We start from the raw sequence: 72,089 nt of genomic DNA, 5'->3' as shown, positions 1-72,089 counted from the left end.
TCCATTGAAATGAAGAAGGTCCTCTCCATAAGAATTCACTAGATAATAATAGAAAACACAAGGAATACATTGGTGCAAGTGTATTTCAAGAGCTTGAAATAAAAGCCAACACTGTAACACCAAATATCATCACCCTTTCATTTTAAAGATCAATGGCAGGGCCTGAAAATAGGCTGTGAACAGCAAGCACTCTAAAAATATTATAGTGGCTGTTGGATATATGTCCTAGAAAGTAATTTATTTTTTAAAAAGGATGTACAGAAATGAACATTTATGACCTTGGCATGTTATATTCCCCATCTAGCAAGTTTAATGACATTTCCTGTTTTTTGGATTATATTATGGCAGTTTGAGATCATCTGTCAGTTAAATTAACACTAGTTTGATACATTCTGAGCCAGTAATCATGAGATTGCCAAAAACAGACTTAAAATGTATCATTTGCAAATCTGACTATATAAATCTAACATCTGAGTAAAAGTTTTTGCAAAATTAACCATAGTAATGTCATTTTAAAATTTCAAGTACCGATCTAGTAGCATCTTTCTATTTTAAAAGTTGTTTGTTGCAGTGATGTATGAACTTCTGTTTTCCTAACAAAGAAAAGCAGAACATCTTCACCTTAAGACAATCTGCATCGCAATAAATCTCTGTCAGCAGTTACATTCTGAAGTCAGTATTTAGTCTCCTGTGATATGGATGGACCTGGTCATGTGTGGTGCTATATGCACTGACGTATGACAAAAGGTTGCTCTGAAATGATTGGATTTTGGCAACCTGGTTGCATACAACTCCAAATCAACATCCAAAACTAGGTATGCATGCCCCTTACTTCCTCTATATCAAAACCTACTAACCTTAAGTGCAAGTTAATTAATGCAAGAAGCATCGTAAATGAAATGCCCCAATTCCTCATCTTATTGGGCTTCTACAATTTATGCATGGTATGTTTGTATGTATGATTGGTTTTATAACAAGGGTTTTTAGCTGTTTTAGTATTGGATTTTTACATTCTGTTTTTGTCACTGTTGTTAGCTGCCCCGAGTCCACGGAGAGGGGCGGCAGACAAATCAAATCAAATCAAATCAAATCAAACCAATAAACAAACAAACAAACAAACTATAGTTGGCATTATATATGTCTGTGAAATATGGCTAAACACATCTCTCTCAGACTCCATTATCACAACTAGAGACTATCATGTTTTCCGGTCTGATCGTGAAATTTGTAGAGTAGATGGAGTGGCTATCTTCCATAAAAAGTCCTTAAATATAAAAAAACCATTCAAGGTATTTATTCAAAATATTCAAGATACAAATGAACTCAGTCTCCCTGAGACCACCATCTGTGAGCTGTCCTTAAATGCCACATTTCATTTCCTTCTCTTTTACAGAGCCCCTGATTATGACATTGTACATGCAGATAAGTTAACTACATTACTAACATTGCAGCCTCCCCTCCACTCTTATCTTTCTTGCTGACCTCAATCTACCTCTTATTAATTGGACCCTAAACAAATATATTATTAGCATTATAAACAACTGTGTTCTCTTCGCTGATGAACTATTCAACACTACCGACAACATGGCTACACTTAAAAAATATCTTGACTATATGTCACAATGGTCAAACAAGTGGCAACTTCAAATCTCAACCAACAAATGCTCTCTTACACATTGGCAAAAAATAAAATAAAAATAAAATAAAACCAGAACACAAAATACAAACAGGATGGACACAACCTTGCAAATGACCTTCACTCTATTAACGACCTTTGAGCACTCATCTCTAATTATCTAAGAACCAGAGCCACTGCAACAGCATTGTCATAAAGGCATTAAGAGTGGTTAACTTCTTCTCTGGTAATATTGTACTTTTAACTAGAGCATGCAAAACATTTGCTAAACCAATTCTTGCTCATCTGTCTGGAACCCGCACTACATATCAAACATTAATTACAATTGAAAATGTCCAGAGAAATTTCACAAGAAGAGTCCTCCATTCCTCTGTTCGCAACAGAATACCTTATGCCACCACAGTTAAAATTTTGGGCTTAGACAATTTAGAATTATACCACCTTAGGTTTGATCTAAGTGCAGTACATAAAAATAACTGCTAAACTGTCCTACCCATCAATAATTACTTCAGCTTCAACTGCAACAACACATGAGCACATAATACATACAAATTTAAGGTAAACCATTCCAAACTGAATTGCAACAGAGTGGTCAATGCCTGGAATAAACTGCCAGAATATGTGGTTTCTTCCCCAAATCCCCAAAACTTTATCCTTAGACTTTCTACTGTTGATCTCACCCCATTCCTAAGAGGGGCATACATAAGCACATCAATGTGCATACCGTCCCTGTCCTAATGTTCCAATATACTCAAAATCATCTCATGTATACATGCTTACACTTTTACTGTAATCTTATATATGCTTGAGAAAACAATACATAAATAAAAATAAAAAGGCCCACCAGAGACAGGACATCTTCTCAATGTGTCATTACAGATAAGGCTGGAAAGGTTTAGTGGAATAGGGATGCTGCCAGAGAATTTTCAGGAGCTGATTTTAGCAGGAGAACAAGTTTGGCCTGTCTCATCCATGTTGTTGCCCAGACTTGTCAGGATGATCTTTGTCTCAGTGATCATAAACTAATAGATTCCACAATGAGTCAAAAGGTATTCTTCTCCTTTGTGATATCAATTGATTAGACAGCCTGACAATTGCTGCAGAACCCACTCCAGCTAGAAGTCTGTCTGATCTCCCTCTTGTCTAAAGGTGAGACTAGGCTATAAACAAAATTAGAGCTGTTTGATGGAACCTGCATAAATCCTTGTCTGCTCCCCAGGTTCCATCAACTGTCTTTTACCCTCAATCATTACATTAGGAGGGGAATCTTTTATTATTCCTTTGGGTTTGAGCCTTGCTGGGAACAGAATTGTTTTTGAGTTGTAAACACTTGAAATCCAGTCACAACTAGAGCTGAATTTGAAAGACTGTAATAGTTGGATTCAGATTAACAGAGTTGGACCTTGTAGGTTATCTAGTCCAACTCCCTGCTCAAGCAGGAGACCTTATACCATTTCTGGCAGTCTAATCTCTTCTTTAAAATATCTAGTGATGAGGTGCTCACTACTTGTGAGGGCAAGCTGTTCCATTGGTTGATTGTTCTCACTGTCAGAAAGTTCCTCTTTGTTTCTAGGTCGAATCTCTCCTTAATCAATTTCCATCCATTATTTCCTGTCTGTTCTTTGGGTGCTTTGGAGAATAGCTTGACTCTCCTCTCTTTGTGGCAGCCCTCAAATATTGGAACACTGCTATCATGTCTTATCCAGTTCATTCTCTTTGCTAGGCTGTTCATGCCCAGTTCCTGCAACTGCTCTTCATTTATTTTAATCTCCAATCCCCTGATCATCCTGGTTGCATTCCGATCATCCTGGATTCCTTCTTGCTTTGATACTGTCTGAGCAAGGTTGAGCCTTACAATGGCTTTCTTTACCAGGGCTGCAAAACAAAAAGCAGTACCCCAGATGTTAGTGAAGCTTCTGGCGAATTTCATTATTTTTAGCTTTTGTCTGTAATAGTTTCTTCTTATTTCCTCTTATTCTGTTACAAAACTGAGCAGTTGACTCAAATGAAGCAAGTAAATAAGTAAAGTAGTCTGCAAATTATGATTAGACATACTGTGTTAAATATTGTTTAGATTTTTTGCAAACTAATGCCCAAACTGAGTGAGAATTCTGGAATAATAATCCAACACATCTGGAGGATGTCATACTGGAGAAGGCTAAATTAATTAAGAACTCTTACTTATACCAAACAGTTGATTAATGTAGACATAATATAAGCCTCCATATGGCTTTCCATCCTCTAGAGCTTAAATAATACAGCTCATAGGCTGTCATTTGGTTTGTCTGTTATATTCAAAGCTTATAAGTAGTCCTTAATTTACAACCATTCTTTCAACAACAGCTGAAATTACAACAGTGCTGAAAAAAAGGACTTATTACTAGTCCTCATACTTATGACCTTTGCAGCATCTTCATGATCACATGATCAAAATTTTGATGCTTGGACACCAGGATACACAATATTTATGATGGTTGCAGCAATTCTCAAGCAACTTCCAACAAATAAAATCATTATTCCAGTTTGAATAAAAGACTAGGTGATTCACTTAACCTCCATAAAATAGGCAGGAAAATTGGGCATGATTTACTTAACATCCTATTCTGCTTAGCAATAGAAGTTCTGATCCCAATTATGCTTATAAATTGACAGTTCCCTCTATAACCCTTAGTTTTTCTTCTGCCTTGGTTATGAAAAAAATAGGAAAGACACATTTTTATCAAAGCAAGCAAATTATTCTTATCTGCCACTCTTGAGCACTACATTGATCAATCCTAAATGTTTGGCTTAACAGTGCTGGATAAGAAACCATATGGTATTCAGATTCTTCTATTAAACTAGCAAGGTTATATAGAATGGCTTCATTCAAACTCATAATGTGGGTTGCTTGGTTTTCACATTTTGTATTTTGTAAAGTGAGTCACTCTGTGGTTGGTCCACCATGATTTCAGGGTTAGTGCAACACATGAATCCAGTTATAACCACAGAACTTACTTGTTGAAATGGTTTAATAATCCTACTGACCCCACTGGACGATCGTCCAATTTCAATTATTTTATACAATATAAACATTATTACAGTGATCCCCCGCTCGTTGCGAGGGTTCCGTTCCAGGACCCCCCGCAACGAGCGGGTTTTCGCGAAGTAGCGCTGCGGAAGTAAAAACACCATCTGCGCATGTGCAGATGGTGTTTTTAACTTCCGCAGCGCTAGCGAGGAGCCGAAGATTGGGGGCGGCGCGGCTGTTTTAAAACGTCGCCGCTGGCATGGGGGGCTTCCTAGCAGCCCCCCAAACCCGGGTTGGGGGTCCGGGGGGTGCTGGCAAGCCCCCCATGCCGGCGGCGACGTTTTAAAACAGCCACCCCGCCCCCAATCTTCGGCTCCTCGCTAGCGGGCTTTCGAGATGAGTCCTGAAGCGAATTCGCTTCAGGACTCAGCTCGAAAGCGGCGAGAGCTAGCGCCCAGCCCCGTGACATTCGCTTTCCTGCCGCCGGCAGCCGAGTGATCCTGGGCTCCTTCGCAACCTCGGAGAGCTTCCTGGGCATGAAAGCTCACGAAAACCAGGAAGCTCTCTGAGGTTGCGAAGGAGCCCACGATCACTCGGCTGCAAGCGGGAGGAAGGCGAATCCCACGGGGCTGGGCTCGGTTATCCCCTCGGCTCCCCTCCTACCAGCCCCGCCGCGGAAGGCTCCATTCTGTTCCCTGAATGGAGACCGCCGGCCGCTCAATCGGGCCGGCAGGGAACAGAATGGAGCGTTCCGCGGCGGGGCTGCTAAGGGGGGGGAGACGAGCCCAGCCCCGTGACATTCGTTTTCCTGCCGCCGGCAGCCGAGTGATCCTGGGCTCCTTCGCAACCTCGGAGAGCTTCCTGGGCATGAAAGCTCACGAAAACCAGGAAGCTCTCTGAGGTTGCGAAGGAGCCCACGATCACTCGGCTGCAGGCGGGAGGAAGGCGAATCCCACGGGGCTGGGCTCGGTTATCCCCTCGGCTCCCCTCCTACCAGCCCCGCCGCGGAAGGCTCCATTCTGTTCCCTGAATCACTTTGAATCCAGCAGCTTCTGCTGGATACGGGCGGTGGGTGGGACGAGCGGTGAGGAAGCCAGGGGCTGTGGCAGCTCGCCCCCCCCATCGCCCGTATCCAACAGAAGCGGCGGGATTCAAAGTGCTGGGGTGGGGGGGGGTGTCCCGACAGCCCCCCACCCCAGCACTTTGAATCCAGCAGCTTCTGCTGGATACGGGCGGTGGGTGGGACGAGCGGTGCGGAAGCCAGGGGTGTGGCAGCTCGCCCCCCCATCGCCCGTATCCAGCAGAAGCGGCGGGATTCAAAGGGATTCAAGGCTAACTTCTGCGCTTGGCTTGAGGACTCAGCTGGGAAGCGGCACGGGTGTTTTAAAAGGTCTCCGCCGGCATGGGGGGCTTCCTACCCCCCCCGAACCCCCAACCCGGGTTTGGGGGGGTGCTAAGAAGCCCCCCATGCTGGCGGAGACCTTTTAAAACACCCGTGCCGCTTCCCAACTGAGTCCCGAAGCCAAACGAACCCGGGTGGCCGGGCGAGCAGCGAGCAAATGGCGGGTGGCCGGGCGAAGGGCGGGCGAACGGAGGGCGAGCGGGTGCTGGGGGGGCTTCTCGCCCTCCCGCCAGCAAGAGGGGAAAGACCCAGGGAAGCCGCCCAGCAGCTGATCTGCCCGGCGGGGAACACCATCTACGCATGTGTGGCCATAGGAAAAAATGGCGCACATGCGCAGATGGTGTTTTTACTTCCGGGTTGAAAAATCGCGATGTAGCCCATTCGCAATGGTCGGGGACGCAATAACCGGGGGATCACTGTATCAGAATTGCAAACCTGAACAGGAGGTGACAGCAAGAATAGTTGTAGGACAAAAGTTCAAGAGCTCAAAAAACAGCTCTAATTAAAATGTGATTGTTGTGGAACACATAAATATGAATACTATGCGACAGCCAATTTGTATTTCAGTGAAGTTCCTGTGAATAACAGCCTTACATGCATGCCAAAATTTTCATAACCCGCCCTTCTTTGTTCACAGGAGAAAGTAATGAGTGACATCGCTTGTGTGTATGTAGTTCCCCAACATGTATTCAGAATGACACAATTTGAATGTAAGTTTTCAAGCAAGGGTTTTACTACAAAATGCAATCTACTGAGCTTCATTAAGGTTACATCTCATTCTTTTAATTAACTTCATGTTCTTGTCCTTGGCAAAGTAGTAATTATTTTTTAATCAGTTGATCACTGCACATTGAAGAAGAAGCCAACCTTAGCCTCATCTCACAAAGAGGTGTCTTAAGAATTAACTTAATTAGCTTGTCATCTTTCCCATAAAATATGATTTGAATTTGGAGAAAATATCCTTCTTTGCTGTTCCAAGGTTAATTAAAAGTGTAGAGCAGGAACAGGTCAACATTGGTGGAAATGAAGACAAGTGTTGTGCTCTGTCCAGTTCTGTGATTAATGTTTTTCAGGAATCAGGGTGATAGTGATGGTGGAGGGAAATGTACAATGTCAGCACTACTGCAGAGATCCCCATGAGTTACAAAAAGGAGCCTTATACAATGTTGAGTAGCACCCATTTCAATAAACACAGTATAAATAATTAGGGAATTGTTTGTATTAAAACTATTATTAGACTCAAGTTACAAACTAATAGATAGCTCAGTAGTATATCTCTGGACCATGATAGGTAAGCAGAGGCAAACAGACAAGTTCCCTGTAACTTCTTCATAAATATTTCTAGTTTTATTCTATCCCTTGGTTGAGTATTCCCAACTCAGGATTTGGAACCACAGGTTTCATTTGCTATACATTATGAAGCATCCTTCTTGTTCTTTTTATATTACTACCCTTACATATCTTATTTACAATAAATTGTATTTTTTCATCTATTAATAAACTGATAAATAAGCTTTCCTCCTTACTTCTATTGCTGATGTATCCTGCTGTATTTTTTTTAAACTCAGCCCTGAAATGGACTAGAAAGTTTACTTGGCAGAAAATATAATTCTATATATTTTATCAACCTTAGGCTTGTTGGTGGGGCTGGTGAATGGGGCCTGATAGGAGAGCAGTCCCTAACCCTCGAGGAAGCCCAAGGAAGCCACTGCTCTTCACTGGGGACAGGCCTCTTGCCTTTGGATTTGGCCTTCCCCATTTTCTGCAGCTTATCTGCCATTGGAATCAGTAAATGAAGTGATAGGCCAAAATGGCCACCAGCCACAAGGCCCCTATTCAAAATGGCTGACAGGCATCTATGAGGGGAGAGCTGGGCCTGGCAGCACTGAGGCATGAATTGTCTCGGCTATCAGAAGTCTACAGTGAGTAAACGAGAGGTAGGAGTCAAGGGAAGGCACCAGAAGTTAAAGAACTTGTGTGCCGGATGCCTCCAATCTTCGTGGCTCGATCGGCTTCTTCAAGTGGCAGAACAATCAGCAGAGTAGATAAGGGCCTCACTCACCCAGCAGCCCATGTGGGAAGGCCTATGAGCACTGACAGCAGCTGATAGGAGCGATTGGAAGAGAAAGTAGGGAGCTTGCTTGCTGTTCGACACTGGGAAGAAGCTGCTGCTGATAGGAGAAGCTGCTGCTGCTGACAGGCTCTGCTGCAGACTCTGCTTTTTGGCTCTCTCGCTCTCGCAGCAATTTGGCAGTCATCTGTAGAGCGGTCCAACTTGCTTCAAAGCGAAATGCAGTGGCCCGCTCAATTGGCAATCATGATAAGAGCTGGAGCCTTTGAGAGACTTGCTGGTCAGACTTGTTGGCTCTCGGGACACAGGCCCCAACTATTGTGAAAAGTCATGTCCCTTAGATATCAAAAGGGACAGTCCCCACTCCATCAACAGCTGGAATATTATTATTGAGAGGACAACAAAACACAGGGCCTTTGGCTGGAGGGGCGGGAGACAACTAGGCTGACACCCTGGGTTGCCTTCAAACCAAGTGCGATGTCAGTGCACTTGTGAGGCTCGATCAGGGGACTCACAATTGGAGAAATCAGATAAAAGATGAAGTTGGAAAGGTCTTGAGTGAAGAATGCGTCCTTGGCTCAGGACTGAGTCAAAAGACAGGGATTTGAGGCACGGAGGTGCTATTTATATTCTTTCAGACTCAGTCCTGATTGGCTAAGGGTGGTGTCTTTTCCCATTCTTGGAGGCTAGATCTACCTACTAAGGAGAAATACTGATTTTAATATGTGAATATCAACCAGTCATAGCTAAACAAAACTGACAGGCAAAAGGGGATGGACACAGACAAATAAACTTTGTGCTTCTGACTAGCAGAGAGTAGGTTTTAATGATTACAATAAATTAAATAATAAAATTGAGCCTGTTTATAAATTTAAGTATGACTTACTGAACAGACTATTTAGCTGATTTTTAAGAGAATTGGATTGTAAAATATACGACTTTAGTAATCGAGTTGTTGAAGTGTGGAACTCCGTAGTATCATCCCCTAACCGCCCACATTTTACCCTTAGACTGTCCATGGTTGACCTCTCCAGATTCCTAAGAGGTCAGTAAGGGGCATGCATAAGTGCACTAGAGTGCCTTCCGACCCATGTCCTATTGTCTCTCCTATATCCCATATATCTTCTATCCCTTTATCTTTCTTTTATTCTCTCTTTGATTTATCTTAGATAAATAAATCCCCTTCAAGGTGTCCTCTACTACCTTCATTGTGTATTGGATAAAATTAAATAAATAAAAATAAAATAACCAGTCTGTTTTAAACCTGTTATTAAAGAGCCATGGTGGTGCAGTGATCAGAATGCAGTACTGCAGGCTACTTCGGCTGACTGCCAGCTGACTGGATTTTGGAAGTTCGATCCTGACTGGCTGAAGGTTGACTCAGCCTTCCATCCTTCAAAGGTCAGGAAAATAAGGACCCAAATTGTTGAGGGCAATTCTCTCTTTCCCTCCCTCCCTCCTTCTTTCTTTTTTTCTTTCTTTCTTTCCTCTCTCTCTCTCTTTCTTTCTTTTTCTCTCTCTCTCTATTCCTCCCTCCCTTTCTCTCTATTTCTCCCTTTCTCTCCCTCCCTCCCTCTTTCTTTCTTTCTTTCTTTCTTTCTCTCTTTCTTTTTCTCTTTCTCACTTTCTCTCTCTTTCTTCTTCTCTCTCTCTCTTTTCTCTCTCTTTCTCCCCCTCTCTACTTCTCTGGGGCTGGTTGGGAGGAAAAAAAGTGGGTCATTTTTCAAAGGGTGCGGGACACAAGACAAATGATCAAAAAGTGGGATATCTGGTCACCTTAGCTTAGAGAGAGCTGTAAAAGTACTGTGAAATGGTATATAAGTCTAAATGCTATTGCTATCAGAGGTGGTCTTCCAAAAAACGTATCTGTAATATTTGTGAACTTTGGCCTGGTCCTTCTTCAACCATTTTACGGTTTAAAATAGCTTCTGCATTTATCTTGAATAGGTAAAATTATGAAACCTTTATTTGAACTATTTGAAAATTCAAACTTACTGTTAGTCTTTGTAGTTATAAAGAATTAGACTTCTTACTTCTAAATCATAGGTTGCTGATTAAGATTTTGGTGTGTGTGTGTGTGTGTGTGTGTGTGTGTGTATAGGCCACAGATACAGTTTTTCAGAAGAAAGAAAAATTACAGAATGCCCAGAAGGCTTCTTCAGGGAATTAGGACATTAACTTGGGTTTTTAATAAAAACACATTGTTAACTAATCTACTGTGAAGCTCTTAGTCACAAAATATGGTAATTTGCTAGTAAAAAATTGTACTGGGAATGAGGATTATAAAGAACTTGCATCCAGCAACAGGAAATTATATTTGTTTTTGTGCCTTCTTGGGCCTCTCTGAGAACTTTGTAATTAGGTAACATGCTGTAAAGGAACAAAATAAATTACATACTCCCGATTGTATCTGTCTAAATGCTAGGAAGAAGAAAGGAAAATGGAGACATGGTGCAATTCTTCTCTTCACTGCATCCAATAACTTTTAAATTAAAAAGGCAGAAGGACTATTTAAAATAAGATCTTCCAGGAATGTGGCTCACCTACTCCCATCTACTGATTAGAGCCTCTGCTTAAGGAATCCAGACTTAATTTTATGTCATTGCCATCATATTGTAGGAAAATGCAGCATTTTCTAAACTAGACATATTCAGAATAAAACCACCTCAAGGCACATTCTTATTGGCCTGTTAAATTAAGCTCCTCTTGCCTGTAGGAGATGAACAGGCTGAAGCTGAGGGAGAGGTGAAACACATCATCGGTCTCGAATCCCTTTGCACTCACAAGAGGTCAGCCTATCTTGAATTCTACTGCCCCTTACCAACTGTCAATTTTCCAATTTGCTTTGACCATTAGTAGTTCAGATTCTTGTCAAGAGTTTAAGCTTTCATCAATCCTTTACATTCTTTTGAACTGCCTGGGTTTCCTGATTTTCCCACATTTAACACTGCCAATCTCATATTGCTAATAGAATGTATAAAAACGTGGATTTCCAGGAAAAAATGGAGTATTTCAGAGGAGTAAGAAGCAACGTAGTCCAGATATTATGTGTAAGAGATGATGAAGACAGCCCGTTCCTAATAGTTCCTTGAGTACTGTATACTGGAGATGCAGACAGTAGTCTGGCAACATTGATGTTGGGCCCAAAATGAAGGATTACACATGGTGATTCTTCCAAGCTAAGTTATGTATTGTTTCACACATCTAAACAAAACCTTGAAGCCATCACGTGGAGTTAGAGACTTTGGCCTGCCACAGTAGAATATTATTAGGGGAACTGGGAGGGGTAGTTGCATGAGAGGTAAAGTTACTAGCCACAACAAATTCCTTTCTTAGAGTCCAAGGTCATCTTTTGTTCTGCATCAACATATGTAAAGAGGAGGTCTGTGAAATCCCTGCACTCATACTTCTCCTCGTGATGAACTGGTGGGTGAGGGGATGGGGGATGAATCTTAACCCGGGTGGGGAACTGGAAGGAAGTTAGTATCGGGATGGCAATGCCGTGACCAACATGGCTCTGATAATAAATGAAACATTGGATGAGAGGATTGGATTGGAATCTGATTTATTACCCAGATGCTATTTGGAGTGCTGACACCTTGCCTGACTGAAGACTTTACTAAATGCATCTACAATACATTGTGTGAACTATTAAGGAGGGGCTGTCTTCACCCTCTTTCTCTTACACATAATATTTGAGTCACTTCTTAGTCTTCTAAATTACACTCCTGCCTCCTGGGAACTCTTACTTCACTCCATCATAATTTCTACTCTGATTCTGCTATTTTCCTCATCTTGAATACAATGGTAATTTTGTTACAAGGATTGTAGGGTAAAAAAAGATTAGGACACCCTGACTCAAAACTGTAGGTATGAGCCTTGGTCTTTGTCTGGTATCCGAGGTGAAATCCAACAGGTTCTAACAGGTTCTAGAGAACCGGTAGTAAAAATTTGAGTAGTTTGGAGAACCAGTAGTTGAAATTTTGAGAAGTTCAGAGAACCGGCAAACACCACCTTTGGCTGGGCCCAGAATGGTGTGGGAATGGAGATTTTGCAATATCCTTCCCCTGCCACGCCCACCAAGCCATGGCTACTGAACTTGTCGCAAAAAAAGTTGGATTTCACCATGTTTCTGAGCTCTGCTTCCTGTCATCTCCTTTCTTGCACAGCAATTACTGTGCTTGGACAAAAGGCACAGGAGGGGAAAGGATGATGTGGCATATAATCCTTTCCTGGGTCTCCTTTGGGTAGCAGAAATCACAGTATCAGCAGTTATCACTTGCTGTTAAACCAGTTTAACTTTCTAGGAGACACAGCTGTGCTGGTGTAGTAGCTTCAAGCAGTGACTGAGTAGGATATGAAATGTAAAATTATCAACCTGGAGATACATTAAGCTACTTTCACCTTAGACTCTTGACTGTTGACCTCACCCCATTCCTACGAGGCATGCATAAGCGAACCAATATGCATACTGTCCATGTCTTAAAATGTCTCCCTTAATTTATAACAATTTCATGTATTAATAACTAAGTTTATATCTATATCTGTTATCTAATACATGCTTGGCAAATAAATAAATAAATAAAATACACATTTCTATCCCCTATAGCAAAAATTCACATTTAGACCTTTAAAAAAAAGAACTCTGAGCCGGCTTTACTGCCTTGTAATCCCATTTGCATATCACCTTCTTGAAAAGCAAAGAGTGTCCCTGTTAACAAAGGCTATGTATAAGATAAGACATGTTGACTTTTCCTTTGAAGCAATCTTGAGTTCTATTTTTGCCTCTTAAAGAGCCTCCTCTGTAAAAAGTTAGAAAACAAGTGTAGCTAGCAATATCCCTGTTGTATTATAAGAGTAAAAATTGACATAGAAATGCTGCTTTCAAGTAGCTCAGAATTGTAGTTTCTGAAAAGGTAATGGAAGATTAAGATGATAAAGGTTTTGCATAATAGTTCAGTAAAGGGAGAGAGAGATAGAGGGAAAAAACTGTTAAGGTAGTACCCGTATCTGCTGTCAATCTTTATTATTAAGGATGTAATACATAATCCCCTTTAATCAATTTCTAGGGTTTCCGTTTCTTGTAGGTAGGACCTTTGATAAAACTATTTTCAATTCTATAGTAGGCTTGTAAGACAACCAGAGACAATGCAAGATACCCAATTCATAATGAGGACTTCAAGCTAACAAAATAAAAATGTAGGGAGTTTAGCAAATGGTTGGACAATCAAATAAGAGAAAGAAAGGACATATTTTGATAAAAAAAAGTTCAATCTTAATTCAACCTACTGAAAGGTTTTAATTTAAAAGAGTATTTAAAGACCCGAGACTCATTTTCTAGTTGAAATGAACCCTGGGTTAATACATATGTGGCAAATTATATGAGAACTGGCCCTGAAATTAGAACTGTTGCATCAAGAATTTCACCATTGGTTTTTTATAAAGTAGTGTTTAGTCTTATTTAAAAGGGGCACTTTTCACTTTTGCTACTATGGCCAAAATTACAACCATTAAACCATAATCTAATTCAAAACTCTTGCTTTTTTATAGTTTTAGGGTTGCTTGGGATGCATAGAACTGTAGCATGGTAACTGTCATGACCTCTTCAGGAAGTGAATTCCATAAACCAACGACCCTCTGGGTGAAGAAATATTTCCCTTTATTTGTCCTCACTTTCTTACCTATGAGCTTTAGGGAGTGCCCCCTCGTCCTAGTATTGTGTGGCAGAGAAAATATTTTTTCTCTATCCACCTTTTCTATTCCATGCATGATTTTATACACTTCGATCAAGTCACCCCTTAAATGCCATCTTTCAAGGCTGAAGAGACCAAGGCGTTGCAATCTGGTTTCATAAGGGAGGTGCTCCATTTCTTTGATAATACTTGTTGCCCTTTTTTGCACCTTGTCCAGTTCCATTATATCCTTCTTGAGGTGAGGTGACCAGAACTGTACACAGTACTCCAAGTGTGGTGTCGCCATCTGTTGTGGTTCAGCCTGAGGCTGCTCAGGGACCGGCTGTGTCTCTGCTGGCTCCATGCCCGGAGGAGGATGACAGCGCTGGGGAGGGGGCTGAACAGTCGGATGGGGGAGAGGAAAATCAGGAATGGGATGAAGGAGAACAGCATGAGAGCCCCGGGGGGGGGGGCTCTCCCCAACCAGTAGCTTGGAGTCATTAGGTGATGACGCACAAGCTGTCATTGACATGAGACAGAGCAACGAAAGGAGCAGTTAAAGAAATATTATCACCATTGAATTAGAAACAGCTGGGTTTGGGTGTGGTCCTCATCAGCAGGGTTTAAAAGGCAGGCAAGCCCTTGAAGCCATGTGGAGTGTTATCAGTTTGGAGTGGCGTTATCCTGTCTTGTTTCTCGGCATCTCTGTTCCTGGCTTGTGGCCCAGCAGCTTTGGAAGACCCGTGGGAGGTGTAGGTCTGCTGTTTACAGCCTTGGCTTGGCAGCAAGAATTCTGTATTGCTGCATGGACTTTTGCCTTCGTGGATATATCTGAAGATACAGTATTTTCCTGTTTGTAAGGACATTTTCTACTTGTGTTTTTCTTGAATTTTATAAAACTGCCTTTGCCTGTGTGTCTGGCTTCTCTTTTTGGGTTGGTATTGGCTTCTGGAGTGACCCAGACAGAACACCATCAATTTGTACAGAGGCAATACAACACTTACTGACTTATTTTCGATTCCCTTCCTAATCATGCCAAGCATGGAATTTGCTTTTTTTTTTACTGCTGCTGCAAACTGGATTGACATCTTCATTCAGCTGTCCACCAAAACCCCAAGATCCCTTTCTTGGGTTGTCTCAGAAAGCTTGGTCCCTATCAGTTGGTAGGTATAATTGGGGTTCTTTGCCCCAATATGCATAACTTTGCACTTGTTTAGGTTAAAATGCATTTGCCAGTTTGTTGCCCACTCACTCAATTTTGAGAGATCCTTCTAGAGCTCCCAACAATCAATTTCACATTTCACTACCCGGAATAATTTACTGTCATCAGCAAACTTTGCTACTTCACTATTTACTTCTATATACAGATCATTAATGAATAAATTAAAAAGTAAAGGTCCCAAAACTGAACCTTGGGGTACACCACTTCTCACTTCTTTCCATCCAGAGAATTGTCCATTTATTGCCGCCCTTTGCTTCCTACAATTTAGCCAGTTACCAATCCAGACAAGACCTGTCCTCTAATTCTTTTTTAGGAGCCTTTGATATACAATATCAACTGAGTCCCCTTTATCTATGTGTTTATTTACACCCTCAAAGAATTCTAACAAGTTAGTAAGACATGATTTGCCTTTGCAGAAACCATGTTGATTTTCTTTCAGCAATGCTTGTTTTTCTGTGCCCAGTAATTTTATCTTTAATAATAGTTTCGACATGTGCATAAGCAAAAAACCCTCACCAAAACACAGGTGCACCTGCGTGTTCTGTCTGGGTCCCCCCAGATGCCAACACCAACCAAAAAGAGTATCCAGACACACTGGTAAAAAGCAAAGGCAGTTTATATACTGGAAAGCAAACACAGGTAACAAAAACTGTTCTTACAGACAGGAACACAATGAAGCTTCACAGAGGTTTCACAAAGGCCAGGCAATAAAACAGGATTCTTGCTGGCAAAAACAATACTGGAGATAATAAAACCCACGCCTCCCCCAAGTCTTTCAGCCTTCTAGGCCACAAGCCAAGATCAGTGATGCCAAGAATCGAAGCAAGGTCATAGGACTCCCAGTTGATAACTCTCCACAAGACTGTAAGGGCGGGCCTGCCTTTTCAACCCTGCTGAGGAGAACCACACCCAAACCCAGCTGTTGCCAATTCAGGGATGGAAATACCTTTCTAATTGGCCCCTTCTTTGAGCTGCACGTCTCTGCCTCATGTCTATTATAGCCTGTGCGTCTTCATCCAATGAATCCAGGCTACTAGCTGGGGAGAGCCCCCCCGGGGGTCTCAGGCTGCTCTCCCTCCTCCTTTTCCTGACATTCCTCTCCCCCGTCTGCCTGGTCCTCCCCCTCCTGGTCACTGTCCTCCTCCTCTGGGCATGGATCCGGCAGAGCTCCAGCCGGTCCCTGAGGAGCCTCAGGCTGAATCACAACACTGCGGCTCCATGCACGATTTTGCTACCTGCACAGGTGCGGAAGCAAACTCGTGCTGGTCCCACAAGAACTTACAAGCTGTGGTGGCAAGCGCAATTTAGCATTCTGGCTCGTAGCCCACCGCTGACTAGAACTAAGAAAAATCCTGCTACAACTCCAACATCAGTTGTGTTGTCACACCTTTGGTATCAAACAAGGTGGCACTCTGACCAATTTATTAAAATAGATCATTTGTCAATTAAGAGGTTTGAAACCAATTAAGAAGTTCACCTTTTTCTTTAACAGCAATGGCACTTAGACTTGCCGCTATATATACTGCTTCAAAGTGCTTTACAGCTCTCTCTAAGTGGTTTACAGAGTCAGCACCCCCAACAATCTGGCTCCTCAGAAGGATGGAAGGCTGAGTCAACCTTGAGCTGGTGAAAATTGAACTGCGGGCACTCAGCAGAATTAACCTGCAATACTGCATTCTAATCACTGCATCGCCACAGCTCTTTAAACAAAGTTCACAGAGAAAAATAACACTCTTTAAGAGGTTCAAAAGAAAGTCTAACCTAGAAAATCAAATGACAAACAGGAGAGCTGCATGCTAATCATGGTGGTTTGATAATCACATTCAGATTTTTCATTAGTAGATGAAATTCTACATTTGTCTCCTGGAATCTCATCTAGTTATGAAGAATCTGAGTATGATTATTGTTATATATTGAATATATACATATACTTGTGTTAAACCCAGGTAAAATGAATCTAACCTTTAGATGACCCTAATTGTTAACTTCAACTGTTTTGGAGGGAAACTTAGAACATTCATATTTGGGTGGGCACATTTTACTATTATGATTGCTGTTGTATCTATGCTTGTTTGTTCTTGTCTATTGCAGCCCACTACACAATGATTAACATTTAGAACGGCTCTCATCTAATTCACTTCACAGAAATTATCGGGATTTTTAAAAAGTTTTTTTCTCTTTGCTGATTTCTTAACTGAAATTGAACATGTGAATACTATTCTTTCATGTGGGCTAATTCCAGGTCAATTATTATTAGTATTATTATTCAGTTCCTGCATTTTACTACAAAAAATAACATTTTTGTAAGATCTAGGCAGGAAACAGCAAAATCTCTGCTGGAGCAGGGTCTTAAAATTAAAATATCTATCTACTCAGATTTTACTAAGGCGATTACAAATGAGAAGCTTTTCCAAGGCATGGAATTTTGCTACATCTGCTCAGTTGCAATATTTCATGTTGGTCCTTGCTATACTTTGCATCAGTGATAAGAGATGTCAAAACATTTAAATACATTTTCAAAGTGACTAAAGGACAATACTTTTGCCTGGTCAAATGATCGAATGTAGCCTCAAGTATTGAACCAATGATTGGTTAACAACGCCTTTATCATTATCAATATCACCATCATTTTTTGAAAAATCCCTTCTGGAATCATTTCTTACATAAAGCACTTCCTAAGAGGATTTAAAGTGGATACCTCTGAACTACTCTACCTTATCTACTGTCTGAACATATTACCAAGTTATGCATGACTAGATTTTTTTTCTCCTTTTCTCTTTGCCCCACCCTCTCTTTTACAGAGTGGAAAGGGGTTATTTGGGGTTACTTTTTACTTTTTTTTTTTTGCTTAAGAATGGGGGCATATGATTTTGATTTAGCTGAGAGAGAGAAGCTGCAGAGTCAATATGAACCCACTGTCCCCCCAGTTTCCCCTTCATTTTACTTTTTTTAGTGGATACTCATAGTGAGATTTTATTTCTGTGTTAAAAGAAAAATTATGTTTACCAGTTGCCACCTGCTGGCATGATTTGAAATTAAAACATTGATATTTTGATTTGGGATTGTAGCACTTTCAACTTTAGAGACACCTAAATTATTAGGATGAATTATTACATTTTATGAGATCCCAAATCTCATCACTGGGACTTAAATTGTGAGTCATGGTCAACGTCTCAATGTTTTGACCCCCTTAATTAATCTGCTGCTATAATCCAGCAGTCTACCGAGTCTATGGAGAGGGGCAGCATACAAATCTAATAAATAAATAAACAAAATAAATAAATAAATAAATATTATTTGTAGTAAATATTCAATTTCACGGATTCAATTCAGAAAACTTTAGAAAATCTGAATTTGGGGCAATAATGGACTTCACCCAAGACAATAGAGTTCATTCAAATTAAAGACAGAAAACATGTTAAACATCTACCGCTTATTGGACTGTGGGTGGTTTACTGCACTGTATCTTATTGGCTTGATGAATTTTTTAAAAAAATTGAATTGTAACTTTGCACAAAGGTGTTTATGGTGTGAACTGTAGTCACTATCAAATCCTGTTTTTGCTGACTGAATAGAGCTTCTCCATCTTATCCTATAGGACATATAATGAATTTCAATTCAGTGTTGTCCATCTGGTGGTCTCCATGTGTAGGTATGTCTTTTTTCCTTGTTGGAAAAAGATATTTGATACAAATTTGTATCCGGACTATCATTAAGTGTTGTACCTTATGATTCTTGAATGTATATTGCATGTACACTGAGAGCATATGCATCAAGACAAATTCCTCGTGTGTCCAATCATACTTGGACATTAAATAATTCTGTTCTATATTTAATACAAACATTGGATTTTCTTGGCAGAAATATATTAGTCTGCCTCTTGCTTTGTTTTTATATCCCAGCCAAATTTTCCAGTTCTTTTTGTTAACAATGATGGCTTGTCTATTTCTTCTGTGATTTTTTTTTGGTCCACATAATACCTGATAAATCGCTGAGGTACAGTAACCTATTCCATTTCAATATCTTTGATACTCAAAATGACAATGTTCAGTCTTGATATTACTTTTTTCAAAGAATTTTTGAACATTCTTTTTGTCCCTGGACTCATTGGCAGCTGGTCATTTTGGGGTTTTAATCATAGGCATTAGTACAATTCATAGTTTCCTCCATTCTTCCCCAAGACTTTACTGGATACCTTCTGACTTGTGGAACTCATTTTCTGGTATCATATTGATATTTATGTGGCTGTAAATGTCTGCTTTGTTGTTTGGCAGAATAATGGAATAATGGAATTCCATTTCTTCAAATTTAGCACATGTAGTACATTGCAAAAATAACAACATAATAGTGGAGAAAAAATGTAAAACAAAATATCAATGAAATAAAAGGAAATTTTACATTGATGGCTCTGGAATCAATTCCAAAAGGCCATCAAGAAAAGCCTCAGCATCCAATAATGGTCCAGGCGTTTTCTATGGCAAAATTGTTTGGTGGAGCTTGGACATGCAAGTCCTTTCTCAAGTGCATGGAAACAATCCAGGAAGGGGATTAATGCATAGGGAGTTATTGTATCACCTATGCCATTATTTTAATTTCCATTCTATCTTCTTCAGTTCACTTTAATTAAATTGACATTAAATTAAATTAAGTTTATTTTTTTAATCTTGACCCCTCCTATGCCTTTGGCATGGCTTGCACCTCCTGACACGCTGCCAAAGTATCCTTATCCTTTGACCCGGATAAGGTTGTTCTTGCTGGCTCCTTTCAGGAGACCTTTCTTGATGCTTCAAGAGGGTATCATAATCTCCTAAGATAGTTTGAAAAATAAATAAATCTTATTTTGGATGAGTTCCCCCCCCCTCCCCCCCTAACACACTGTTCTTCAGCAAGGAAAACTATTCCGCCCGCTGTCACTGATAAGCTTATATTGGGAGAACAAAACAAGGATAATGAACTTTTTCCTCTTTTCTTCTCTTCTTTGCAGAGGCTTTCTTCTTTTCTCCTTTGTCTCATATGTCTGAGTTGAGAGTCTGAGTTAAGAGGATTCTTTAAAATACAGTAACAAGCTCCCGCTTTGAACTTGGAATATGCCTCTTGCAAAAGCCTCCAGACCATCCTTATTTAATATGCCCAAATATGATTAGTGTCAAACAGTGAAATATCGCTTCCTTATCTCTAGGAACCAGCAGACAAGACTATTTCTTGGGATCAAGGCCTTCTCTCACTTCTTTATTTTTTCCCTTTTCATTCCCATCACTAGCCCCCTTCCTTCCTTTTCTTCTTTTGATAAAGTGCAGACTTTGACAACAATTTTTGGTATGTATAGCCCCTTCAGAGACACGCTGCTTCTTTATCCTTTTTTGGGGGGAAATAAAGGCACCAACCTTGCTTGTTTTTTGGCCTAGTGTTTAATGTCAATTCCTAATTTAAGGAAATTGTTTTGTCAAAAGGCAGGTGATTACTGCTGTCTTGTGTTGTTGCTGTCACAGGACTTGGCCCTTCTCTCCTTCCTTAACTAAACTTAAAGAAGCACACATGAAAGGATGTCTTCTGAGCTGCACGAACCAATTACTGAGAGCCTGGTAAAGACCATGTCACCGCTGTTTATCTGCCAGAAAATGCTGCTTTGGCATTTTTGTATTCTCTCCCCTCCCCTCTTTCTGGAAGCTTGCATTCAGATTTATTTACATACAAAGGGCCTTGCATGTCAACAACTGCAAGCTGTTGATAAAGGATTTGCATTTTTCATAATTTCATGGAGATCCTGAATTTGGTCAAAGGCAAAAAAAAAGGGCAATGAGGAAAATTCTCCTTGAAATTTAGTATTCATAAAATGAGAGTGCAAATAACTTCTATAATAATGTCCCTGCTATAACGATGCACCAAAAAGAAATAATAGAAACTCACAAGGCTGATAATCATTGTTTCTTGAACACACGCTTGGCCAAATAATTTTTAGTTGTCTCAGGGGCTTTGCAATTCTAACTACTCAAATGAATGGTGATTGGAGTTTATCCTTTTTGGGACTCTATTAGAAATAAAATAGAAAAGGCTAATGATACATATAATTATGGTTCAGCCTTGCCACAAAATTTAATTGGGCATAGTCTCATAGACCATGAATGAATGTAAACCAAGACCATTCACTTAACAAACACTTTATAAAAACACCAGATTCTGAACTTTCCTGTTTCAGTGCTAGCAGCCTGTGAAACTGAAGTTTTAAAAACTATCTACAGGAAACCACAGTGGTACTTCCAATTGCTCTTCTCTGTTTTATTTACTTTTAAATGTGCAGAGACATTTAGAAGTGATTTGAAAATGACTATTCCTAAAGATGGATTGACTGTAGGTAATTATAATAGCATTGTCCCACTCTCCAGTTTTTAACAACCTAACTGAACAAAAAAATCAGGATTTGTACTTAATTAATATGCTTGATTTTTAGATTCCCTGGTTTACATAATTAAATGTGGTGGTTTTTATTAGGTTCTATTGAGTTTTGTCTTGAACTTTTTCCCTTAAATCTGATGCTGATATTAATTAAAGTAGATTAACTATCTCAGGTAATGAAGGGGAAAGTCAGGTATGTTGTAAAATAAACTACATTCATTTTCCTCAGTCTATGGCTTAAGAATGCTTTCTGAAGATACTGTGATAATCTGTGTTGCAATGTTTACAGTTTTAGACTTGAATGTCTTTTTAAAAAATCAAAAGCAGTTAGAAGTCAGACCCTTTGAACCTTGGTGTAATCCCAACAGTTTAATTCCATTTTTCTTGACATGTAATTACATTCCACTAACTACAAAAATAGAAATCAACTATTACCAGTTCTTGGATAAGTTGGACCTGAACAAGGAGCCATAGGCAAGGAATGAATGGAGTTTCTATTGTTTCATCTTATTCAGTTGTTAATTCTAAAATATCTAGGTCTAACCCCTCCCCCTCTTTAGAGCTCAAAGACAGGTGGCTGGAATGATTAATCTGCCAAATTACTCTCAATAATTAGACTTTTGTTGTGGTAGTTGCTCCTTATGGACAGGTGGCCTGCAGATCAACACACAGTTTCTGCATGAGGATAGGAATGTGTTGTTTATCAAACCAATCTCTCTTTTACTTAAAGGGACAAAAATTCCTTACTGTATCCTCAGCCCTTTTACACCTGGCGTAGTTTTTTCTTAAGAGGCAGCTATTCCTTTAGCAATTACATTCTACAGGACCAGGCATTTGTATGTGTACTATGAATAACTGAATTTACTTTCATGAAATGTTTTTGTTTTAACTTCAACCCTCATGATTTTTTAACATTTTTTCAGTCCAACATTCTTCCCAGCATCAACAGAGGGATAGAATCAAAATCACACGAAGTGTTAATACTAATTTATAACACTTGGAATACTAAATTCAGTTTTGGTCACCCGATGAAAAAAGGATATTGAGATTTTTAAAAAAGTGCAGAGAAGAGCAACAAAGATGATTAGGGGATTGAAGGCTAAAACATATGAAGAACGGTTGTAGGAATTGACCATGGCTAGTTTAATGAAAAGAAGGATGAGGGGAGAAATGATAGCAGTGTTCCAGTATCTCAGGGGTTGCCACAAAGAAGAAAGAGTCAACCTATTCACCAAAGCACCTGAGGGTAGAAGAAGAAGCAATGGGTGGAAACTAAACAAGGATAGAAGTAACTTAGAACTAAGGAGAAATTTCCTGACAGTCAGAACGACTGATCAGTGGAACAGCTTGCCTCCAGAAGTTGTGAATGCCCCAGCACTGGAAGTTTTTAAGCAGATGTTGGATAACCATCTGTCTGAAGTAGTGTTTGGTTTCTTGCCTAAGCAGGGGGTTGGATTAGAGAACCTCCAAGGTCCCTTCCAACTCTGTTGTTGTTGGGTCTTTTTGTTGTTGTTACTACTAAAACAAATTATATTGTCTTTTATAATCATGCTCAAGATCCAATTGTTTCATCAAAATGATTTGAAATTATTTGAAAATGGCTCTCCATAATTTGGACACTGAAATTATTGACACAATAATGCTGTAGATCTCTCACCAAACAAAATTATACATAGTATTTTGTCTATTTCAATCATATTTACTCATTATTCTTTATGTAGCTGTTTTTCAAAAACTATTCTTTATGGGAGACAACGCAAGTAAAAGAACAGTAGAATCTTAGTGAGATAGGAAGGCGTCTTACATTTGACATTTGATCTATAGTCCAGGAAGTTTTTGTCGTACTGGAATTTTTGAAACTTATAGCAGGTTTACACAACCAACAAGAATATGTAGGATATAGAACCAACTCCTTATGACTGTGAACTGTTTTAAATATTATATTATTAATGTCAGATTTGCTGGTTTTTCAAAATGAAATGTCAGGTTCTGTCATTTAATTGCAGACAGTCTCAATAATTAGACAATTCAATATTAACTTTTTAATGCACATTCTGTCAGCAAATAGATGTAGAATTAGATGAGCAGATCTAATTGAATATTCAGTATTAAGAAAACTGAGTATATGAATCCTATTCAAATTAAACAAAATATTTGTATGCTGTAATTTGATAGACATGGAGGAAGAATTACTGCCTTGTATGAAAAAGATTCCAAACTCAAATTGGTTGGTTCCTATCCTACCTTGTTTATGCTAACTTTTAATCTTCAATGGCTTAATATTGAAATGTTTTATATTTATTTTATATATTTATATTTTTATTATGTAAGCCATTTAGAGTTTCTAGATAATCAGATGGGTAGCATATAAATTTAATAAATAAATGTTACATTTAACAGCATTAAGTTTGAGTTTGAATTTCAAAGGACAGTTGATGGATTGGGAAGACTTTCCAGTTTCTGGACAAACCTGGACTCAAGAGACAATCAGTCTGCTCTTAGAATATACTGAAGAAAACCCACCAGCCTGAACAATGGTTATTTTCTGGACTTTGGGGAGCACTATTCTGGGGAACACTATTATTTATTTTATTTTATTTATTTATTCAATTTTTATGCCGCCCTTCTCCTTAGACTCAGGGTGGCTTACAACATGTTAGCAATAGCACTTTTTAAACAGAGCTAGGCTATTGCCCCCACAATCCGGGTCCTCATTTTACCCCCCTCGGAAGGATGGAAGGCTGAGTCAACCTTGAGCCGGTGATGAGATCTGAACCGCTGACCTTCAAATCTACAAGTCAGCTTCAGTGGCCTGCAGTACAGCACTCTACCTGCTGCGCCACCCCGGCTCATAACATTAATTACCTCACACCAGCGATGGGCTACCCAAATTTTTACTACCACACTGTGGGCATGGCTTATGCATTTTGTTTCAACATCTTTCAGTGCAAATTGGGTGTTCTGGGGTGGAGCTCCAAATTTTGCTACCAGAACTGCATTCCTAACCGTTCCCGTAGGAGCCCACTACTGCCTCACACACTTGTAAATACATTTCTGCAAACCACAAAAACCTGAAAAGTCTTTTTTCCTCTTTGAAAACCAGGATTCTTAGAACACAGAATAATTTTTGAATTTTGGATATGGGTATCCTAGAACAGTATATTGTGCAAATGCATTGAGCACTAAGCTTGGTGTAGAAACTGCATTAAACTAATTATCCTTCCTTTGGTTAAAAGATTTAGAATGTTTGCCTTCAATTGTGGACTTGCAGTTATGAAAATCTGGGCCAAAATGGCTATAGCAGTGATGGCGAACCTTTTTTTCCTCAGGTGCCAAAAGAGCGTGTGCGCACACTATTGTGCATGTGTGAGTGCCCACACCCATAGTTCAATGCCTGGGGAGGGCAAAAACACCTTCCCCAGGCCCCCTGAGGCCAAAAATGGCCTATTTTCCAGCTTCTGGTCGGCCCAGTTGGCTCCTGTTTTGCCCTCCCAGGCTCCAAAGGCTTCCCTGGCATCGGGGGAGAGTAAAAACGCCCTTCTCCATCCCCCCATAGGCTCTCTGGAAGCAAAAAACGCCCTCCCAGAGTCTCTGTGTGAGCCAAAAATCAGCTGGCCAGCACAGACATGGATATTGGAACTCAGTTAGGGCAATGGCTTGCATGCCAGCAGATATGGCTCCACCTGCCACCTGTGGCACCCGTGCCATAGGTTCGCCATCACTGGGCTATAGTATTTCTCCTTCTCTCACTTATGGGGAGAACTTTCCTTGTTCAAATGAAATTCTTTTACTGGCTGCACCAGTTTTATTCTCCTTTTTATTTTTATATACTCTGTAGAAAAATATAAAAGGTTCATATTGTCCCAGATATATCTCCTGGGTTGTTCAATTTTCTGAAGTAAATTAGGGTATGGCATGTCAGCTGTTTTTCTTCAGATAGAATTCTTCAGCAAAGGATTAAAACTTTTGCACTAAAATAAAAACACCTTTTAATCTCCTCCTCCTCCTCCTCCTCTTCCTCTTCCTCTTCCTCTTCCTCTTCCTCTTCTTCTTCTTCTTCTGCCTTAGCTGTAGTATCTGCTCCTCTGGCTGGTTTAGTGAGAGTTTTGGTTTTGTGACTCAGTTACTTTTTATTCAGGGTGAAGATGGGATGGACTATTCAGTATGAATGGAAGAAGATGAGAATCAGTTCTGAGAAGAAAAATGGGGAAAAATGGATGGTTAAGGCAGATTTTGCATTTTCCTATCAAAGCTGTGAGGGAACAACAAACACACACAAACAAACAAACAAACAAACAAACAAACACAGAGTGAAATGAAACCAGGAACACAAGGCAAATCAGAATATATCTAAAGAGCTCGTTTAATGTTTTCCCCTCCAGTCTATGAATACAAAATTGCTCTGTAATTTGCTCTGTTAGATAACTGGACTCTGTTCTGTCTTGGTAACAAGGTCAATGAGTTCCACTTTCTTAACAGCTTATTACAGGGTAAATTAAGTTGCTGTGATTGGTGGATTTCCTTCCAGTGAGGGGGGAGAAATTCCACCAATTGCTCTTTCTATTGTGGATTTGGACTGGAGAAGGAATTTGCTAGCCATCTGTCAGAATCTTTAAACATAAGGACTACAGTAGCAATTTTTAAATATAAGCATCAGTTCTAGCAATCCCTGCTCAGTGCCCAGTTAACTCAAATGTTTTTTCAAAGGATTTAATATCTAATGCCAATTATCCTTGCTGATTAGCTGAGGCTAATTGCTCAACTTCAGTTGCTGCAGCACTAGGTGCCTATCTCAATCATATGCCAAGGAGACAGCAACTCATGCCCTGATCACTATACAGGCTTCCACAATGTGCTCTGTGTTGCCCTGTAGATGAGTTGGAAGCTACAATTGCTTGGAAATGCAATGATGGGCAATCCTGTAGGTATAATTCTCCATCCTGTAGAATTATACCTATCCTCAAATCCCTACCTTGCCTGTTAGCTGGTTTCCAACTCAAGAACTAGTTATTATTTCTAAAGCTCTTCACGGTATTGCCTACATTACATCAGATAATGATTTAACAAGATAGGCAATGCCTTGTCAATGCTTAATGGGTATGGGGTTTTAGGGCTCATATATCTCAGAGATATCATATATCTCAGATCCTCATTCTTGATTGCAGAATTCTGAAGAACATTCCACCCACCCAACAGCCTGGAAGAAGCCTTCACCAGCAGAGGTACGAGGAAATACGTCCCAGCATCAGAATGGTATATCTGTCACTGTACGTGCCTTTTTAGCAAGGAATAAATATTTTCTGGCTTCAGTTGGTTGACTATCTCCTGCCTGAAGCCAGCTGCCCAGGCGTTGTGGTTCTGGCTGTCCACTGGGAGACTTAAATAATGACATGGTGGCCACCTGTAGTTTGGTATTCTTATTCTGTGGTTTTTGCTTTGTGTTTCTCAGTGTTCTTGACTCTGTCTTATTCCTGACTAAGACTCTGGTTCTTTCTATAGGAGTTCTAAGATTCTGTACACTGTTTACTAATAGACTCCTTGATTCTGTTTTCTTCACTCCCTCTTCTTTCAATGAACTTGATGTATACATAAACATTCCCAAATCATCCTTCTTTCTTATAACACCATTCCCAAATGTCTTTCTCCCTCTGTCCTCCCTGTGCATGCCCCCTTCCTGTGACTTGCTCATCCACTTTCAACTGGCAATTCTCAACACAAGTGCCCTGAGTTTGGAACATGGTGTGTCCTTGATTGTGTATCCTGTGGGCATTATGTTTGGTGAGTTTGTCTGCTTTAAGAATATATAACCCCCATACACATATGTGCATAATCCTAGCATGTTTTTAACTCCAACTTCCTCTTCCAGGTTCAGCAAGCAAATAGAAAATACAAGATAGATAGAATTCTTTATTGGCCAAGTGTGATTGGACATGCAAGGAATTTGTCGTGGTGCATATGCTCTCAGTGTACATAAAGGAAAAAGATATATTTGTCAAGAATCATGTGGTACAACACTTAATGATTGTCACTGGGGGTCAAATAAGCAATGAAGAAACAATCAATATTAATAAAAATCTTAGGGTACAAGCAACAAGTTACAGTCATACAGTCCTAAGTGGGAGGAAAGGGATGATAGGAATGATGAAAAAACTAGTAGAAATAGAAGTGTAATGTGTATTTAGCATCTATACCCTTCTTGCTTCCGCATTGACCCTTGCCATGTACTTGCCTTCAGTTCCCTCACAAGGTCTGCAAACAGATACATACACTTCTTCTATTTTGTTGGTCTCTGCTCCTCTGTAACAGGGACAGGAAAGAGACTATCCCCACTCTTATGAGGTCTGTGGGGCATGGATCAGTTGACAGGCATTCTTAGTGGTGGTCCCTTCTTTTTGGAATAATTCACTATAAGAAGTGAGGCTGCTCACCTCTCTTCTTGTTAAACCTAATGTTATTCCAATGAGCATTGAGCCACTGTACCTATTATATATTTAATTATAATTTCTTTAGATGTTTTGATTTTGACTATTTATTTATTTATTTATTTATTTATTTAATTAATTAATTAATTTGTATGCCGCTCCTCTCCGTAGACTCAGGGTGGCTCACAACAGTAACAGAAAACAATATATAATACAAATCTAATAATTAAAACTAAAAACCCATAATTTAAAAAACATGAATACAACATACCATACATAAACAGTACAGGCCTGGGGAAGTTATCTCAGTTCCCCTAGGCCTGACGGCAGAGGTGGGTTTTAAGGAGTTTACAAAAGGCAAGGAGGGTTGGGGCAGTTCTAATCTCAGGGGGGAGCTGGTTCCAGAGGGTTGGGGCTGCCACAAAGAAGGCTCTTCCCCTGGGTCCCGCCAAACAACATTGTTTAGTCGACAGGACCCGGAGAAGGCCAACTCTGTGGGACATAATTGGTTGCTGGGATTCGTGTGCCAGAAGGCGGTCCTGGAGATATTCTGGTCCGATACCATGTAGGGCTTCATAGGTCAAAACCAACACTTTGAATTGTGACCGGAAATTGATCGGAAACCAATGCAGACTGGGGAGTGTTGGTGTAACATGGGCATACCTTGGGAAGCCCATGATTGCTCTCGCAGCTGCATTCTGCATGATCTGAAGTTTCCGAACCCTTTTCAAAGGTAGCCCCATGTAGAGAGCATTACAGTAGTCGAATGTCGATGTGATGAGAGCATGAGTGACTGTGAGTAGTGAGTCCCGATCCAGATAGGGCCACAACTGGTGCACCAGGCGAACCTGGGCAAACGTCCCCCTCACCACAGCTGAAAGATGGTTCTCTAATGTGAGCTGTGGATCGAGGAGGACACCACCCAATAACCTAGCTTATAGGGATGGTTTATAAATATGACAAATAAATAAATAAATCTTTATTGCCCTTTTCTTGATCTGTTATGTTTTGAACTGGATGTTAATTGGGTCCTAAAAGAAATAGAATATTTATTCCTGGAATTGTTTTTAATTGATGCAGCTTAAAACTGCTTGCCTCCCCCCCCCAACCATATCATACTCCTAATATTTAGCACGAAATCCATTATGATTCTGAAATCCTTTCCAGAAACAATTCCAGAACGAATGTGTAATTACCTGTATTCAGGGAGGCTGAAATGGATTTCCACTTCCAGTGAAATGTAATGCATTTTGCAAGAGTCTGGTGACATAAGTACGTAAAACAGATTATTTAGTTTGTATGTGATAGGGACGGGGGATAAGATTTAGCTTTGTGCTTTCAAAGTTAGAGTAGGACAATGTGTCATATCTTATCTCTTGCAGAGCTTAGTCTATCATCTTGCACTACCTTCCCCTTTATGACCTGTGTACTGTGATATTTCTTGTCAATCCTTCCTGTGTCCAAAACAGCAGAACAATTGTTGAACGTAGACCTCAGGGCAAGTCAGAAAAATGAATAGCTTTAAGAGCAACAACTATATACTAAATGCAATATACAACATTTCACTAAGCAAACAGCAAGCATAGAAAACTTCACCTAGTTGCTAGGAAACATGAATACAGAGTTGTTCGAATAGGTCTGCACCTGAGTTGCCCTGTTTCAAGAGTGAGAGAAGGACAGGGAAAGAGAGAGTGTATACTATGGAAAGTGAACTTTTTACTTCCTTGGGAAATTTATTTGTCATTTTTGCTTTAGCAATTATTTAGATTGGGGTTCAGGTCTTGTGTACTAATAGCAAATATACAAGACCTTCTTTATCAAGTATTTTGCTTTAAAATATTTACATCCTCTCTTTTACAGACGTCTATTCAACTTGCAACTGATATAACGCACATTAATTCAATTCAATTCAATTTATTAGATTTGTATGGCGCCCCTCTTCATTAACATTTTCCATTGATGACGAGTGTCTTATGTATGTGCTAATAGCTTACCAACATAATATGGGTATATTGGGGCAGGCATGCAAAAGCATTGGGAATTCCATCTTGGTACAATGTCCATTTGTAAGAAACTAACTTTTTTTCTCCCTTTCTTCTGAATTATTAGTTGTTTGGTAGCTTGTTTTCAGCAAGAGGAGGCATTGCAGCAAGAACTATCTGTTGAAGAGATCAAACACCTGGATCTGTTCATATCTGGAGCAGACAGTTTATTTCTACAGGATACTAAACACACCATAAAAGAAAATACTCAAACTAAGACTGTATTTGTCTTTGGATAGTTTTGATACTCAGTCTATGGAAAAAATGTGTACAGTCTTTTCCACTGTAAAGAGGATATGGGTTCACCAATAGTCTGGATTTTCAATCAGAGTCATTGCTTAAATTAAGAATTGAATTTTTCCAAGCACCTATAGTAAGACTCTCAGAACTCTTTACCTTTAGCTGGCATTATCCTGTTTAGCAGAGAAAGATATTTTGGCCAGGTCTGTGGGATGCATTAACTTCAAATATATGTCAATCTTGGTACCCTTCCAATATACGAATTCCACACCGCTACGTGCTGTACCTAATATAGTCCCAGAAATGTTTGTCTTGCTTTGGTCACACACAAGCTACATTGTGCTCCAGCAAATCCTCTGAAACAGATGGATTTAAATAAAGATATACAGTTCTCCATTACTGATTCCTATAATTACATTAAGTCACAAATTTCAAATGATACCACTTTTAAGAAAAGTAAAAGAGGAAAAAATATTTATTCAATTTCTATTAACCACCTAACTCAACTAAATGACTCTAAAATGTTAAGAAAAAAAAATAGATATAGAGTGAGATGATCTGTGATCCTCACATATTGCCATAGTGCATCTGTCCTTAATCCCAGCCAGTCACGGTGGTCAGTTTTAAGGGACACTGGAAACTTTAATTGAGCAATATCTGGAGTATCTCTTGTGTAGTGAAGGTTACAAAAGCAGACCCGTTGTCAGATTGTTGTGAAATGATTAATTATGCAAATAAGGGTAAATATATGTACTTCAGGACAATGTTGCAGGATCCAATCTGAGTCTGTTGTAAACCTTTGGTCCTGGAAATGGATTCAGATTGAATCCTGACTAATTACAATTACTTATTTATTTATTTTGAGAACCAGTGTGTTATAATGGTTAAGACTTTTAGTTAGAACAGTCACTCCGGGCTTGACTAGAAAGTCCGTAGGATGATCACATATACTATCATTGTTCTGCTTTAAATAATTCCACCAGCTGTTTTATCCCATTCCTTGGGGAATTCTAGATTGACAATTGATCTAGCAAATGAAGATCTGGAATTGCATCTGTATGGTTGATGATTTGAACTTGATTTGAAATGAAGAAGGTGGTAGAATAGCAACAGCACTTCATAGTAGACTCATATACTGCTTTTACAGCTCTCTCTAAGTGGTTTAGAGTAAGCAGATTGCCCTCAACAACATGGGTCCTCATTTTATCTACCTTAGAAGAATGGAAGGCTGAGTCAACCCTAAGATGGTGAGATTTGAACTGCTGAACTGTAACTAACAGTTAGGAAGAAGTAGCCTGCAGTACTGCACTCTAACCACCGTGCCACTGTGGCTCATATTCTCTGCTACTGTTGAAAATGACAAACATATGAATGTTTTTTTAATGAATAATAATGAGGTTAATGGGATGCCAGGATTGTAGGCTAGAGTAGGAAGCTGAGAAAACATTTCAGCAGATGATGTAACAAATTGCTACCTTACTATAGCCAAAAATATCTTGACTCCTACCATGAAATCACCAGCTACTGAGCTCAATTTACCTTTTAATGAATATTATATAGCAATGTACTCAATGCACATTATACTAAGTTCATCTTGAAGCGAGATTTAGATACATTGTTTAGATAGGTATTATGTTAGAAGTATCTGCAACTGCAGTTAAAAGATAACATAAACCCAATAGGGACTGTCACAGAAAGAAGCAATAAAGGTAAAGATTCCTTTGAATTAAGTTCCACTCCTGGGGGAAACAGACACTTCCAGGTAGCAATGTCTTTTTCTGAGATTTACCCCATCCACCCCAAAAAAATTCCCAGTCTTGCCTTTGGACCTGGGATTTCCTGGTGATCTCCAATATAAGCACTAATGAGGCCCACCCTTAATTTTTTTGAAGATCAATGTATTGGCTAGAGCTACCTTCTTATAAAGAGAGGTTGATTTTTAACACTGTGTACAGATGGTGAACAAGTAATTGCTGAAATACATGTTTATTGAAATTTTAAGCAAAAGAAAACCAAGTGAAAACATGCATGATAAAGTTTATTAAAATATTTGAATTGTCTAGGAGCTACCTTCTCCTAAAGACCTGTTGAGTTCAACATTGTATACAAATGGTGACCATGTAATTGCTAAAACATATACTGGTAAACATTCATTGAAATCTGAAACAGAAGAAGACCAAGTAAAAGAATGAATGCTAAAATTTGTTAAACTATTCGGTAATTATTTCATTTATTTATTAAATTATTGTTATTAAATGTATGAAATTATTTATTAAATGTATATGTTGCCCATGTCACTCTCAAGCAAACTCTGGGTGGCTCACATTAAAAATGATAAACATTAATATTAAAATTGTAGCCTACAGATGGAACAATGATAAAATATGTGGATACAAGAGTTTTTTTAAAAAAAAATGATGTACCTTTATGTCATCAGAAAAAGTATCTAGAATATATATAAGAAATTTACATAGGAAAAATGAACAAGAAGGGCGTTTTATGATGTTTGGTAGTGTAACAAAGCTAGAAAATTTTGGATTAATTCACCTGATTCAAAGGTTTCTAAAGATTAATATACAGTGATCCCTCGATCATCGCGAGGGTTCCATTCCAGGACCCCACGCGATGATCGATTTTTAGCGAAGTAGCGGTGCGGAAGTAAAAACACCATCTGCGCATGCGCAGATGGTGTTTTTACTTCCACTGCCGCCCGCCCTTCGCCCGCCCACCCCGTTGCTCGCACCTGGGGTGCGCGCGCGCTTGGGGACACCCCAGCTCCACTTCCCAGCTGGGAAGCGGAGGTGGGGTGTCCCCAAGCGTGCGCGCTTTCCCCAGCAACGCGGGCGCGGTGGGGACACCCTAGCTCCGCTTCCCAGCTGGGAAGCGGAGGTGGGGTGTCCCCAAGCGCACGCGCTTTCCCCAGCAACGCGGGCGCGGTGGGGACACCCTAGCTCCGCTTCCCAGCTGGGAAGCGGAGGTGGGGTGTCCCCAAGCTCGCTCGCGCTGCCCGCCCGCCCACGCTGTTGCCGGCTCCGCTTCCCAGCTGGGAAGCGGAGCTGGGGTTTCCCGCGTGCGTGCCGCCCACCAGCCCACGCCGTTGCTCGCGCCGCCACTGGGGTCTTACGGGGCAAGAGGGGGAAGACCCAGGGAAGCCTCTGCCCGGCGGGGAAACTCCACCATCTACTCATGCGTGGAAGGGCACGTATGCGCAGATGGTGGAGTTTACTTCCGGGTTGAAAACTCGCAATATAGCCCTTTCGCGATGCTCGAGGACGCGAAACTCGAGGGATCACTGTACAGTATATTTGAAACGATATTTTTTTGGGGGGGGGATTGATGGCCAAGTAGTTGGAAAAAAGTTATGGAACTTTGTTGGTATATATAATATCTGCAGAAAGATTACTGTATGACAGAAAAAGGAAAAGATACATGACTGCCCACAATGGAGGGCAAAGTTGACTCCTTTGACAGAGAGACAATATCTACATTGATAGCTCACCGCAAATCCCTTATAGAGTCTGCGGAGAGGGGCGGCATACAAATCTGATTAAACTTAAACTTAAACTTACACAAAAAATGAACTTTATGATTTTGACATTATAGAAAGTTGGAAATATGTGGTTTTTTTGTCTTATAGAAAGAAGAGAGTTATGATATAGCCATACAATAAGAGGAAACATTTGTAATTATACCCATAACAGCTGTAAGGAAGATTGGAAGCAATTTTTTTTTGTATTTTAAAAATCTTTAATAAGCCATAATAAGCAAAGACTGTGAAGTTTTTTCTCTCTCTCTTTCTCTCTCTCTTTCTCTCTCCCTCTCTCATCTATCTATCTATCTATCTATCTATCTATCTATCTATCTATCTATCTATCTATCTATCTATCTATCTATCATCATTTCATAGTCTTTGCATTGTGTGTCTTAAATGATCCCTCTCTGACTCTTGCATCTTAAGAGAGGTGCAATTAACAAAGCACAGCGATACTTTAACAATCAAGTTGTCGAAGCGTGGAACTCATTACCGGACTCAATAGTGTCTACTCCCAACCCCCAACACTTCACCCTTAGACTCTCCACGATTGACCTCTCCAGGTTCCTAAGAGGCCAGTAAGGGGCGTATATAAGTGCACTGATGTGCCTATCGTCCCCTGTCCAATTGTCTTTCCTTATCTCATATGTCATATATATTCTCTCCTTATCTATATCTATATATCTATATCTATATCTATATCTATCTATATTCTCTCCTTATCTCTTATATCATATATACTCTCTCCCTCCCATCTACTTCTCTTCTTTTTACTTTCTATCGTCATATATATTACTTAATGTCTATTCTCTTCCATATGTATTGTATATTGGACAAAGAATAAATAAATAAATAAAAAACATTCATCTTATCAAGCAAAATTTCTCTAGCCATCTTTTTCCATTCTTCAGTAAGATGCCAGACTATTCTGACACCTTTATGCTTTTTACAGAATTATGAGTGTATCATCTCTGGATTCACCAGCATCATGTTACTTCACAGTCACAGGCTTACAACCCCATTTCCTGCCCGGATGCTCTCCCTCCTACACAGTGGCCTCTAAACACCTTATTTCCAGTGGGTTGAGTTTCCTTTCCTGACATCTGCTGTAACTATTCCCTTCCCATTCACAAAACTGGATGATGCCTACTCATTTGCTCAATAATAGCTTATGCACAGGAAGGTGTCAAGTATCTTCTCTCTCTCTCTCTCTCTCTCTCTCTCTCTCTTTCTCTCTGAATGAATTTAGCTGAGAGGCAGAAACACTTATTGTCCTTCTCCCTCATGAAGAATGGGGTAGGTGAATATGCATAATGAGATGGGGGAAGCATGTTAGAGTGCTAATTCCCTCCGCAAAGAAACGGAACAGGTCATCTTTACCCTCTTTCACTATTTTTCCACACAAGGTATTTATTTAGGACACATTTTCCTACTTTGTCTAAAAGATGTGGCTGGGTATTGAAGTTATCCTGAACATTGACATATATTGGGCAATTCTAAATTTTATTCTGTGTAAGGTCACTTGGTTTACGAGCCATGTTTTCCCACCAAGCTGGTATTTAAAACTCGAAATTATTTTCTGTGAGAAGCCTTAATCATTTCCATGCCCTTTAAGAGAAATCCTGAACTTTCAAACAGGCAATTTTTTCCCATTATTCTTTGGTGGAGTTTTCCACCAGACCTCATGAAATGACACACTAATGCACCATAAAACCTTTCCCTAGAGATGGAAAACAAGTGTACCTATTTTCCACAGTTAAAGTGGGAAGAAAATGTAAAAAGGATCATTAAACAGATTGGAAATCAAGTCTTATGACAAACAAATATTTTTTCAGAGAAGATTTGGACTCTTCCTAATCTGACTAGGGTCTCTATATATGAATGGACCAGAGTAGAAGCTTTGGGGCTCCATATTTATCCCAACTGAAATATACCCTTTTCCGTTTTTTGTCTTTTGAATGTAGTAATTCCCTGATAATTTTCCCTTTATCCCCCTGCTGTAAATGTATCATTCTATCCTTTGGCTGTTTTCATAAGAATTTGTTTTTGCAGCTGGGTTCATGTGGACAAATGTACACTAAGGATCTAAAATGATCCTCCACTAGGAATCAATGGCAGGAACAAGTAGAGAGCACTGCTGATGGAGGGCGAGAAGGATGGCCAAAATGGAAACCATTCCCCATAAACAGCTTTTTTTATTGTTCACATTGCATCTGCCCCTTAATCTTAACTAAAGCTCTGGAAGATACTGTGTATCTGTAGCCAAGTCCACCCTATGTTTATTCTTTGAATAGAATAGAAAAAACACTCTAGATAATAGAACCTGTCAAAAAAGCCAACACATTCCTAGGCTATATTAACAGAGAGATAGAATCAAAATTGCACAAAGCATTAATAAAGTTTTATAATGCCTTGGTAACACCACATTTGGAATGTTGCATCCAGTTTAGGTTGCCACAATATAAAAAAAATGATGTTGAGACTCTGGAAGAGCAATAAAAATGATTAGGGAACTGAAAGATAAACCGTATGAAGAATGACTGCAGGAATTGGGATGTCTAATTTAATGAAAAGAAGGATGGACATGACATGATAGCAGTATTCCAATATCTGAGGACCTGCCACAAAGAGAGGGTCAAGCTATTCTCCAAAGTACTGAAGATAGAACAAGAAGCAATGAATGGAAACTAATCAAAGAACAATTAATTTGTGGAATGACTTGCCTTCAGAAGTTCTAGGTGCTCCAAAACTGGATGTTAAAAACAGAAGAGATTGTCAGCCATTTATCTAGAATGGAATAGGGTCTCAACCTTAAGTAGAAGGTTGGGCTAGAAGATATTCAATATCACTTTGTTATTTGGACATTCTTTATTGAAAGAAACAGAGCTATATTCTATAGCTCTGTTGTATTGGTGCTTTAGTGGTGTGTCCCCCCACTCCTGGTTCAATCATATTCAATTCTTGGAGACTATCTGGACAACTCCCTGCAATTTTCTTGGCCATCTTTTTCAGAAGTAATTTGTCATTGTCTCCTTCCTAGGGCTGAGAGAGAATGACTGGCCCAAGATCACTTAACAGGCTTTGTTTCTTGGTTTCTAGCTTGATGCCTTAACCACTACACCAAATTGACTTTCATGTATTTAGTAATCCTGTTTAAATAGCAATGGAAATATATGCAGTTTAAATAAAATAATAGTAATGAATTCTATCACTCTTTAATTCATACTTGTATTGCTATCTTGGCTTTCACTGAAAAAAGAAGGAAAAGATAAAAGTACAATTTCTCCTCTTCTTCCGAACAACAGGCAAGAAGGCGAGAAGGGGAAAATAAAAACCTTAATTATGCCCACATATGGGGCACTTCACAGGGATTATTCAGCTTCCTCTAGGTCAGGAGTTTCACACTGGACAGAAGCCAAGATTAATATTTGAACTAAATCTAGTGTGGAAGCCTAAGTGTTAACAGCACTGAATCAGTAAGTCCTGCATAGTCTTAGAGAAATGTAAACAACATCCATTTACTGCCAGAGGTGTAAAATCTTGGAGGGTCTTATAATTCAAAGACACAAGATATACAGTTTTTTTTTTTTTAAAGCTGCAAAAATGGTGAATATACCACCACTTAGATTGGGGCCAATGAGCAGAGTGTATCTGTGTTTGGTAGACATTTAATATTTTTCCAGCTTTCAAATCCTTCAAGTAAGTTGATACAAACATCAATGAGCCTCTAAAGTGTTATTTTAACAGTCAGGCGATCGGGAGATTTGAACTAGAAGCTGTGAAGGAGACCAAAAGACTATCTGATCATGCCAACAACAACAACAAAGGTTTGCTCAATAATAAACAAATTTATTTATTTATTTATTTATTTATTAGATTTGTATGCCGCCCCTCTCCTTAGACTGTGAGAGCCATGAGTTCAATTTTGTGATTTAGTAAATATCAGTGTGAATGGAAGAAAGGATTGTATGCTGTGCCCATCTCCCTCCAGTCCTATTTTTTATTTTAACATGGAAAACTTCAGATAGTATAACCACAACTCCATAGTTCATGCAATCAAAATCTCCAGTTGTTCTTATGAAATACTCAATGGGGATGGGTCGAAGAAATCAGGGCTCCAGAGGATTATAATTTTCCCATCTAAGAAGAACATGAGGACTTTGACAAGCAAGAACTAGAATTTCCAGATTTTTATTCTCAACTAATGGTTTCAAGCAGAGTTAGTTATTTTGGCTAGTAACAGAAAAATAAATGAGGAGGACTATGAAGATGTAATGGCTTAGTGGGTAGGTAATTGAATATCAGATCTGAGATGACGATGATGATGATGTGCCATCAAATTATTTCTGATTTATAGACGGTCTCCATAATGATCTATTAGCTCTTCAAAGGTTTTCTCTATTCCACTCTACTTTACCCTACCCTATCTTACCATCAGACTTGTTGCTGATCATCTTCTCTCTCCTTCCACCCTTCCCAGCTTTAGAGGCTATTCCAGAGAGCAATTTCCATAAAGTGTCCAAAGGAGGATAACTTGAGATTGGGCATTTGTGTCTCAAATGAAACTCTCAGCTGATTTGTTTGATGATCCATTGGTTTGTTTTCTGGACTGTCCATGATATTCTCAGGGTCTTCTCTAACATAAAAGTTTGACAGTACCTATACTCTTTCTATTCTGTTTCTTCAAAGTCCATTTCCCCCACCCATAGAATGTTACAGAGAATACCTGCATCTTATATGATTTTTATTTTTATAGGTATATCATTTGAGTAACTTTTCCATGGCCTTAATAATTATCTATTAAGCGCTAGTCTGTGTAGTACTTCTTGGCTATATAGAGCGCTGGTGAGACCACATTTGGAATACTGTGTTCAGTTCTGGAGACCTCACCTACAAAAAAATATTGACAAAATTGAACGGGTCCAAAGACGGGCTACAAGAATAGTGGAAGGTTTTAAGCATAAAACGTATCAGGAAAGACTTAATGAACTCAATCTGTATAGTCTGGAGGACAGAAGGAAAAGGGGGGGGACATGATCGAAACATTTAAATATGTCAAAGGGTTAAATAAGGTTTATTTATTTATTTATTTATTTATTTATTTATTTATTTGATTTTTATGCCGCCCTTCTCCTTAGACTCAGGGCGGCTTACAACATGTTAGCAATAGCACTTTTTAACAGAGCTAGGCTATTGCCCCCACAATCCGGGTCCTCATTTTACCCACCTTGGAAGGATGGAAGGCTGAGTCAACCTTGAGCCGGTAATGAGGTTTGAACCACTGACCTTCAGATCTATAGTCAGCTTCAGTGGCCTGCAGTACAGCACTCTACCTGCTGCACCACCCAGGCTCATTTTTAGAAGGTTCAGAAGGGAAGTGTTTTTAATAGGAAAGTGAACACAAGAACAAGGGGACACAATCTGAAGTTAGTTGGGGGAAAGATCAAAAGCAACATGAGAAAATATTATTTTACTAAAAGAGTAGTAGATCCTTGGAACAAACTTTTAGCAGACGTGGTTAGTAAATCCCAGTAACTGAATTTAAACATGCCTGGGATAAATATATATCCATCCTAAGATAAAATACAAAAAATAGTATAAGGGCAGACTAGATGGATCATGAGGTCTTTTTCTGCCATCAGTCTTCTATGTTTCTATGTTTTGTGTTCTGAAAAAGAACATGAAGTGTGTTGGAGAATGTTTTACCCGAATAGAACAGAATGGTTCATATCTCCTTTGAGACTTGTGCTTGGTCTCAGTGACTGAAACCATAAATTGTCCTTTAACTTCAGTTCCATATGCAATCAATTTCACTTCAATTTTGTGACAACACTACACTAAAACTTCTGTAGTTTTTCACAACTGGGTCTTAAAGCTATAAACCGTGTATTCAGATGGGAAAATTATGACTGGCCAGATGTTGCAAGACTGCAATGCACAGGAACTATGGTAATTGTGCCTGAGCAGAGCAGGAGGGTGATAGCATATGGAGATACACCTGATATGAAAAAAATATATATGCATTTGTAGCTTAGGTTTTTGTCCAAGAATCCATGGGGTCATAAGTAGCCTTTTTTCCCTGCACAATAGTTATCTACAAACTGGTTGATTACTTGCTCTCTACATGGGGCTACCTTTGAAAAGTGTTCGGAAACTCCAGATCGTGCAGTTTGCAGTTGCAAGAGCAGTCATGGGCTTACCTAGGTATGCCCATGTTTCACCAACACTCCACAGTCTGCATTGGTTGCCGATCAATTTCCAGTCACAATTCAAAGTGTTGGTTATGACCTTTAAAGCCCTTCATGGCATTGGACCAGAATATCTCCGAGACCGCCTTCTGCCGCACGAATCCCAGCGACCGATTAGGTCCCACAGAGTGGGCCTTTTCCGGGTCCCGTCAACTAAACAATGTCAGTTGGCGGGCCTCAGGGGAAGAGCCTTCTCTGTGGCAGCCCCGGCCCTCTGGAACCAACTCCCCCCAGAGATTAGAACTGCCCCTACTCTCCTTGTCTTTCGTAAGCTCCTTAAAACCACCTTTGTCGTCAGGCATGGGGGAATTGAGACATCTCCCCCGGGCATACACAATTTATGCATGGTATGTTTGTATGTATGTTTGTTTAGTAAATGGGGTTTTTAAATATTTTAAACTATAATTAAATTTGTCATTAATTGTTTTATTCTGTTGTAAGCCGCCCCAAGTCTGCGGAGAGGGGTGGCATACAAATCTAAATAATAAATAAATAATAAATACTTCAAAGTTAACCAGTGGGTTTCCATAGCCAAAGCACATTGGACCTATATCTTCCTGGTTTAAGTTATAACTACTACATATATTGGCTCTGATTGTGTTTCAGAGGCATTTGCTAAAGATTCTTGTCTCTTCAGAAGAACAAACTAAAAAAATCTGTTTCGGCTCTTTGCCAAGAATTTGTTTAGTTTGTGTTTAGCTTGAAGAATGCACAGGCTATAAGATTCTGCATGCAATAAGTACATAAAGAGAAAAATAATGGATACAAACCAATGGTGAGTTATAAGGCCAACATTTGAAGCCTATGGAGAAATGTAACTTGAAAAAAACAAATATAAACAATTTGAATCCAATTTATTCAGTTTGCCAAATTAAATCAATGGTTCAAAATCAGGTCAAAAACTTGAATCACACTGATGAGTCAAGCTGGATCTTCAATGAGTCACAGACAAAACAGTTAATTTGGCATCCAGTATTTTTTCCTACTAATATATTGCTAACTCCCTTGCACATTACTTACAATAAATATTTAACAAGCTTAATCATAACAATAATATTTTTAAAGCAGTTTGATCAATGTGCATCAACAACAAGAGAAAAATTGCCCAGATTTGTGACAGGGAGAAAGCCTACAATAAAACGGAAAGGCTGACAAAAACAGCCATCTTTTTTAATACTTGCTGTTCAAGCAGCCAAGTTAAACAGACAATTAGAGCTTAATGTGCCTCCCACAGACACCAAATATGGGTTTATGGATCCCAGCAGAGCCAACCCAAGACTTAGGTGTATAATGTTTACTTTGGCTGCCTATATAACTAACTCTTTCCAATCCTTTGTTTCTTGACTCCTGTTATACAAATCACACCTACAGGATACTTTAAAATTTGTTCCCCCCTCTCCTTTCTGCCTTTTATTATTTTAATTTTGATAAAGAACCTCATATTGTTACATTTAAAATACTGTTTTTTCATCAACAGGACATTTTGCATATTACTGGCATGTTGCCAAATGTTAAATAACAAGAATATAAACTTACAGTTTTGTCATAGTTCAGGGATTTTTCTCCTTTTATATGGTTTTAGCTTTTGTGTGTTGCTTGCTTCAAAATTCTCTTCAAAATATTTATTACTGAATTGTTGTGAGCAGCTCTAAAAGATCTCTTACTGCTTCAGCCTAATAATACAACTACTTAATAAAGAATAATGACAGGATAAGTATCTGGAAGTCAGATTTTCCTACTGAAATGTCAATGATTAATTTTAGCATTTGGTTTTTACGAGCCAGACCTAAGTTTCACAGAACTGCCTGTTAATTGTGGTGATACTAACTTTTGGTGGAAATTATATTTTCACAACTAAGTAGAACATATTTTAAAACTTTAAAGATAGTTATTGGCTTTAAAATTGAACATGGGCACAGTTCTGTTTTTAAAAGCCACCTCCCAAATCTTTTAAAAACAGAAATGGAGTCTGCTCCAGCTCAGAAAATTTTATAGGCGGCACAGAATGCAGTTGAGTAGGCAGGTCTAGGCTCCCACGGGTGGCCGATGTAACACCACTGTTGTGCAAGCTGCATTGTTCGATGGGTTGCTTCTAGGTCCAATTCAAGGTATTGTTCATCTTTAAAGCTCTTTATGCATGGAATTATGTTACCTGTCTCAGCCAATGGCATTAGTCTACCTCACTTGCTCCAGCAGAAGGTGCATGCTGTCATGTGGTCAAGGAATTTCAGCTGGTGGGATCCAAAGAGCTTTTTCTGCCATGGCTCATGTTCTCATGCTTCTCCAATTGAGGTCAACCGCCACACTCTTGACTTTCCAAAAGGTCTTAAAAACCTGGCTCTGCTAATTGGTTTGAGGCCCTGATGGGGATGCTCCATGTTGGATATGGTTAGTGAAATGATCCCATCTCTATCCATTTGTCTATTGGTTCCTAATTTACCCAATTTTAAATTTTAATGTTTTAATGATTATTTATGGTGTTGTAAACTATCTAGAGTCCCTCAACAGTGATATGGATGGCATATAAATTTAATAAACAAAATAAAAAAACCAAAATAAATACATGTAGGAAGCTTCATTGTTAGCTCCTAACTGAGGTGGGAAGAAAGAGTACATTTACTTTTGCAATGACATGTCATATACCTGAAAACAGCAGAACCTCATGATCATTGTAGTGAAGTTGTAATCCTGTAGAACAATCTTTCTATTCCTTTGTTTCCCCTTTACTCCATAGTTTCATGTGTTATTATGATGTGGTATTATTCTCATCTCTGAAGCACAATGCAACATGCTTTCAAGGAACCAACCAACATTTGTAACCTTGTTAATATTTTCAACATTTTCATATAACATGGCCTGACATAAAAACATGGCAGAAAATAGCCATTTTTAAAGTTCAAATTTTATTGATGCTTGCCTCCCAAAAGAACAAGGGCAGCCTAGAAAAGTTTAACCAGTCCTCTCTTAATTTCTAAAAGAGACATTGTAGTTGACTTAGTTGCAAGGTGATGGGGATTATATAAAATGTAATGTCATAATTAGAAATCTTTACAGAGGATGCTATTCAAGGCTTGATTAAGAGTACTTTACAACTTGGGATATTGCCAACAATTGGCAAATGGAATTAACCTTCCTGGAATTAATTCCAGGGACTATATAAATTGATAGTTGTTAATACAAAGAGAAGGGTAGGATCAACATGGATTTTTCTCCACAGCAGCAATGTTTGCACCAAAGTCAATGCCTTTTCCAATATCACTTCCTACAGGATTAATTCTAAGCTTGGCAGAATCCATGGCAAAGAGTCTAATTCCCTCCAACACCAGCGAGTGCTTGCACTGAGCTTAAAAAATTTGGGCTTTGCATATTCAGAAGTTGTGGGTTTAAGTATGACTCAGAATCTAGTTCTCCATTCAGTTTTGTGCTTCTGTGCATCTTTTGTCAGGGCTTAACTAAATGAAAAAAAGCTCAACAAATGCCATTGGTCATCATTTAAAGAGAAAAGAAAGGAAGGATGTTTGATTTAAGAGAAAATTAATATTTCTAAAAACCAACTAATTTCCACTGGATTTTTTTTAAAGGCAGAAGCAAGATTGTGTGGGCTTCTGGGTGTACAAAAAAAATGAAACAAGTTAGAAATAAGTAGCGATCCTGGCCTTGAATTTAGTGGCACCACAATGAACAGAAAGATACAATTTTCCAACGTTCCGTTTCAGAAAAGAAAATGATTAAGTCATATTATTTATTGGTGGCAGAGTTAAGCAGAATTTTAAATTGTTTTTTTCAAATGGTAGTGTTTTTAATAAAGCCAAACTGTTAATCTTTATTGGAATTTTACCTTCACCTTTAAGATTTAAGTTGAAATGGAAAAAAAGTAATCTTCAACCTTTAATTTATAACTTGCAGAGGAAAATACATACCTACTTGTATTTTGCACATACGGTACTTTGATTTGTTGGGTGTCTTGTTCATTTCAAAAAGCACAAGGCGAACATGGAGAGGGAGTCATGGTGGCTTACGGCAATCTCTTTGGGGACGTCTTTTCATTTGGACCCATTGAATCTACCCCACCAACAACATCTGAAACTTAGAAAATGGTTCTTTTCATCCTAGGGCTTAGAGAACTGATTTTTCTTGTTTTAAAAGTTTCTCTGAACCTTTTGCTTTCCAGTGGTAAAAGCAGCAGGGAGGGTTAAAAAAAAAGTTATTATTGTACCTTGGAGATTAGGGGACTGGAAAAGGCTGCATTGATGTGAATGAACACATTATACCTTTGTTGTTTTGACTGAGGAGAAAAAGGCTTGTGCATTTTAATTTTTTTTTTAAAAAAACTTGATTTGCGAGCATTTATAGAAACATTGTTCAATGCGTTTCTTTAACTGTAACAAATCATAAAGTATTTCTTGAGGGCATTCTTTTTCACGTCTCTCCATCGGGCTTATTTTTATTTATCTCACAAAGTGGAAAGCAGCTTTTGAAAATTTAGGGAAAAAAACACTACTAAGGTCTAATTGCAGCAGCAAGTGTTCAGTCAAAAATATCCTTGGGCAACTTCAGTAATAAGCTTATGATTTTGTCTCAGAGAGCCCATTCTGCTAAGTAGTGTGTAACTACAGAATACTGCGAAAACATGCTATATATGCAGCATGGCTTACTGTACTAGGTACATCTTAAGCACCAGTTTAGATGGCTTCCTATGGGTACGGTCAGGTATGCAGAACCGGTAGAAAAATTTTGTGTCTTTTTCTTTTTTTCCCTTCTGGGCTCTGGGTATATTTTTCCTATCGCAGTAAATGAGGTTGAACGTGTATAATTTTAGAAGAGCTGTGCGTGCGTGTGTGTGTGTGTACATACACATACAGTTTATAAAGTAGATAATATATATATTTGTGTGCCTGTGTGTAATATGTATGTACACATATGGCATATATAGATAGAATTAAATAGTATATTTTGGATGTTCAGTAATAGTAAATAGATAGGGAAATTGTATCTCTTTGAGGTGAGGAGAGGCCAGGCACCCTAAACCTAACCCTAATCCTTGATGTGAGTGACATCAGGTTGGCCACGTTTAAGCCACTCACATGACTTTAAGTCACCCCCTGGTCACATGATCATCAAGCAACTCCCACCTGGTCACATGGCTGGCAAGCCACACCCACAAAATAAGCCACGGCCACAGTGTGGTAGTAAAAATTTTTGCAGCACTTCACTGCATGCTATATTGAGTTACTATGTCCACTCAAACTCTCTCTCCAACTAAAATGCATCAACAGTGGTGTCAGTGCACTTAGGTGTTGAGAACAGATGTACTGTAATGGAATATACAAGAGTAGTGGGCGGAGAATTTTAGTAACCCAATACTTTTCCAGAGAATAGTCACACTCTAGAATCCTTCAGTATACATCAAGTACTTCAGAGGGTTAGCCCTTTACTTTGGTGAAATTCTGCCTATAAGGTGAAAGCAAATAAAAGATTCAGTTCAATTGGATTCCACTGTGTTATCAATGGACTTGAACCTGACAATAGCCTAGGTCTGAGAGCCAGGAGACTTGCATTGGGATTAGGTAATATTGAGATAGATGACAGCCAATCTTTTATTGTAAAATAATATATTCATTATTATAGTAATAAAAATGTGTTTATTATAAATATAATAATAGTTACACGTTTATTATAAAATAGCTTCCTAAGAAGCTGGTGATGCATCATTTCAGAATGGGCATGAGATCATGTTTTAGCCCTTACTCAATAAATCTCTGTCCCCGTTTCCTATATAACTGGTGGCAGAGGTGGGTTTCAGTAGGTTCTGACCAGTACTGGAGAACCAGTAGCTGAAATTTTGAATAGTTCAGAAAACCAGCAAATACCACCTCTGACTGGTCCCACCCCATCTATTCTCTGCCTCTTGAATCCCAGCTGATCAGGAGGGAATGGAGATTTTGCAGTAACTTTCCCCTGCCACACCCATCATGCCACGCCCACCAAGCCGCATTATGCCACACCCACATAATTTATAGTGTTTTTTTTTACTATTAGTGGGCATTATGTAAAAATATATATATATCACACCCACCAAGCCAGACCCACAGAACTGATAGTAATTGATTTTTTTTAATTCCACCATTGATTGGTGGCATGTTATTGTAATAATAACAATGTTATTGTTCTAGCATCAATTATCATATATACAATGTGATCCATTGGAATGAGCCTTGCTCATTGGTGTCATTTCTCTAGATGATGTCATAAGTTCCACATATGAAATGTGTTCCCTGTTATGTCTCAACCTATGATCTGAGAATTCCACACCAAGGTTATGCCAACACATGAATGGTACACTAGAAGGATAGGCTACAAAAATATATGGAAGGGGGAAAATGCTGAGCACTTAGGCTGATTCTCTGCCCTTGCCTTTTTAAAAAAAAATAATGGATAGAAGTAAGCAAGTGAGAGACAGTGGGTAGCAGTTATTTGTGTACTATCTGACCTCTGAACTAGCCAGTGGTGGGTTGCTACCAGTTCAGCCGGGTTCTGAACCCATAGCAAAGGTAAATTAAAACCCATTACTGGAACTAACTGAGCAGAATGCTATGACACACATTCTTGTGGACCTTGCAGTCAAACTACCATATACAACTGACTCTCAAGTACAACATTTCCTCCAAGTTAAAACCAGAAAGTGTTCACAGGTTCCATTGAAGCAGAATGATATATGATGTTTTTAGAAACGGTTGTTCACCAGGGGGTGAAATTAATAGCAGGTGATATTCTCCATCTTCTCCCACTTCTAGCAATGTCATCTGCAATAATTCTTCAATGTCTAATGTCTGGGAGAAGTTTCACCCTATGAAACGCCTGCTGACCGTTGTTTGCATTTCACTTTTTGACCCTCAGGCTTTTACTCAAAAGTGTAAGGTCACTGGGACTGCATTTTGGTTGAAATATCATAATATCCAAAGACCTGGCAGGTTTTCAGCATGTTTGATAATGTTTCTGATCCAAACATCAGGTAGATATAAGGAGGAGGAGGCTGGGCAATTGTCTTTATCTTAGAACAAATAAACTTCCTAATTCCCAAAGAAGTGATTATGTTCAGGGAAAGACCTTTGACTCATTACTATAAAGAGCTATTGACAGAAGCCTTTGAAGAAGTCATAACATCTCGATCCATAACTATAGGTTGTTCTTATACTAAAGGAGAGAATAATATACATCCTGCAGAAATTGTTTGCTTTTCCACTTTAGATTGTAAAGTTCGGGAATAACAGACCAACTACCATTTCATATTGCATTCAATCCTAGCAGTTCTTTGGAATTTTTTATTGTAGTTATTACAAGATTTCAATTAAATGATAATTAATAACACTCACTCATTCAGTCATTCATCTTTTATACTATACTCTTAACCAATCTCCTCCATGTCTGAGAAGCAAACTATAAACAGATATATAATATTAATGTATACCATAGCTAACAAATAGAGAGACATATCATATGTAACTCTCTTTACAAGGAAAAACCAACCAGAGAAATTTATTACTTTTTTTCTTTTTAAATATTATATCACAACACTAGAAATCTGGGAATATCTTTTAAAAAAATACACGAATGAATCAACATCAATCAGCTCTGGAGAGTGCCTTCTTATTAGTCATCTGTTCATTTCCTCTGGGGAAGGACTGAGAAAGAATTTTATTAATTTTTTAATACTCCAGCTTTCATTCCCAAATGAAATGTTCAAAGTGGCTAATAATAAAGACAGACATCTCAATATTATTATTTTTTTAAAAAAAGAAAATCCCATTAAAACGTACGCAATTAGCAAAAAGATGTACTAAACCAACTGAGGGCAAGCTAAGCTTTTATTATAACTTTCTTAAAAGCCTTTCAGGCTTAAGGTTAAAGCACCCCAAGGAACTCATGAAGTTCAGCATTTAGATTTATACAGTATACCACACCACAGTGCTTTACAACCCTCTCTAAGCGATTTACAGAGAGTAAGCATATCGCCCACAACAATCTGGGTCCTCATTTTACCGGCCTTGGAAGGATGGAAGGCTGAATCAACCTTGAGCCTACTGAGATTCTATCTGCCAAACTGTTGGCAGCCAGTGATCAGCAGAAGTAGCTTGCAGTACTGCATTCTACCTACTGTACTGCATCTTCGATTGAAGACATTTTGGGGCTGTGCTTCTTTTTGCGCAAAAGCAGAGCAATAGACCCCTCCCCTTTTCTAAGATGTCTGTAAGAGCCGTGCATAAGTGCACCTTCATTCCTACCGTTCCTGTCCTAATGTCTTTTTATCTTTTCTATCTCTACTTTATACTTATGTTATGTTAAACATACTACAATACAATACTATATTTGTATGACAATTAATTAATTAATTTAAAAAACTGTGTGGTATACCAGTGTTTCCCAACCTTGGCAACTTGGAGATATTTGGCCTTCAACTCCCAGAATTCCCCAGCCAGCATTCGCTGGCTGGGGGATTCTGGGAGTTGAAGGCCAAATATCTCCAAATTGCCACAGTTGGGAAACACTGCAGTATACAATACCTTCAGATTGGGTCAGAGTCTGTTTTTACTTGTTGAAGGACACATTTCAATTCTCATCCCAAATTGCTGTGTTGAATTATTATTATTATTATTATTATTATTATTATTATTATTATTATTATTATTATTATTTATTAGATTTGTATGCCGCCCCTCTCCGTAGACTATTATGCCTCTCATCTATTAATCACAAGGCCTGTATCATCTCGTGTTGGGCATCCTAGTGCTGCTTTGCACTGCCCATGAAAAAGTTTGCCCTATTAGCAGAATTCTGCAGACATCCAAACCAAACTTTTTAACATTAAACCTGAGTAAATGAGAAGAAGGTAAATGGGGAGGTTTTGACACACTTCCCTAGGAAGGTGTCATGGAATTGCAGTTTCTGAATGTCTGTTTAAAGCAATTTCTCTTAATCCGATTATGGGGCTAATTCAGTGGCAATTCACATTACAGGAGGGCTGGCTTAATGGGGCTAAGGAAGGAGCATTAACTTTGAATGTGGGGTAATTATCCTCCTGGGGAAGCAGGGCTGAGTACTAGGCTAGGCTTCCTTTGCAAGTTGAACTAATACCAGCGCAAAGCTTCTGATCAATGAGGCAAGGCGCTCGAGGCTGATCTCCCTCATAGCCCATTTCACCAAGCCTTGTACTCATTAAGGTCTTTGTATGATAAGAAGCTTAGAAGGGTTTCTTCTTTCTGTGGCTCATTCCCTCGCAAATAAGGAGGGATGCAAGGATAAATATTTGTTTCTGTGTTTTTTCCTCTTTCTCTCTCTGCATACTTTTAAGTGGGAGGAAGCCTTAAATTTAAATACAATCATATTGTTATTTTAAACAGGACAGAACTGGAAAATTATTAATCACATGTGACTAATCAAATTAATGGCATGAAGTTAATTAAATGCAATTAAAGTTTAAATTAAACCAAACTTTTCCTTTTTGCTTTATTTACTTTCTTCTCTTGATTCTGCCTTCTTTTTGGGTCATAACTATTGATATAGTATGTAAAGACCAAAGCCCTTCATCTAAAATATCGGTCTAAGGTTTTACTAAGAATTGAGAATAAGGCAGGAATATCTATTCAGATTTCTGTCCTACATACCTTCATGTCTTTCTTACAATCACTAATCAGAATATAGTAATATCTGCAACAAATGGATCAAATTAAAACAGTTCATGGTTAGTTCACTGATGCAATCATGATACACATATTTTTATAGGCAATCTAACAAAATGTGTCCATGTTCATAGGGATAACATCTCACTAGTCTGACAACAGCAACTATACATGGAATAGATAAGAATTATGTGTGTATTTTATTACACCGGGAGTGATCTGATAGGACTTGCATCTTTATACAAATACAATGTAGCAGAATAACTGTGGTTTTGATAGAATCTTTTCCATAGAGACACAAATTTAATTCCTATAGATTTTAAGTAATTGCCCTCAAGAACCACCAAAGCATGATAATGTTAGTGCCCTCCAAAATTTAGGGACAATTATACAATGTAGATCTCACATGGGTTAAAGAAGTCTAACTGCTAAAAAAAATCTTTGGCCTGATATCATCCTTAAAAGATCAGGGCTTATGATTCAAAGTTGGGGGGCAAGCTGGAGCCCTCCCAATCTGTAGAAATAGTAACTTTCAGCATGGTTCTTTTCTATGCTAGAAATCATTGGAATGGGTTTCAGAAAAGCTGCCATAACAGTTGTATAACTCCTAGATTACATTATTTTTTCTCTGTATGATAGAGTACACAAAGTAGAAGGCTCAGGCTGGATAGTTGCTGAGTGACTTTGTTCTGCTTAAATGTCCTTGATCATGAGTTCAGATATACATTTTGCCTCACATTGGTAATGAAAAGCAATTATAAAGATAGATTCCATATCTACAAAATACTTTAGGCACTATTTGATATTTACTTGCAAATCTACAAAATATTGTGGGTTGGCTTTGGTTCTACAGACAGCTATCATACATCATGAATGGGACAACTCTTTTCTTATTGGCTGCACATGGCTTACAGGGACTCTCTGAGCACACCATGAAGTCTAGGGGAGATTTGCATCCCCTTAGTAAATTGATTAATCAACCAGGGAAATAATCAACCAAAATCACTGATACGAGAGGGAGAAAGATGTATTTTGAAGATGTTGTCCCCAGATACTTTGATGAAGACCAGCTTTTCTACTAATAATATATGTGTACAAGAGACGCCTTCATCTTTTCCCTCCTCCCCCCAACAACCACAATGATCCCAATTCCATTCACGATTTAGCTGCCACTGGTAGTTCCCTGTGCAGTTAGTGAGCAGAGTCATCTTAAAACTGTGCTTCCCACATTAACCCAGAAAATATAGCAATATCATTTATAGCATTTAGACTTAGATACCACTTCATAGTGCTTTTACAGCCCTCTCTAAGTGGTTTACAGAATCAGCATATTGCCCCTCAAAATCTGGGTCCTCATTTTACCCACCTCAGAAGGATTGAAGGCTGAATAAATCTTGAGCTGGTGGTGAGATTTGAACTGCTGAATTACAGCTAGCAATTAGCTGAAGTAGCCTGCTGTGCTGCACGCTGCATTCTAACCACTGTGCCATCCTGACTCAGGCATGCATGGATGTATATAGGGAAGGGCTACCAAAATTTTTACTACCACACAGTGGGTGTGGCTTATTTTGTGAGTGTGGCTTGATGGTCATGTGACCAGGTACAAGTGGCTTGCCAGCCATGTGACCAGGTGGGAGTGGCTTGACAATTATGTGACTTGATCAAGGATTTTCCAAGAACCTCAAAACAATACCCATATCAATGGACTCAAAACAAGGAGGTCATCGAATTCACCCATATCCTAGAAGTGAGCAGCTATGGAACAGTGAAATGTCAGAAACATCTCACTTAGAATTTTGAACGCACATTTTGAGCATTGTCATAAAAGTGCCTTCATGATTAAAATGGCCACTCACAAAATAGTCACTTATTCAAAGGCAAAATCTAAAGTGTTCCTTGCTACTTTCACAGCCTAAGTGAACATCCCAAAATACTCCATTCCACATAACATTCTTGACCCTCTTTCCTGCCGACCACCAAACAAAATCAAGATTTCTGGCAAAATATTAGGTTTCTTTTTATTTTCTAGAGTAGGGCTCCCCAAACTTGGCAACTTTAAGACTTGTGAATTTCAACTCTCAAAATTCTCCAGCCATCTATGAAGACCCCTGTTTTACAGAATACTATAGCCATTCGGAAAGGAGGGGGAGTTAGAAACCCAGATGGCATAGAATTAATTCCAGATCTTATCTCCTTATACTTTTCCTAGGCACTTTTGTTTGTAGCAGAATTGCCGGCTTTTGGGGTTTTAAATGCTTTTGGGAAGAACGCAGAGGCTGCCCAAAGAGGACGACCTGCATTATCTTTCAACATCTTTTGGTGCAAATTGGGTGCTCTGGGGTGCTCTGGGGTGGAGCTCCATTTTCGCTATCCCACTGTGTTCCCCACCCCATCCAGGCAGCAGCCCATCCCTGGATGTATATGCGAATAACATGCAAAACAAATGAATATGGTGTGTACCCTGACCACGTCTGTACCCCAAGAGGGTTCAGTGGAACTCGATACAAGCCTCCATGGTAAAGATGCAACTCCTTCACAAATCTACATCTACCACTGTAATGGAAATACAGTTTTAACCAATAAGAAAGAGGCAGCCAGTAGAAAAAATAGAACCAGTAGAAAAAATAGAGTCATTCAGAAAAGTATGAAATCTACAAGGGACGGTGAGTTTTTCTGATTAGCATTCACATATCTGTCTTAACTGAACACTTTGGTTCTTTTTGCAAAGGAGCCTTCTTTCCGTATATTCTTGTGCAGTTTCTTCTTTGAAATACATGTATGCTGTATATCAAAGAAGAAAGGAAGACATTTCTCAGCACTGGATAGATGATATTTCCACGCTGATTACTCTTAGACTAAAATCAGGGGAGGTTGCTCTGCAAAAAAAGTGACAATATCTTAAAAGGAAACAAATAAATGCCTCCTCTTTGATAAGGAGAACCACTAAGTTTTGAAAGGTTACTAGGGGAAATAATAAACAGTAGCCCTGAAAACAGAGAACAGGAGGCAAATCTTTTCTCTAACGCTAATGAAACCTTTAATCTCAGACACGTCTGAGCATCAGATGGCAAGTCAGGAGAAGGTTGCTTTGGATGCAATCAACCATCTGCTTTTTCTCATCCCATTTAAAAAGTGGCATATGCACATATAAAGCTATCAGAGATTATATTGTGCTACATTATGTGGGGCGTGATAGCTCAGCAGTTAGAGGTGCTGAGCTTGTCAGCTGGAGAGCTGGAGAGGTAACAGCCCAGGTTCAAGATCCGAGGTCTATGCAACGGGATGTGCTCTTGTTACTTGCCCAACTCCTGCTCATCTAGCAGCTTGGAAACATCTAAATGCAAATAGATTAATAGGTACCACTTCAGTGGGAAGGTAACAACATTCCATACACCATTAGAATATAGCCATGCCATTTTCTAAATTGTCTTAGGACAATGGCTGGCTCTCTTGGCTAAGAAACAGAGGTGAGCACCATGCCATAGAGTTGGTCACGAGGGACAGAGAAATCTTTATCTTGTATTACCTTAACCTTTACCTCTACATTGCAAATTATCTTTACATCATAGTTTAGATTATATTGTTTTCTAAAACAGGGTAGTTACCACATTATGCAGTTCTCAAAATAATGCACAATAAAGCAACTAAAATAACATGATGAAATGATCAATCAACCCATCAGTTCACAGCTGCTAAATAAACAACTGAGATTGAAGCAGCAGTGGGAAAACTGATTCCATCATCATTGTCATCAATACCATAACCATCACCACCACCACCACCACCACCTCTTAAGTTGCTGCCTTAGCCAGATTGACATCTCAATGTAGAGCACTAATGATAAGAGTGTCTTAGAAACAAGGGAGATGATGTCTTGCCATTTGGATTTGAGATACTTTTTAAGGCCCACTGTCTCCCTTGCTCTAAATATATGTCAGTTTGCCATACAATTGCCTAGTGATTTTGGGAAAAATATACTCAGTTGTATGTCTGTCATTCAATGGCATTGATTGATGGCCATGGTATATTACAAGTCCCACAGCTGCCAATCCTTTCTTCTTCTTGGGCAAGCGTCTTTTCAAACTCAATAATAGAGCAATCTGTTATCTGCAAAAGATCTGAGCCTCAGTCTCTGTCATCTCTAATACATTGGGGAAGATTAACTAGAATTCCCTTGAGCAGTTGCTAATACTATGGGTTTGTCTAACCTAGTGCCCTCCAGATGCTTGGCTTACCCTGGGTTTATTTATTTATAAGGTTTGTTTACCACTTCATTTCAAGCATACTTAAAGTAGCATACAGATAGTAAAAATGCAAATCATTTCTAAATGAATGCAATGAAAACGTTGTATATAACAACAATGGAAAAACAAATACAGCATCCGAAATTGAAATTTGGCACTATTGGTTCTAACTATTAGTTAAAGGAGAGTATCAAATTAGATTCATCACTGTCATCGCTAACATTTCACTGCTTCAAAAGGTAGTATAGCACACATTCTTTTCCATTATCAATCTTTGGCCCTTGAGGGCATGCTAATTCTTCTGTTTTAGGTGATTCAACCAAACATTTCATTTTTGGCATTTTTATTTTTCATTTTTCATTTTCATGGTTGCTTATGGAAGAATGAAGTATTATCCTTATCATATCATATAGCTAATGCTGGAATTGTGTAACTTCTGACATTAGCTGTAGGCCAACCATAGTCCTATTATCAGACAGCTACATTGGTTACATTTTGCTTACAAAATAATACACAGATTCTTCCAGGCAAGATGCTGTGTTATGAAGATGCTATTAGGAAATTTCCCCTCATTTTGGAATTGACTTGATTCATCATCAGTATTTTAATTCTGAATAGTACACTTTATCCATATTAAATACAAGGAACAGGTTAAGAGCTGCCAAAAAGATTTTCCCTGATGGTCTGTCTCTCTCTTTGAGACTTTCCCCCCTAATTCCTGAATTATTGGCACGATAAAAAAAGGGACTTCCTAAAGTCTGACTGTGCTGTGAAATATCTGAAACATGAGTTTCCCCTGTAAGATAAGAGATATTCTAGGATGTTGTTAACCTTGAGGGCATTTTGGCACTATCGCCATCATATCTTGGCATGTCTCGGGGTATGGTACATTAGGCACAATGTTTGCAACCCATTATAATTTCCATAAATTCCACAGAATTAAATGCTCCCAGAGGTTGGCTTTCTTTCTTGGAAAAACATTGAATTAAAAAAAGAACAAAGAAAAAGTTTCTGAAATTGAGGTTCTTTTGACTCTTTAGAGTAAGTTTTAAATTACAGCAACAGTTCACAGCTGAAAGGATGTTGTGATATGTGGATTAGAAAATATGGTCCTGGGAATGACTGTTTTCTCTCTCTCTCTTAAAGCAATGGCCAAAGCAATGGAAACTGCAGTTTAATGTTTCCAAATGTAAAATAATGCACTTGGGGAAAAGGAATCCTCAATCTGAGTATTGTATTGGCAGTTCTGTTTTAGCAAAAACTTCAGAAGAGAAGGATTTAGGGGTAGAAGGTTGTATATTCTGCAGCCATAATGCAAGATCTAAGATACATATTTCTTCCTATGCCATTTATTATTTTATTAAAATATTTTATTAAAATAAAAAGGACAGTCTCAAAATGGATGAACAGTTTGGTCGGGTTGTAGGAAAAGCAAGTAGGATGCTTGGCTGCATAGCTAGAGATATAACAAGCAGGAAGAGGGAGATTGTGATTCCACTATATAGAGCTCTGGTGAGACCACATTTGGAATTCTGTGTTCAGTTCTGGAGACCTAAGCTACAAAAAGATATTGACAAAATTGAACGGGTCCAAAGACGGGCTACAAATATGGTAGAAGGTCTTAAGCATATTATTTTACTGAAAGAGTAGTGGATGCTTGGAACAAATTTCCAGCAGACATGGTTGATAAATCCACAGTAACTGAATTTAAACATGCTTGGGATAAACATATATCCATCCTAAGATAAAACACAGGAAATAGTATAAGGGCAGACTTGATGGACCATGAGGTCTTTTTCTGCCGTCAATCTTCTATGTTTCTCTATAGAAGGTTGTATATTCTGCAGCCATAATACAAGATCTAAGATACATATTTCTTCCTGTCCCGTTTCTTATTTTATTAAAATATTTATATATCATTTGTTATGTAAATCTCAATAACTAACACTAACGATATGGAAACAATTCTGTAAAATGAAGAGAATCTATTTTAAAAGTCACTTTTATTATGAGTTGGGAGCTGGAGATGAAAAAAGAAAGAAAGAAAATCATGAAAAAGTATGATTAGAGCATGTTGAATATATGCTCATATTAGGATCTAGTGTCCTGTATATAACATGACAGTCCATCAGGCATGGACTGTCACAGGGAAGGTCTATCTCCACATTGCCCTCAAGTGGTGATTTGCAAGGCTTAAAAAACATAATAGGACTTCTAGTGAAGAATATTTGGGCAACTGATGTAAAGAAAGATATTCTCTGAACATCATTGATGATTGGGTAAATGAAGTACTTCCTGTTGTATCCTGGAATGGCTACCTTGTAACGCTGTAAATAGTTTGTTCCTCTTTTCCAGCGCTGTCTGAGCCCAAGCAGGAAGTCGCTCCTGATTGGCTCAGACGCGGCCGGCTCTCGCTTTGGCGGGAACCGCAAAAGTATAAAAGAAGCGGTTTCTCCCTGCAGAGCCAGTCGGTACTCGCTGAACTGTCACTTTACATTGCTGAGCTGTCACTTGTTCTCTGAGCTGAATAAAAGTACCGATTGCTCAAAACCCTGTCTCTGGGTCTACTTCACTGGCGACGAACGAACGGAAGAACTTCGCGTGCAACATGGACAAAATCCAGATCGGCCAGGCTCCAGAACTCTTCGATTCCGAGAAAATGACATGGGACGAGTACATGGCCACCTTCGAGATATTCCTCGAGGCGGCGGGAATGCAGGACGCCGGAGCCGATCGCAGACGGGCTATTTTTCTCAACTACTGCGGCGCAGAGATCCGTAGACTTGCCCAAACCCTCACCGAGCCAGAACAAGCAAGAGCCACAGCGTGGGACGTCCTTCAACAGAAACTAGCGAGCCATTTTAAACCAACCAGACCAGCCATGGTTTACCGGCATCAATTTCACATGATGGCTCAGAGAGAAACCGAGTCAATCAGCCAATTCACAACGCGGCTTCGAACGGTACTTGCTCAATGCAAGTTTCAAGACCCGGAAGCTCGCCTTACCGACGCCTTGGTTTTCGGCATGAAGAGCAACTCGGTGAGAAACAAACTCCTCACCGAAGAAGAGCCGACGCTACAAACCGTAATTAAATTAGCACAAACCGCGGAAGCAGCCGACGCAGCGGCAAGAGAATTAAAGGAGCACGGAAGGCGAGAAATCATTGCCAAAATCAACGCCGAGTCTCCCAGCGCCGAGGGAACAGACGACCTCAGCCAGCCGACTAGAAACGGGGACAACTGCCTCCTCCTGCAAGACCAGCCGAGACATCCTAGAGCTACTCACCCAGCCCCCTGGGCGGGCTGCCGGGGAAATCACCAGCGCCATCGATGCCCCTTCCGAGACGCTACTTGCCACCGTTGCAACCGGAGAGGCCACATCGCCATCGCATGCAGAGCAACGGCACCAGAAGAAACGTTTGCCACACAACAATACCAGCGACCTCAAAACCAACCCCCCCAATCGCGAGAAAGGAGACCGTTCCGCAGCTCGGGTCAAAGGAACTACTCAAGCGCTAACCGCGACTACAATAGAGGTAACTCTAAATTTTCCGTGAATAACACGGCAACCAAAAAGGGGGCTAAAATTGTTATCTCATTGTTACTAAATAACCAGCCTTGCTCAATGGAGCTGGATACGGGCTCGAGATATACCATCATGCCCTGGGAAAAATTTAAACTATACATGCCTAATGTGTCTAAGGCTGACTTAACTCAAACCTCATTGGTGATCAGAGACTTCCAAGGGGGGGTAATCTCGGTCCTGGGAACAGCAAATGTACCTATTGCCTTTAAGAATGTGAAATGTACCCTTCCCATGCTTATTGTGACGGGGGCCAAACACTCCCTGCTGGGTCTAGCGTGGATGGAACCGTTGGGGATCGAAATTTCGGGTGTGTGTAATGTAAACTGTGATAATATGCCTAACTTTGTGAAAGAGTTCCCTGAAGTGTTCAGCCCCACCTTGGGATTGTATAAGGGACCCCCTATATCTTTCTCTATCGACCCCAAGGTCCCACCGGTCAGACTGAAACCTCGCAGGGTTCCCCTTCCGCTTCTCCCCAAGCTAGACATGCAGCTGGACAAACTCATTAGTCAAGGTATTTTGGTCCCTGTGGAACAGGGGCCATGGGAAACTCCCATAGTGACACCATTGAAGCCAGATGGCTCTTTAAGAGTTTGCGCTGATTACAAATCAACCTTGAATAAGGCACTCCAACACCACCCCTACCCCATCCCGGTCGTGCAACAACTCTTACACTCCCTGGGGGAGGGGAAAAGGTTCGCAAAGATCGACCTGGCCCAGGCTTACCAGCAGCTTCCGGTCGATGAACAAACAGCAAACGCCCAAACGATTGTAACACACAGGGGGGCTTTCAAATGCACGAGGTTACAGTTTGGGGTAAGCATAGCCCCAGGAATATTCCAGAGCATCATGGAACGCCTATTGTCAGGGGTAAATGGGGCAATTCCATATTTTGATGACATCTTAATTGCAGGGGAAAACCAGGGACAAGTGAACAAAAGAATAAGGGAAGTACTTAAGAGGCTACAGGACAAAGGGTTACGAATCAAGCCTGATAAATGTGTCTGGGGAACTGACAGTGTTGAATTCCTTGGGTATAAAATAGATAAGGAAGGTATCCACCCCACAACAGAGAAGCTGAGAGCAATTAGAGAAGCCCCAGAGCCACAAGATAAGAATGAGTTGCAGGCATTTTTGGGCCTCCTTAATTTTTATTCCGTTTTTTTAAAGCAGAAGGCAACAGTAGCAGAGCCTCTCCATCGTTTACTCCAGAAGGAAGCCCGCTGGACATGGGGGAAAACTGAACGTGAAGCTTTTTCTCAAATAAAAAATTTAATAACTTCTAAAAGTGTAGTAGTCCAATATAGTGCTTCACTACCCATTAGGCTCACGTGCGACGCTTCGCCGTACGGCATAGGAGGAGTCTTAGCTCACGTTCTACCGAATAAGACAGAGGCCCCAATAGCATTCTTTTCAAGAACCATGACCAGCACAGAGAGGAATTATAGCCAGTTAGACAAGGAGGCTCTAGCATTAGTGGCAGGGGTAAAGAAGTTTCACAATTACATTTTTGGGAGAAGCTTTGAGCTAGTCACTGACCACAAACCCCTACTAGGCCTGCTAGCCCCCAACAAGCCCACTCCACCTTTTATGTCTCCAAGACTAATCAGATGGGCCCTTTTCCTCTCAGGGTATCAGTATGAGCTCACCCACAAGGGGGGGAAGGAAATCAATCATGCAGACGGCCTCAGCAGATGCCCCATAGCAGACTTGGTAGAAGACCCTGTTCCTGCCACAGATGTGCTAATGATAGAACTCGAGGAAAACCCACTAACCACAGCAAAAGAGGTAGCTGCACACACGCAGCAAGACCAAATCCTTAAACAAGTGGTGAACTGTGTTCTAAAGGGATGGCAAAATGATATTGTTAAACCTGAATTGTGTGATTTTAAGAACAAAAGGCTTGAATTATCATATGTAAAAGGTTGTTTGCTGTGGGGGGATAGAGTGATCATCCCCAAACGCCTAAGGGAAAAGGTACTCAAAATGTTACACGTGGGCCATCCTGGGATTGTCAGGATGAAGAGCCTAGCAAGGGGGCATTTATGGTGGCCAGGGCTTGATGCTGATATTGAAAGTTGGGTTTCCAAGTGTGACCCGTGCCAAGAGTCTAGGCCCAGTCCCCCCAAAACAACTCCGGCTGAGTGGGAACAGCCTGCTGGCCCTTGGTCTAGGATCCACATTGATTTTGCTGGCCCAGTGGGGTCTCAGTACTTCCTAATAGTGGTTGATGCTTTCTCCAAATGGTTGGAAATAATAGCAATGAACAACATAACCACAAGTGCCACTATCAAGGTATTGAGCAGACTGTTTGCATCCCATGGTTGCCCTGATCTATTAGTGTCTGACAATGGACCACAACTAACAGCCAGGCAATTCGAATTATTCCTAGATGGCCTAGGGGTCAGACATGCCCTCATCTCGCCTTACTCGCCCTGGGCTAACGGGTTGGCAGAACGTTACGTAAGGGTGGCAAAGGAGGCATTGCACAGGTCAGGCCCTGGAGATGTGCAACAGAACTTGGACCAATTCTTATTAACCCAGCACATTACCCCTAACTCGCACACACATGTAAGCCCTGCAGAGTTATTGATGGGGAGAAAGTTGAGGTCACCATTAGACAGGTTAAATCCAAGGTTCTGTGTGAATAATAACCAAATGTGCATGAAACCAGAAAGAGAAATGTATTTGGGTCAAAATGTATATGTAAAATGCTTTGATGGAAATGTAAACTGGATGAAGGGAATTATTGTTAAGCAAAACGCACCCAAGACTTATATTGTTAAACTGGAGGATGGTCGTTTGTGGAAACGACACATAGACCACATTCGGAAACGTACTGAAAACCAATTGCAACAACCCGCTGACTCGGACTCTCCCCCTTCAACAGACTTTTGTACATTGCCCGAACTAAGAAACACGCAAAGAGACTTATCGGGCCAGGGGGAACCATCCAGCGACGCCGAGCCATCCTCGTCCTCCGAGGCCTTCGTTGGGCCCGCCAGGCCAAGTCCGCCGCACCGGGAGAGCAGCGGCGAGCCATCCTCCACAGTCAGTGGCGAAGGAGAAAATGGACTGCGCAGGTCAGCGCGAGAGCCTCGAAGGCCTCACCGATTGGACGACTTCGTCACGTGGCTTTCTTGATGGATGAGTCCAACTATGAGGGGAGGGGTGTTGTATCCTGGAATGGCTACCTTGTAACGCTGTAAATAGTTTGTTCCTCTTTTCCAGCGCTGTCTGAGCCCAAGCAGGAAGTCGCTCCTGATTGGCTCAGACGCGGCCGGCTCTCGCTTTGGCGGGAACCGCAAAAGTATAAAAGAAGCGGTTTCTCCCTGCAGAGCCAGTCGGTACTCGCTGAACTGTCACTTTACATTGCTGAGCTGTCACTTGTTCTCTGAGCTGAATAAAAGTACCGATTGCTCAAAACCCTGTCTCTGGGTCTACTTCACTTCCCAATGTTAAATATTAGGGGATAATGGGTGTTCCAGTTCCTCCTTCTTAGTTTCAATGAAACTGTATCTGAGCACAAAGCACAAAGAGCAGAAGTTCTCCTATGCAGTATGTAGACTGATTGCTGTAGATACCAGCCAGACCTTTTATGTGAATTGGTAATTATGTTCTAACACTATCCCAGCAGTGGTGGGTTCTGGATAATTTTGCTGCCGGTTTGCTCAGGGCTGCACCAGGCATGTGTGCACATGCTTTGCACGAGTGCGCCCCCCACAGTCAATCAAAAATTAGCTCCTGTGCATGCGCAGAAGCAAAATCAAACATGGCGGCACCCATGGAATGGCACTGACAGAACTGGCTATCACCAGTTTGCTAATGGTTCTAAAGAACCAGTTAGAACCAGTAGTAGAACCACCTCTGTATACCAGCATGCTACCTAAATTACCATACCATTTGGCACTGACCTTTCCCTTCCAATGAAGTTTAGTATATATTGGTATATTACCGTATTTTTGGAATATAAGACAAAAAGATCTAGACTCTGTTTCTGACTGGTCTAACAAATGGCAACTCCAAATCTCAACCAGCAAATGCTCTGTCCTACACATCAGCAAAAAGAATCAGAACTACAAATACTAACTGAACAAACAAATTATCACAGATAACCCCCACTCGGTTAAGGACCTTGGAGTACTAATAACAAAAGACCTAAGCGCCAAAGCCCACTGCAACAACATCACCAAGAAAGCTTCAAGAGTTGTTAATCAAATCCTACGTAGCTTCTGCTCTGGCAATCTCACACTACTTACCAGAGTTTACAAAACTTTTGCCAGACCCATCCTAGAAAACAGCTCATCTGTTTGGATCCCATACTGAATCTTGGACATTAACACCATCGAAAATGTCCACAGATACTTTATCAGAAGAGCCCTTCACTCCTCCACCCGAAACAGAATACCCTACGAAACTAGACTCACTATCCTGGGTCTAGAAAGCTTACAACTACGACGCCTTAAACATGATCTAAGTATTGCCCACAAGATCATATGCTGCAATGTCCTGCCTTTCAACGACTACTTCAGCTTCAACCACAACAACACAAGAGCACACAACAGATACAAGCTTAATATTAACCTCTCCAAATTGGATTGTAAAAAATATGACTTTAGTAATCCAGTTGTTGAAGTGTGGAACTCATTACCGGACTCCGTAGTATCTTCCCCTAACCCACAACATTTTACCCTCAGACTATCCACAGTTGACCTCTCCAGATTCCTAAGAGGTCAGTAAGGGGCATGCATAAGTGCACTAGCGTGCCTCCCGTCCCCTATCCTATTGTCTCTCCTATATCTCATATCTACTATTCTTCTATTCTAATCCTCTTATGCTACTCTCATAATATCCTTCTATTCTCTAATTGATATACTCTATTCCTAAATTTTCACTTCTATTCTTTCTCTAATATATGTTACTCGAGTATAACCTCTATAACCTTCATTGTGTATTATTGTATATTGGACAAAATAGATAGATAGATAGATAGATAGATAGATAGATAGATAGATAGATAGATAGATAGATAGATAGATAGATAGATAGATAAAATAAGCTTTGACAAGGGGCAAGAACACGCCACTCCCAAAACTGTTGCCCAGAAGACTGAAGAGACTTAACAAAACTGTTGCCCAGAAGACTGAAGAGACTTAACCAGGCTTTATCCAAGAATTGCACACAACCAGATGGAAAAAGGGGAGAAAACAGTATTAAGCAGTGGCAGCAAGAGTGATGTTATTTTTTCCAAGCCTATCTCAAAGGAAGCGAATGACTCCAGAGAGCCCTGCTGTTGTTGATTTCCTACAATGGATGCAAGTATTGCTTCCAATAACTTTAAAGTAACCTCATGCAATATACAGCATGTTGTGATTTTGACAAAGGGTAGAACAGTGGGAATAGATCTCTCCAGAGCAGTTTTGTTTGTAAAAGACACTTCTTCTTAATAAGGCATTTTTGTAACAAAACAAAAGTAATTTGGAACTATAAACTTATTGTTGTGGTGTGATTTCCCACCCTGCAGCCCAGTTGAAATTGCTAGAAGTGTACAAAATCTTTGGTTCTGGAGAAATATATTTATGAGATACGTAAAGATATGTTTATGCCTTTATGGGAGTTGATGTCCATGAATCTTAAACTTGTCAAGGTTGGAGATCCCTGCTCTAGGGAAGCTTTCTTTCACTGCATCCAAATTTGGTCATGCATTGACAGCTTAGCAGTTGTTTGTGGAACTATGTATGGGAATGATTGAGAAGCATATACCCAACTCACAGCCAGACAAAATATGCATAATATACAGTACCTGCATATGAAAATACATGCAACATGGGAAGAGTGCATTCAGACTTGACGAGAAAAGGCACCAGTAATATGTGTATAGAATCACTTTATATATGTGCAGAAATTGATCTGTTTCTACCCTGGTACCTAGGGGCTCTGCTACAGAGGAATATCAGAGTTATTCCATCTTAGCTAGCAGATATAATTTGAGATACAATTGCTTTGTTTTTCCTGTAATAGAAATATTGAAACAACAGTGTTTTGGCTGCCAGAATGCCTGGGAAATATACCTTTTCCAGGATTTTTTAATGCTGACAGGATTAACCAATCATTCATAAAATTAGGTTTCCCAGGACTTATTTATGCTAGCCTTCTGCTAAGCACCCTAAGGCAATACTTTTCCCATGCACAGAATCAGTCACTGAATACTAAGATGTCACAGAAAGCATCTTTGCCAAGGTTCTAGGTCTGTGTGTAGAACTCAGAAATTTCCAGAAGTGAATTCTAGCATCTGGTGAATCGCATTTGACTTGTATTGCAATCGAAAATTAAGAATTAAGAAGTATAAACGCCAGCTATATCACAAATCTTAACCAGAAAACAGGTAGAGTTTGTTTTACTTTACATGCATAATTCAAAATGCTTGAATTGCAGATAGGAAAGGACTAGCAGACTGGCAGAATATCAGTTCAGGTATTTTAATATTTTGGCTCAAAATAAGAAAAAAGATGCAAAATGAAGGCTTTCTGGGCTTAGTAAAAAGTGTTGCACATTTTATTTTCTAGACAGGCAACTGGAATGTACTTTTGCCAATTCAGATTTCTCTGCTTCCAGAGCTTTATTTTAAGCGCATAAAACCAAGAGTAAGGGTCAGAAAGCCTAAAGCAAAACGAGTCTTTCAACCATAAATGTGGTGTTGCATCCATATATTTGAAGCTTTTGATTTAGAATTTATTTAGAATAAAAAAGAAAAGAAAACCTCTAAAGTGGCACCAGCTGCACAAATCCCATAAGCCAGACTTTGCTTTCAATTGTTATCAGCAAATGAACCACTCTAGGGTGGGTTCCAGCCATCTCTAAGATCCCTCACCTCTAGCGCAGCGTACAGCTGAGTCAACAAAGGGAGGCTCAGCTAAGAAACCGTTTTAAATTCCAAAAGGAGGAAGCCAGCAAGCTGATTCTCTGGCACCGATGCGTCATATTCTCTAAAGTGCATTTAAGTAATTCTATATTTTCAGCTTAATGGTCCTGCAGGCTCCCATTATTTAGATCAGGCTTCCCTTCTCACAACTTGGGGTTCTCCAGAGGAGTTGGATTTCAACTCCAAATGCACTGAGGCTAGTGGGCATTAGGAGAGATGGTCTAACAGAATTGGGCTGCTTTAGATGGTGCTGTGCATTACTTCCATCATTTCAAAATGGGCTCAGCCATATCTATTGGATTTAGTGAACTGCCTGGAATTTGGGTGCAATGGATTTCTTTCTGCTTGTTCCTGTTCTAAATACTCCTGGAGAACAAAAGATGAAGGGCTGTTAAGATTAAAAGTGAGTAAGGTTATCCCCATCATCTGAAAAGGACCCAGAGTTGACCCTGACCAGTCAGCGAGAATAATAAAAATAGAGTTGGAAGGGACCTTGGAGGTCTTGCAGTCCAACCCCTTGGTCAGGCAGGAAACCCTCTACAATTTGAGACAAGTGCTTGTCTAGCCTCTTCTTAAAAACCTCCAGTGATGAAGCACCCACAACTTTTAAAGGCAATTGTTCTCACCGTTAGGAAGTTTTTCCTTAATTTCAGGTTCCTTCTCTCCTTGATTAATTTCCTTCCATTATTTCTTGAATGCAATAATGGAATAGTGTGATAATAATTCATTGGCGTCAAAGAACCAACATTCCAAACTTGTTCCTCCTTTGGGGTTGTATTTGCTTTTGCCACTCCCAGCTAGTCAGGCTTCTAGCAGCAGTCTTAATTCCTGGAAATATGAAAAAATGTACAAATGATTTTGGAGAAGAAATGAATGAGCCATTGCTGCTGCTGCTGCTGCTGCTGTTGTTGTTGTTGTTATGTTGTTGTTGTTGTTGTTGTTATGTTGTTGTTTTTTAACCATACAATAGTATCCAACTCTTGGCAACTTTATAGGCATGTTCTTTCCATGTTAGCCTGCCAAGCATAGTTTCTTTCAATTATTGGATTTTCATCTTCGTATCAATTTGAATGTTATCAAGCCTGTGATCTTTTGCCCCTTCTTCTTATTCCACTAACTAGTCCTAGCATTGACTATCTTCAATAAATTTGCATGCATAATATGGCCAAAGTAAATCTGACATGATTCCTGTTCTAAATATTCCTGGAGAAAAAATGAAGCGCTGTTAAGATTGAAAGTGAGTAAGGTTATCCCCATCATCTGAAAAGGGGAAACAAAAGGACCCAGAGTTGTGATTTTGGCTGTTAGAGATGTGTCTGGCTTTATACTATTCACCAACTCTCTATTGGTTGCTATGGGTGCCCATGATATATGCAATAGTTTATGTCAGAGTGAACCATTAAGGGAGGAGAAATAGAAACTTGGTCCTGATAAAATGGAAAGCATAGGGAAGAAACTCAATCTTGATCCTGTTTAGTACAAGATTGGACATAACAAAACTCTGATAGGCTGTCAAATTTCTGTTATTATACCCTTCAACAATAAAGAGACACAGTTTAGGGTAGTTGTTAACACTGTGAGTTCTAGTCCTGCTAAAATAGTTGGGTGACCTTAGGCCAGACACTTTTTCTCAACCTTAGGAAGGAGGCAAACCACTTCTGAAATCTCACTTAGAAAAATGCAAAGACTTGCTCAGGTAGATACCAGGAATCAATGCTGACTCAAATGCACACCAATCCAATAGCATTTCTGGAATCCACGGGGTACCTGTTTCATGATTGAAGGGTTTGACATCAAGTAAAAAAAGCAAAATGAAGAAGCAATGAAAACAATCCTGGGCAAAGTTTCCACACTCTGGAGAACAAGGAAAGGGAGAAGTAAGAGATCTAGAGGGTGAACTCTTCTACCTAAAGAAGCAAGATTTGAACCAACTCCTGTCTTCAGAGTAGACTGTATATCTAGACAGGTAAAACAAATACAACATTTTTAGAACAAACTAAAAATGTGTGTGTTGGGGGGTATTTCAGTCCTTGCTTCATTCCTTTTTTCTTCAGTATCAATGTACAACTTCTTTAAACATGTTTTCAGGAAAAGGTAAACATGCTATTGTGCAATGTAGGCATATTTATTTATCTATCCATCCAATTCCTTGAGAATTTTATGCATGTTGGTATTCATTTCTTTGTTTGGAAAACTTGTGAGATGATACAATACTAGAAAATGGTTTGCAATTGATTTATGGAATGTACGTTTATTTCTTTATCATAATGCAAGCTACACAAAAATATCACTTCTTATTTGGAGCAAAGGATGAATGCTTGAAGACTCACCAGAATGGGTAACATATCAACCGATAATTTAAGGTGGATATATAGGGTACCTCACTTCAAGCCAGGCTTACTTTGATCTGTAAAAATCGAAATGCCAGCGGAACAGCAATTTATTGTAAATCTCAGTCTGTCGCTCAAATGCAACTGTCACATTTAGTTAAAACAACATGCTTCTGTTTATTTTATTCAATGGTTTTAATACTTTCATAATCCCTTCCATTTTCCCTGACTAAGCCTTTTCCCTTCTTTTAAGATTATCTACTTTACTCAAAGTCTCATTGATTTTGCAGGATTCTATTTTTAAATGTATTTAAGGTTGAAGGCAAAGCTATTTTGCAGAGTTAATGGAAAATGCATATGTTCATACAAAAATTTTAGAGCATCATATCCCACCCTGCAAAATTCTCATAAATATTCTAGTTCTATATATTCTAGTGGTAGAGATAAGAAATTGTCCTTTATTCTTTTTGGGACCAGTTTTGACTGTATATTTAAAGCTGGGTTGAATATACCAGGGCTTGAGAGGAAAATGGCCTATTCATTGAACTTCCAGGAGAATCTTGGTTGTTATACAATACCAAGGATGGCTAACATGTTTAATATGTTCTTCAGTTCAGTCTTTGTCAACAGTAATGACTACTACCCACCCATTTCCTAGTCATACCAAAACAAATTGTAATGATTTACTACATATTGATTTTACAGTAGATACGTTGAAATGGCACTACATAACCTAAACCCACCTCTAGTATTGGCCCTGGTGGATTATGTGCCTACCTTTTGAAAAAGCTTGTCACTGCCCTAGCTGAACCTCAATGCACAATCTATGAGGTATTCTTCAGGGCCAGATCCTTGCCCGACCAATTGTCATTAACCATGGTTATGCCCATCTTTAAAAAGGGAGAGCCTAGTCTAGTAGAAAATTACAGACCAATCTCACTGTGTTGCATCATCTGTAAAGTTATGGAATCAATTATAAACCAATCCATCACCCCCCCACTTAGAGACAAACAACCTCCTATCTAACAAGCAGTTTGGTTTTAGAAAAAATAATTGTTCTGTAATCTGTAACTCCTACACTGTAGAAACATTTGGACCACACATCTTAACCAGGATAAAGTAATAGATGCACACACATCTTAATCAGGGTAAAGCAATAGATGCAATTTACATAGACTTCTGTAAAGCCTTTGATTCAGTGATGAATGACAAACTACTGTTGAAATTAAGATTTTACAGCATCTCTGGATCCCTACACAAGTGGATAACTATGTTCCTGTCTAGCAGCAACAAATAATCAAAATAGGGGGGGCACCTGATAACAATGGTGTCCCCCCAAGGCAGTATTTTAAGACCCACACTCTTTCTGCTTTATGTCAATGACCTATGTGATCATATTAAAAGCAGCTGTGTCCTCTTTGCTGATGACGTAAAATTATTTAACAGGCCTCCCTCTTTTCCCCTTTTGCCAGTATTCCAGTTTAAGTTGACATTAAGTTGTGACTTAATTGGCTTAATCCATCTTCTCCCACAGAAGCAATTGTGGACTAAGTTCTAAATAGGTATTAACCTCACATTCTTTCTACATGTTCTTATCCTTCCTTGACAGGTCCATTTGCCAGATAAAATGAAAAGCTTTATAGAGCAATAGCACTTAGACTTATATAGTGTTCTATAGTGCTTTATAGGCCTCTCTAAGCAGTTTACAGAGTCACCATACTGCCCCACACAATCTGGCTACTCATTTTACCAACCTTGGAAGGATGGAAGGCTGAGTTAACCTTGAGCCACTCGGAATGGAACTCCTGGAGTGAGCAGTGAGTTAACCTGCAATTCTACATTCTAACCACTGCACCTCCACGACTCATATAGTTGGTTGCCAGTTGGTACTGTTACTATGTGTGGGCACCATCTCTTTATATTTCCTTAATCAAGGGAGGAAAAGTTCTCTATTTCCTTTTGAAGAGAATTTTCAGAAATGCATTTTTGTAAACAGAATGTCATCACTATTCATTGCTGATCTTGGGTGCTGTTAGATAAATAGTCTTCTATTTCATAAACACCACAAAATTCCTATTTACCGTAATTTTAGGACTATAAAATGCTTGTATTATAAGATGCACCTAGATTTTGTGGAGAAAAACAAGAAAAAAAAATTGCCTCTGCCTCTGCCTTTGCCTTTTTGCAGCAAACAACCTGGTCAGCTTCAGCACAGCCTGATTTAGTACAAGCAGCTGATTGGAGGCTGGATTTGCCTCCTGGAATCTACATATCAGCTGTGCCAGGCTGCAGGGATCACCATCACCCATCATCGCCATAGCTGCCCATCACTGCTGCTGCCTAGTGCCATCTCCACAGACACCATTTTTAGCCTCCATACATCCCATTTTTGGCTTCTGTGCATCTCATTTTTGGCCTGTTCCAGGCAGTGGGGATCACCGCTGCTGTTACTTATCCCTGCTGCCTGGAACATGGAGGCCAAAAATGGGGCACATGATGGAGGCAACAGCGGTGATGGGCAGTGGCAATCCCTGAAGCCTAGAACAGCTGATAGGTGGTATTCTGGGAGGCAGATCCAATTGCCAAACTGCTGCTCATCTAAATAAGACTGTGCTGAAGCTGACCAGTTTGTTTGTTGTAAGGAGGCAAATTGCTGGGAAGCAGAGACCAAAGAATGGGGGCTGGTGGGAGGGTGGGGCTTCGACAATATTGAACAGGACTCTATAAAATACACATACATTTCTACCCACTTTTGGGGGATCGGAAGTGCACCTTGTTCACTGAAAAATATAGTATATGATTTGATTAGTTTTTACATACAGGAGGGTTAAGTTTTCATATTATCAAAAGTTAACCTGAAGCAAGTGTTTCATTTGCAAAGCTTTTCACACCATCCAGGTTTATTAACAGTTTCATGAATTATTTCGAAGAAGGACCTGGTTGTCTCTGTGCTATACCAGTCAGCTCTATATTGAGCAATTTTTTAATTAGAACTTTCATTTTGTTCATATTTTCCCAAATTACAAAGTAGTATATTAACTTTCTCAGAGTTAATCTGTTTCCCAGACTCTGGGTTTCTCAAATTAGGTGGTCTTTTAGGGAACCCACTTATCTGGCCAAGCACTACTCAACATGAATTATTTATGTCTATTTATCTGTATTTGGACTACTTCTGTATTCTGAATCTCTCTCTGGTCTGTAATTCATAAGTGAGTTTTGGTGCTCTAGGGAATCTAATAATAATAAAATAATAAAATATGAACTAGAGCTAAGCATTTATGTTCCCCTGAAATTTCAGAGCTGTAAAAAATAATCTAATAGCTTTACAGGAAAAAAAAAATCTTTCTATCCTCTTTTTCTTATAGATGTGCTTACAGGATAGATTATTATATTGGAGAATTTTACTTTTTCTATGTTTAAAACCACCCCTCCCTTGGCTGGCTTTCAGATCTGTTTATGGGAATTTTAAAGTATTACATTTGCAGTGCCATTTAAATTCCTATTCATCGTTATGATCAGGTGAAGCTAATTCCCATCTTTTAAAAAGGAAGAAGAAGAAAAGAACATATTTGGTTTTATTTCCTTTTGATAAATATTAAAAATTGCAAGAATGCCTTTGAATTGGCACTTACTGCTTGCTAGAATTGGCTTGTGTTATATTTGTGGGTTTAGAAATAGTCTCTAATTGGCAAGAAAAAGCTTACATTTTTTTTCAATGAGGTTTGAGGGATGCAATAAGGAAATGGCAGCAGATGCAAAAATAAAATAAAATAAAATAATGTACCACATTAGAAACTATTGGTTTTGTTTACTGCCTTATTTTTCTCCTGTTTTTCAATGTCTTTTTTACTTGTTATTCCTTCCTTGCTTGGAATAGTTTGAAAAGTCTCAAAAACTCTTCTGGTATCATAAAACTAACTAATTAATATTTGCATAGTATTCATAAATCTCAGTGCATTTCATCAATTGCAAGTAAACTATGATGCATTAACACTAATAGGATAATAAGTTGTTTAGTCTTTAAGGTGCCACAAGGATATTTTTCCTTATTTTTTGCTGCAAAAGACCTATATGGATTCTCTTCTGGAAACAGTTGGGAAGCCTGATTTCAAATGAATTTATTAGAAAGATACTTATAGGATTGAATTGACATGTTTAAATGAAATTTGTAATGGAAGTGTTTTTTCCTATAAGATCAAAACTCTGTAAACTCATCATGATTGGACACAATTGTATGCAGTCCAATAATGTTGAAGAGAAGATAAGAGAAGTTAATCTTAACAATGTGTGGAGGATTTTTGAAGTGGAGAGGGTAAGGGCACTCCCAATGCACAAGAGATAGGTATAGAAGTAAGATTGCATAACAAATGGCTCATCTTATGAATAGTGAATTGGTGTTTGTTCTTTAATTCAGTGGATAGAAGTCAGATCTGATAATAGCAATGGCACTTAGACTTCTATACTGCTTTACAGTGCTTTACATCCCTCTCTAAGCAGTTTACAGAGTGAGCATATTGCCCCAACAATATGGGTCCTCATTTTACCCACCTCAGAAGTATGGAAGGCTGAATCAACCTTGACTTGGTGAGGATCGAAGTGCCAAACTGCAGTCAGCAGAAGTAGCCTGCAGTATTACATTCTAACCACTGGGCCACCAAAGCTCTAATAGACTCACTGATTATTGACTCAATGGCTGTATGCTTCATTCTGAACTTTTTCTAATTTCAGAAGCAGGAACAAAATCAAAGGGGTTAAAATATAGAAAGGTACCATATCTGTGGTTCTGTACCAGTGATGGGTTACCAAAATTTTTACTACCACACTGTGGGCGTGGCTTATGCATTTTGTTTCAACATCTTTCAGTGAAAATTGGGTGCTCTGGAATCGAGCTCCAAATTTTACTACCGGTACTGCGTTCCTGACCGTACTCATAGGAGCCCATCACTATTCTGTACAGTTCTGGACCATGGTGTTTTATAAAGGCCCAGAAAAGCTGCAGGTTATTCTGCACAATGGCTGTGCAGAATTTGACTGTGCTATCTTCATCCTGGGGTTAATGTGCTTCTCTAGTTTTGTTCTTGCAAAAGTACATGTTGGCATAAACCATTGCTATGGCTTAATCTGGTTGATTTAATGCTAATCACAGCCTGTTTGCAAGCTAATCCTCTTTCTCAGCTCATCCGTCTGTAACATAGATGTAGCATTTTTCTGAAACAGTGCTAAAACTGTGTTCAAATATAGCCCAGTTGAAAAGTAGAAGGTTTAGTGTGATGACTTGGGGAGGGGGGGGAGCAATCATTACTGGGTACTTCTTCCTTACTAGTGCTGTTTGGGAATGGCAATTCTGGTAGCAAATACCAGCAAATCTCCTTGTGGTTTGCAGTACCCAGAGATGAACGGCTATTGTGAATGCAAATCATGCATTTGGTAGCATCATCGGTGC

The sequence above is a fragment of the Erythrolamprus reginae genome, chromosome 2 (genome assembly GCF_031021105.1).
Source record: "Erythrolamprus reginae isolate rEryReg1 chromosome 2, rEryReg1.hap1, whole genome shotgun sequence".
Taxonomy (NCBI): domain Eukaryota; kingdom Metazoa; phylum Chordata; class Lepidosauria; order Squamata; family Dipsadidae; genus Erythrolamprus; species Erythrolamprus reginae.
The sequence above is the reverse complement of the archived record's forward strand: the minus strand, read 5'-3'. Positions refer to the sequence as shown.